General features: G+C 35.8%; 3 protein-coding genes across 3 annotated transcripts; 1 reads left to right on the forward strand and 2 right to left on the reverse strand.

The window, feature by feature from the left end:
- Window positions 1-11722: 11722 nt before the first annotated feature.
- Window positions 11723-26796, reverse strand: LOC149075645 (calsequestrin-1-like). The gene is made up of 12 exons (XM_089243126.1): window positions 26421-26796; window positions 19807-19915; window positions 18731-18837; window positions 18367-18472; window positions 16252-16325; window positions 16075-16161; window positions 15864-15956; window positions 13907-14080; window positions 13736-13810; window positions 13375-13507; window positions 11986-12291; window positions 11723-11863 (listed from the first exon to the last, which is right to left on the reverse strand). Exons 1-12 carry the CDS (start codon window positions 26661-26663, stop codon window positions 11832-11834), a joined length of 1539 nt encoding a protein of 512 aa, XP_089099252.1. The 5' UTR covers window positions 26664-26796; the 3' UTR covers window positions 11723-11831.
- A 2448-nt stretch (window positions 26797-29244) lies between these two features.
- Ctu1 (Cytosolic thiouridylase subunit 1) lies at window positions 29245-49458 on the reverse strand. The gene is made up of 14 exons (XM_089243127.1): window positions 49269-49458; window positions 48191-48314; window positions 47300-47418; window positions 46105-46161; window positions 44182-44239; window positions 43976-44053; window positions 42990-43031; window positions 42831-42880; window positions 40663-40793; window positions 37018-37076; window positions 34409-34468; window positions 34193-34280; window positions 30848-30881; window positions 29245-29425 (listed from the first exon to the last, which is right to left on the reverse strand). Exons 1-14 carry the CDS (start codon window positions 49326-49328, stop codon window positions 29372-29374), a joined length of 1014 nt encoding a protein of 337 aa, XP_089099253.1. The 5' UTR covers window positions 49329-49458; the 3' UTR covers window positions 29245-29371.
- A 622-nt stretch (window positions 49459-50080) lies between these two features.
- LOC149075647 (RWD domain-containing protein 2A) lies at window positions 50081-56773 on the forward strand. The gene is made up of 2 exons (XM_089243128.1): window positions 50081-50449; window positions 55562-56773. Exons 1-2 carry the CDS (start codon window positions 50234-50236, stop codon window positions 56231-56233), a joined length of 888 nt encoding a protein of 295 aa, XP_089099254.1. The 5' UTR covers window positions 50081-50233; the 3' UTR covers window positions 56234-56773.
- The last annotated feature ends 4175 nt before the right edge of the window (window positions 56774-60948 follow it).

The raw sequence follows: 60948 nt of genomic DNA on the forward strand, positions 1-60948 counted from the left end.
CTGAGAGACATAAATGCCGGTGCGAAATATAAAGCTGAAGATGTGGTACAGTGTCTTAGCGAGTGTAATATATTTTTGGACAAACACGCGTATTACGAGGATGCCATTTTGAGAAGTGTAGTTTCTTCGAGCGTTGAATACATTCAAGATCTCACTCAATCCGAACGACCATCTCAAACCGATGTTCTTAAAACTTTCGCCAACATTTTGCGACGTCGGGTGGTTCTTGTGAGATATGGTGCTTCTGATACGGCTTGGATTGATGGAAAATCATCAGATTTCAATGATGTAGAAATTAGCGTCTACGATGGTGAAAGAAAATGCGGATCAGATATTGTGTTGTTTTTTAGAAAAACAAACAGCAAAGGGCCACCTAGGCTTGCTTTCGGCCTGCCTGATAAGACTGGTGTGAAGCTTCGTTCTGATGCTTTGAAAATAAGTTTCGGTAAAGCTTTAGATGAGAAATTTGTCGAAAGTATCACTGGAGGTTCTGCCATTAATGAAAACTTCCTCATCGTTATGATAAAGGAAAATAGAGAAGTGTTAGAAAAAATTTTGATGAATTCTGTACATACATTGCACATGTTGCATCATGCTGGAGTTGAAGTGGCTCCAACGAAAAGGTGCGATCCCAAAATAACCAGAGAAGCAGAGGATAAATGTTTTGAGGTGTATCCAACGTCTTTCTACTTCGCAGCTAAGCATCAACGTCTACTTTATCTGTTATATGTATTTTCATTAAATTCTATCTCCCGGTTCCAGTGCCGACATGGCAACGTTTGGCGAGAAGCCATGTTCATCAACCAAGAAGTATTAACAGCATTATCAGAAACGGAAGAGCTTGTCAAAAGCTCTTCAACCAAGGACGGCCGATCCAAATCTCATTTGACAGAGATCATGAAGTTGCATGAATTCCTGACAGATTTCCGAGACAGTCTTGTGAACTCGAACTGTTTCGACATCAATGACCGCTACATGAATACCGACATCAAATTTGATACCCAACTGCGAACTCTCTATCACTTGATAAAATTATACAAAAGTTATTTCTATTTAGAAAATGGCCGACCTTGCTCGGAAATTTGTCACATAATTCAAGAGTATGAGACCTTTTCAAGTTGCCGGAATTTCTACTACAATTTAGATTTATCAGCATTTATATTGTTTTTTGATCGCTGCTTCTCCTTGCAAGGTGTCTCAGACTCACTCAATGAAGTGCTCAAAACCGCTGCCCAGGCTTTTTTAAAATACATTTGCGTACAAGAGACTTATTTGAATAGCTCTTCCTGTAGAAACAAAGACCAGAAAATTCGCGAAATGGATTATAGAAGACAACCAAACCGGAAAATTCGTGAAATCGACGTTATAGAAGACAACCAAAACTCCAGGGATTATACGAATTTTGCCATCCTTCTAGAAAGATACAGATGGTTTCGTATCTTGATTTGTTTAGAGCATTCACTGGAACATCTTCTAGTGCAAGAAGATGTCATCGCGCAATGGTTTCCAAAGGTATTGATGACAGGCAAAATCCCTGAAATCGATGACCATCTGACACTTCTACGCTTAAGAAAGTATTTGCTTATAACAGAGAGAGAGGTTGGCAAGGAAAAGAGAAAACTAGATTTCGTAGCTGTATTAAGAATAATACAGGTGCTCAGTGAAAGCATGGATGTTAAACTTCATAAGCCGCCATCTTTGATACAGTTCCTATTGATTTCTTGTTTACCCAAAGATTTGTCTTTCTACCTACATCACATAGGCGATCATCTTTCTCGAGCAGGGAATAGGATCATTGCAGAATGTTTACAGGTTGAAGAGAACAAAAAACTTTTGAAAGAAATAAAACAGGTGCTAGTAAACATATCAGACGTTGTCGAAGAGATGTATGAACTCCAAGTTCTTCTTTTCCGTAAATATGCCGCTCTGGGTAGCAGCCAGTATTTAGAAGAATTGAAGAAACACCCAACTAGCGAAAGCACCTTTAAATGCAGCAATTCCTGCCTTAGGTTCCTCGAAAAATTACCTCATATTAAACTGGCAGATGCAGATGAAGCGCAGAACATTGCAGTTGACAAAACGTCCTCGTGTAACATATGTGAACGTCAAAATGACCTGGAAGTGGAAAACTTTTTCTTTGGGATTGCAAAGAAATTCGAAGATTTCTATAATGAGACCGACTCAAACATCACAGAGATTGCTCGCAAATTTTTGCATAAATTTGAAATGATTTATGAAAATCATTTCAAATTGGTCCAAGGGCTCATCGATGAGCATGAAAAGGATGATAAAGAACATAAGATTATTGAATACCTGCTGATTTGCTTGAAAACATCGATTCAGTTTCTTGTCGACAACGCTGTCGAAAGCGAGGCAGAACAGCGTAAGTTCCTCGAACGATACAATGAGCTCAAACCAAAGACACTAAACTTCTCCAAACATTACGCAAGAGAGCTCGCGATGTACAAAGCCATGTACGAGTCCTTATGTGCGGCTGTCCCAACGCCATCGTATTTAAAAACGACAGGTCTATGTTTTGATGAAGAAAACAGCTTCCGGAAGATGATGGACCTTTTAGATGCAGCCCAATTGAAGATGAAAAATAAAAAAGAAGCAGTAAGTTCTCGTGTTCCAGAGGTATACAAAAAACATCACGAAGCGAAAGCGATGCTGCTGAGTTCCGCAAAAAGTAAGAAAAAACTTTCTAAAGTTGAAAGAGAAGAGCTTTACGCAGATTTGCTCTTGGACGAGGAAGAGATCAAGTCAGTAAAAGAGGCTTACAAAGACCGAGACTCGAATACTCTAAAAACAATTAATGATCCCTACGGAAAATTTCTTGAGTATCTTCGTGACGATTCCCTGAGTTCTGATGACTGTGATACGTTGTGCAAAGAAATAGGTATCGATAAAGAACCAAAACACACGCCAATCAAACTGATTGCTCCAAAAATAGAAAAAACTCTTCCAAACAAGAAGGCATTAAATTTTATTTTGAATCGGTTAAAATTGCTGAAGAAACTGCTGATCGACGAGAATTTAAAATTAAGCAAAATGTGGTCGAACATTTTTGTTCCAAAAACGCGCATTTGTCTCGTGCACAAGTTGTCGATAACATATCGTAAATCGCCAAGAATACAAGCATGCGTTGAGTTCCTCCTCACTGACTGTATGCACGTATCCAAGGGCCAAGTCAAAGTAGAACTCGAGAAATTGCACAAAAAGATAAGCAACTTTTACAATGGCGTGACATTGAGAAACCTGTTTGTATACCGCAACGATGACGAGCTCTTCGAGATTGTCGAAGGATGTGTCGATCCTTTCGATCTTCCCACGGAAATCGTCTCGAAAGTAGTCGATTTCATGAGTGATATTGAAACCATAGAAATGATTTTAGAAGCAAGTGAAAAGTTTCAACGTCAAGACCTAGAGAAAGCAATAGCCCAGAATGTTCTCTGCGAGAAAATTAGAGAGTGCCGGCGCTGGAAAGACTACGTCGCCGTTGCCAGCAGAAATATCTGAAATATTTCTTTGTTGATGAACAGGAAAATCTAGTAAAACAAAAATTTGCGTGACCTTAGAACTATATTTCACATAAAATTATTTTTTCCTATTTAATGTCAATCGAATGAAAAAATATTTTTAAATCATTAACTTTGAATGTCTTAACGATATTTCCAGAAATCTTTGTAAGTTTGGAGATAATATAAATTTGTTGAGTTTGTTTTGTATAATACCTATTGAAACTGTGTTGTTTTGTTTCTTGTTTAATAAATGATAACAACCTTTACATGGGCATTCTTTACAGATATACAGTTGAATCCGGTTACAACGAACTCCAAGATACCCGAGAAATCGCATCGTTATAACGAAATTCCAGATTTTTACATTGTTCCCATGTGAACTTATCTGAGGTGGAATTAGAAAGTTTTCGTTAAAACTAGAATCGATTGCATCTTTGTCCCCATCTTAAATTTACTAACAATATTTTTAAATTTATTTATAAAATATTAAAAAAATGGAAGTTTTTTAAGAATAGTTATATATATATTTGAGTAGGTCAGTTTGAGTTAGAACTTCATTTTACCCCCTTAACGATCAGGAACGCGGGAAGTAGGAGATCGAACTTTTCATTGGTAACCCTATGAAAGAAAATTAACTTCTTCTTTCTTTCACCTCAGCTTTATCTTCTCTCCTTCGAGAAAAGTTTTACGATTTGGCGATCGAAAATAATATAGAGCAACAGACATAGCGGGAAAGAGCGAAAAGTAGCTCTCATCTTTGTTTGTGTAAATTAGAAAAGTGTTACCGATTTCGGAGATTTATCTCTGCTAGTTCAACTGGATGCCATCCAAATTTGTTGCCAAAAGCCTATACGTAAAGTGGGATTAAATCACTACAAGATAGAGCTTTTTATGGTCGCTCGTTTTTTGTCAGAGGCGCTTCTCTTCAGGACCACCGGATGGAAAGGGAGTTAAAACAAAAGCTGGCGACAATTGAAATAGTCTCTCAAGTTTGATGATCCTTATAAAGTGTCAATAATTTTCATTATACTGCCCTGTATATATGGCATCATTTATAAGCATTTTTTGTGTGTGTGTGCATTTGTAATAATGCGTCCAAATCACCGACATCTTTTCTTCCGATATTTTTTTACCGAGCTTGGCCCCGGCTCTACCACCGATAACCAATTTCATTCATTGCTGGACTTTATATGGAATAAATAATTCAATAGAAATGGAAATTATACATGATGTTGACAGTATTATGTACAGAATATAAAATTGGGAAACCATTTCAAATATCACACAATTTCAAGTGCAAAACACCGCTGCCGTTATGCACTTGGATTTCTGAAATACTACCTTGGTAGGTAGTTAACTACGAGAAACTTCCTACAGCACTAGGCAGTTGAGTGCTTTTACAAAATATATTTATTTAATTGACCTATCTTCAATATTTTTAGGTAACGTTGGCATTTCCAACTTCAAGGCGTGAAGGTAAGGTCGATGTCCTATTTAAAAGTCCTTCACGTAGAACATCAGGCTTAAATAATTTAGAATTTCACGCAGGCAAAATAACCTATCGAGTTGTTTGCTTCGAATTTGGAACACTCTAAGATCACTTCTTAAACACAAGACATTCCTCGGGAGGGGGGAGGGACTTACGTTAGGTACGGAACATATATCCGGCACATTCCGACATGCACTAGTTTGTTAGAAGTTCCTCAGAGGAATATTCACAAGGTACTGTTAAGTAGTAGAAACTGACACTGACAGTGCTTCAACGTGTTTTGCGAATCGTCATTCTTCTCTTATGTTCAAGGGAAACTTCTGACTCACTGATTTGCTCATTTTATTGCGCAGTACCACAATGGAGCCCTCAAAGGAACATTTTCGAGCTAGGATGGTTTTATAATTGTAAAATCTAATTTATTATCTTTGAGCGTTTACTGTCTGCATTTTCACCTTCTTATCCATCATAAACAAGTGTTTTTCCCTTGCTATATTTCACCCTAAAGTAAAGTAATCCTGGATGACAAACCCAGCTCGTCACCTCCCTCTGACGTGATTCACTCAAATGTTCTTCGTGTGGAAAGTAATAACTAGGGCTCGGATTTCTTTGTCTTTGCATGTTGTTTTATTAATTTTTTAATACTTAACTATTTTTACGTGATAGAGCATGTTTTCACAATTTTTAAGGTATATTTTTCATATTTCAAAATTTTCGATAAAAAGTAAATTTTTCTCTCGCTATTCCAATCCCGCTTCAAACTGGTTTTTGCGGTTCCTGCATCTGACAGAGAGGTCCTAGGATTAGGATTTTTATGCACTAAAAATGGAACGTCGTTGCTGATTGGTAAAAAATCTTGAAATTCAGGTTTTTTTCAACCAATCAGCAATGACATTGAATTTTTAGAGCATAAACATACTAGCCCTTCATGGACACTGGTGTGTGGCTGTAAATAGATTAATCATCTAAATCGGTGTCGGTGATGGATAACGCGTGGGAAAAATTGGCTAAAATTGGTAAATGGGGGAATTTTTTTTAGCGTGGGAAATTTTGAGAGTTTTTATCAAATAAAAATAATTATTTGTTTATTTTAATTTTGTGCGATGGTTTTCTAAGCTAAATGCCGTACTTGGCTAGGTACTTTCACCTACAGATGGCAGCACATTAATTTTAAATTTGTTGGGAAAAACTCGAAAGGGGAATTTTGAGGGAAATTTTGACTGGATGTGTGGGGGGGATAAGTTAGTATAACGAAGACTTTTTGTTCATACCATAAGTAGCCTAATGGTTTAAAATAATTTAGACTGCATCAACACTTCTCATCATATTATATTGCTAAAATTAATGCTATTTGATATAAGAATGAAAAAAATTTTAGGACATACTTCGTTTTATAGGGCATAGTTAGTTTTTTAATAGCATAAATGTGTTTTTTATAGAGCATATTTTAGAAGTTTTTAGAGCATAAAAATCCTAGCCCTAGTAATAATTTTTTAGGGAATATGGAACGCTTTGTATATCGAACCTGCAGTGATGAATAACATTGAATACTCCCATTTTTTTGCTCAGGGTGGGCAAAGAGACGATGGGTGCCGCATTTTTTTACGGTTCAGACAAGGTTGGACTGTTTCTCTTTCAAGAAATTCAGTGATAATGCTTCAAACACGTCCTGGACATCATCTCGGATGACGATCTTTGATCCTTCAATAAGATCTCGAGTCATACATGCTTTCACGTCTGGCTTTCCGAGTCATTTGATGTGGCCCGCGACCTCACACCTAATTTCGTAAAAATGAACCAAGTGGCATAGTTAAAAATCGATCAAGTGGCCTGTGCTGCAGTTTCACGACACTCGAGTGACCCGCGATATCTTTCCACATTACTTAAGTGGTCCGCGGCACATTTCCAGTTCACTTTAATGACTCGCGGTGCAGCTCCTCCATCACTTAAATGACTCGCGGTGCAGCACATTTTCAGATCACCTAAGTGATATACGGCACAGTTCCAGATCACTTTAGCGGCCTTCACACATTTCCTGATCACTCAAGTGACGTGTAGCACATTTAATGATCACCGTGACACATTATCAGATCACTTAAGTCACCCACGACACATTCGCACATCACTAAAGTCGCCCGTGTCACATTCGCACGTCACTAAAGTCGCCCGTGTCACATTCGCACATCACTCAAGTCACCCGTGTCACATTCCCAGATGACATGAATAACCCTTAGCACATTTACAAATCACACAAGTGATCTGCGTCACCATTCTCAGTTCACTTGAGTTACCCGGGGAACATTTATAGATCACTTAATTAAGTGACCCACAACACGTTTCTAAAATCAATGAGGCAGCCCGCACTCTCGAATCGTTCTGCGCCCTCGCTGTACAGCCTGTGAGGATCGAACCTTCGAAAATGTCACAGCGGTCAGTTTCAAAGTAAATTATGCACAAAGCTTTTATATAACAGCAAACAAACATTCACGTACAGTTGTGGTAGACTCGGGAGGGGTTTGTGGTCGCCAGGAGAAAGTCCCCTTTAAGTAGCATCCCTTTAAATATATATATAATCACATTATTGATTTATTTCGAGTTCTAATTATTGACATGCACTCAAAATGTTCGTGACAAAAAAAATTCAGAAAAATATGCTTTATTACTTTCAAAAAGAGTTTTTGATGTTTCAACAGTCCTGTGCTCCCTTTTAAAAGTCTCGCCACAGAAAGCAACAGGCCTAATTATTCAATCATTAGATTTTTCACTCATAGTTACAAAAACTGATGACAGATGGCAGCACTACTTATAACAAAACATTACACAGAAACAAACTTCACTACACGGACACACGCACATTCCAATATGTACCAATTCATTAGACGTTCCGCAGAGGAATATAGAAGAGGTGTGCATGTGTGATTTAGTAGTCTTGAGCCCCTTAATCTACTCGTACTTTTCAGTTCAAAAATTTACGTGAAAATTAATTCGTGTATGTGTAAGATATAATTTTTGGTATCTTGTACTTGAAACTGAGAAATATATTTAAATATCACATATCAAGTAATAACATACACATCAAGAAAGAATAATCTTTATTACTTTCAAAAATTCAGACCAAGCAAGTTGGTTTGATTGGAAAATAAAAAGCAAATGTCTTGGACCGTACGTAATATTTGCACTGTTTCTACTTTTCAACCTCGAGAAACTACGCTAATGCACAAGGAAGATACATTATGAGATACGATGCCACGTCGCACTCAATTTCATTAGGTAATAAAATTTGATGGTTATTTATGCTTAATGAGAACAGTCGAAATGTTCCGAGACTCATAGCTTTTCGTAGGCTACCAAAGCCGTCGTAGCAAACAAAAGTGCAATAGTGAGACCGAAGATCGTTTTCATGGCGTTCATCACGAACACGTCTTGATCAGGGTCATTCAAGACTGCCATCGGCAGAAGGTTCAACACCCATATGGTAATTTTTCTCCCGCCGTAGTAGAGGAATTTGAAAAAATGCTTCACGCTATAAAGTAACAGCCAGGCGGACACGAGTGTGATCATAGTCAGTTGTGTGGTCAACGCAATGATTCCGGCGAGGTACCCGACGTAATAGTGCAAGCATCCGAGGAGATGTGCCAACATGTGAAGAATGTCAAGCAGCTTAACCAAGTCGCATTTTCCATAATCGAATGCGTTGAAAGGGGCAACGACGGTAAAGTTCAAAGATATCAGGTTAAGCATCTAAGAAAAATCAAAACAAAATGTCGATACACATTAAAAAAGTACAGACCTAGTTACTCTATTTACTTTAAAAAAAAGATTGGTCTAAAGTCTATTTTCATTATGGACTACTCAATCTACATTGAATGGCCACTTTACCATGACCATTTGACAGTTTTAAGCAAATAGGCTATGGTGTCACCCTGTTCTGTAATTTCGGGAATGTAAACATAACACTTGAACTCACAAACTCACACGTGGTTACGATTGTTATTGGGGGGGGGGGGGGGGGACTAACAAAAAATTAAAAAAAAGTATATTTTCTGATTATCTCTGTGGAGTCATTCAAGTATTACGTCAGCATCGAGGGAAGGGGGTTTCGGGTTTGCTGACTTTTGATGACAAGGGGGTGGGAGGTATTTGAAGGTTGCTTAAGTCATCAACTACCCCTTTTTGAAGATATGAAATATTCTAACCTGTTGACGAAATTTTGCTGACGGGGGGAGGGGGGGGGGTCAGTGTTTTGCTGACAAGGGGTGGAGGGAGTCAAAAATGGCTGAAAATCTGCTTACGTAATACTTGAATAGCCCCTGTATCATAAAAAACTGCGAATTATTTGTAACTTTTGCAGAATATTCTAATTGCTTTATGCAATGCACATGCGTATTTTCGTGAAAATGGCACGCATATTCACGAAGACACAGATGTTTTCGTGAAAAACGTCGTCTTATGAAAAAAAAATCAGGGAATGAAAAAATAAAATTGAAAGATTGATGTATACATTGTGTAAAGAAATTTAAGATGTAACAATTAAATGAATGTGTGATTCTCAATCGCAGAAAATACAAATTTCATTTCTTCATTACTTGGTTGACAGATATAAGTTTTGTGAAATTTTGTTGTAGAAAACTCCCTATTTTATAAGAAAAAAACCAAACATGCGATGAAAATTGGAATTTTTATAAAAAACGTCTGTCTCTCTGTGAATGTACGTGCTATTTTCACGAAAATACGCACATGTATTGCATACAGCAAGTAGGATATTCTGTAAAAGTTATAAATCATTCGCAGCTTTTTATGATACAAGGTTTTTCTAATTTTCTGTTGCCCCCCCTCCAAAAGTATTCGTAACTGAATTGCACGAGAAAGTTGAGTCCAAGTGTACAAGTCCAAAATCACAAAACAGTATGACGCCATAACTCCGGTTTATCGCCATGGACAATTTACTATAGAATGAATTGTGTCGGAAGTATGTAGGTGTATCTAAGTCTTATATAAATAGTGTCTGTGAATTTTTAGTGCTGCCATCTATTTCTAAAACTGTGCGTGAAGTGTAGGACTGTTGCTTTCCGTGGCAGCTCGCATTCGAGCTTCGAAGTTGGGAACCACAGAAAACTAACTTCAGCCGACCATCACTGTGCCCCCTATAGGAATCGGACCTGAATCCTATCAATGCGAGTCCATCACAGTTCCTAAAATACAGCACAACGGCACTATATCTGGCGAAACAGTCCTAATCGTAGCTATTTCGGCCTGATCGTAATAATCTAATAATAGCGATATCTTTTTGAAAGCCCTCTCGATACGGCCATTATTTTCTGGTTCATCATTATTTCCTAACAATAAATTCATCTTCACTAACAGACTACTTCTACGGTTTTAAGATACATGATATGTATTTTCATGATCCAGATGGTCTGCTGAATAGTGACATGCTTTTGTTTTCTGTGAATTTTTAAGGTGGCAAGCCCATCTTATAACTAACCCATTGCTGTCCAGAGGTTACTTCCGCATTCCATTGGTATTTGATAGTTCAAGTGCCCCCCCCTCCCCCCCGCAATCAGGATCTCATATGTATCCAGAGAAAAGTCGTTCTTTCAATCAAGTACCGTTACATCCTTATGTCGATTCGACCCCAGCATATGACGGCAAAGGGATCATGGCCCGATTCTTTTGTGGGTTTGGGTCGTGCAGTGAGTTTGAATATACAAGGTACGATCCAGTCTGCCCCTTCAGAAAATGAAAAGAAAGTTACTAAGCCATGCAGACACCCCCCCCCCCACCCCCCAGAACCCTTCCTATTAATCTATATTGGCCATTTCTGACTTTCGATATTTTACATTTAAAAACAAATGCATGATATAAAACAAATCTGATAGATAGAGGTGTGGGCGAAAATAAATTTCTCATTACCTTTCGCTCCTGATCTGTTTTCTTCACGAAAAACCTTTGCTGAGGAATAAGGGAATATATCAGACACGTAGAAACGGTCGAATGCAAAAATCTTCAAATTTCCAATACTCAGTTTCCGAAACTGTAAACAAGAACTCTATATCGCTCGTAAAAGAGTATCACAGACTGCGATACGGCCTGTGCAATAGTTTGTGACGTCATCAAAATAAGTTGTTTTTTTTAAATTAAATAAAACTTTTTTTTTTTGCGCCGGGATATATATTACTTTGGACGGTTTCAACTGAACTGAACAAACCGAGCACGACCAAGCCCTGTCCCATTAACGATGTACGCCCAGTGCCCCTGAGGGTGCGGTCGTGCCGGAAAAAACTCCAGCTGGTAGTCCGGGCAAGGTTAAAAGCTTTCTTGAAATCTTTTTTAGCAACAAATTTAGAAAAAGTATAGTACTATTTGGGAGAATAAAATATAACTGTTCTTTCTATATACAGTCAAACCTCGTTAGTGCGTCACCCGGTTAACACGTCACTCCGCTTAACGGGTTCCAATTGTCCTCAGACAGGAATTGGCACAGCTATGACTTACTCCGTTTAACGAGTCACTCCGCTTACTAAGTCATATTTTTGCTCTCCCAATAGTGACTCATTAACGAGGTTTGACTGTATATATATAAAGATGACGAGCTTGACCACGTGTCTCCTGTGGAGACAGCTCATATATTTGCTTTATATATAGACGATTCTTGATGATTTATTATGATTCATACATAGACGATTCGTACAGTATATTAAATTAAGCAGAATTTTAATTAAAAACATTTTATTTTCAAAATGCTATTTATAATACAACTTGCTAGAAAATATGTCAATGGAGAAACTGCACTTATTCACTTCTTCTAGGATTGTCCTCATTCATAACTCAGACTTGATCGGTGTCGATGCAGCTATTCATACAAGAAATAAACGTTAATAGAGTTACTCATCTGTTATTCATAAGATGGCAAAAATATCGTATCTAATCGATATCTTTATCTGCAACGAGATTATTTGTTAACAGATGACTTACCTGAAATGACAAGTTTCGCTGGCTGTGAAGTCAGCGTTGGGTTGTTCAAGTCACCGGTGATCTCGCAAACCCATTCGCCTTCATCTCTGCCCTTCTGGACACCGGTTATCTTCAAGCTACAATCACCAGCGGCACGGTCACCTCTCCAGTCGTAATAGGCGTACCGAGCCAAGTTGAAACCGATATTCTTGCTGTCTTTCAACCACAGACAATCGCCGATAGGGTTTTCGATGACACATTCCAGCACGACATCTGAACCTTCAACAACGGTCTGTGAGACGGGGCTCTTCACAAACGCCTGGGTGCCTGTAGACAACGGTAAAGGCAAATGTAAATCACAATATATCGCATTTAGATATTTTGCAATTTAATTTAGAATACAGTAATACTCCGACTTGTTGTTGCTGATAGCGTGTTTTCGGAATTTCACGATTTTCTGCGAAAAATTCATACTTCTAAATGTCAATCATGATCACAGGATTAATACTGAGATAGTAGAGGTTATTCAAAAAAAAGCAGACAGAATACCCGGTTTCATTCCCAAAGTCTCTACGCGTTCTCCTAAAGTCATTCTCCCGCTTTTCCGGGGCTTAGTTCGTCCTGGATTAGAGTATGCCGTAAGGTTTTCGAGACCATACCAATGGAAGGACGCAGACTTAGTTGGGGGGAGGGGGAGTGCGAGAAGAGAGCCACGTGTGCTCTTGATGGCACACGTGGCTTAGGCTATGAAGAAAGACTTGATTCCTTGAGGCATTTGTAATTGTATTGGAAGAACACAAATGTTGGGGAGATATGATCGAAGTGTTTAAAATTTCCAACAGGATGGATAGGATGGACCACGAGTGCACCATCAATCAACTGCTTCGACATGGGAACGTCAGTATCGTTTGGTAAAGGACAATTCCAGGTTGCGGTGTTACAAGGAATTTTTCTCCAATATTGTTGTGAATAAATGGAGTTACTTACCCTCGGGGGTCGTGAATTCTAATTCAATTGACACGTTTGAAAAGAGAAATACGATAAACATATTGGAATAAATCGAGAAGCTATCCATACTTAGATAAGTCAAACATATAATTTTGTTTTACGGGCCAGTCTATTATATTTTATCATAATTGTTGCGCTTATTGGGTTGCTGAATTTTTCATATATTTTGGTCCCATTGAACCAATATTTATAGTCATTTGTATGCGAAATCGCCTCCCTACCTATCGTGTAACTTTGGACAATATTAGAGTATTGGCACCCAAAATGTATGGAGGTTTTCTGGTGTGTATTGTAATGCTTCATTTCTTTTAGAAAGATCCCTCCCGTTGCAGACAGTTTTCTTCTGATTCAAAGATTGTTAAATAATAGTATTAAATATAAGGTTATTTGAATGCAACGAACCTAACTGCACAGGAACTACGGTATTACTGATGACACCATTGAGGAAATCTTGCAGGAGAGCCAAATTCTGTTCGTCAGCTGTTTTATCTGCTGTCAGATTCAGAGAAGATGCATCCATCCAAGCACTCTGTAACTATTGCAGAAGATTGAAAAAATATCATAATCATCAAATTCATGACGAGTCTCACATAAATTTTCCGTTCATATTCACACTGGAATAGGTACACAGTACAATGATTACCCACAAAAGTTCGGCTACAGTATAGGGTATGCATCTTTAGTTCTTATTATGAATCATTTTGAAACGAATTTCAAAATTCATTGGTTTTTTTACTATTTATTATGAAGCCTAAATGCTTACTGTCGTAAGATTCAGCGCTCCAAACGCCGGGAACTTATTGGGAATTCCGAGAGTTGCTTGAAGCTCGTCCATCATCTGCCAAATAGAAAATACGTGTAGCATAAGCAATTCGTACAATTTTTTTTTCACATTTTACGCACCAGAACAAGATAAGAAGCAACAAAAACTAACTAGATAGATGGAAGGAAACAACTGCGGTTCGATCCACACTATATTAAGCTTCTGGAAGTCAGTGGTGTTGGTGTTATTTCTGACGAGCTTCGTTATGAGGTGGCGGAAGTAACCTCCAACGGACGATAGCTCTTCTCCGATGGCCAGGACGAGCGTCCTTGAAGGATCAACCAACTGTAAATGAGTAGCAAATACGTAAAATTCAAACTTCCAAGTATTAATCCACTACATTTAAATTTTAATTCCGTTGTACAGTATTTAAAAAAGTTTCCTAAAATATGTCAATTGGGAACCTCAAGGGATATCGGGAATTAAAATAATTTATAATTGTTTTGTAAAGTTATATAAATTTATCTTGCTTTAACTGTCGTTTTCAACCTTTCTTCCTTTACGTATACTCTTAAAAGAACTCCCATGGTATACGGAAACATTACGCAGGACTACCAACTAGATACTGTACTTAACAAGCCAGGGCGAGAACGCATTTTGCCATCCCATGCAGCTAATGTTGAAGGTGAATTTGACTTTTGATCCAGGTTAAGGGGCTATGGCCTTCACATCCTGCACCAGGGATTCTAGGCTGAGATCTTTGGCGGGTGCAAAGGATCTGTTTTTCACGGCCTTTTTTTAGAGTGAATTTATAGTATGATGAGAATCATATATGTCAGGCCCCCGAGCAGGAACTCTGGGCCTGATTCATTACCCGTTACCGCGGTGTCCGCGACATCAAAAAAAGTTGGAAAACGCTGGTTTACAAAATTTTCGAAATAGCATGCATGCTCTCTCAAGCGTTTCTATAACTACATTACATGTCGTTTAATGTGATCACATCGGGTATCAGTGTTTCTGATAACAATAAGCGATTGATATCTTCATCGGAAAAAATCTGTGTGTTTGGACGATGACCATATGCTTCGTTTGGTCGAACGGGATGCATGGAAACGGGACAACTCCATTTTTTCTTTCCGATATAACAGGTGTCAAAATTTTAAATCGTTTTCAAACGTTCTGAAACAGGATTTTTTCCTCCTTTAAGCTAAAATCGCCCCCTTTTTTTATTCAAAACTTATTTGGAGTTGAAATGGGCCGCGACTATTGGTGGAAGGTCTGCCACCCTCCTATTCAATGTACACCACGAATTACGCTGCGTTTTATAATGAACGGTACGCTTTATAGATTCCCTAGTGCGAAGGGCGGCCGAAGAACAGTGAATGTGATCTGTCGAAAGAAACTGACCCTGAACTGAAGGAAGGGATTCTTACATGCCTTCACCATTGGAAATAAATTACAAAAGCAGTGCTATAAATACAGTAAACCCCTCTTAACGGACACCCCTCAGATGCGGCCAACCCCTCTTTTATGGCCAAATAATAATTTCCCATTCCACAATAAAAGTATGAATTTCAAACCCCTAATTAACGGTCAACCCTCTTTTACGGACAGATTTTTTTTGTCCCGCCGGTGACCACAAAAGAGAGGTTTTACTGTACATGGATCACAGCGGCTATTGCGGCACGATGAGAACATTATGAACTGAGTACAGAAATTTTTATCAATAAAGGGGCCCTTCTGACCTCCTGCATAGTCTTGCAGATTAATAACGATAACTTTTGGGTAAAAATAGTCTGGCTCAACCTTATATTCAAAATACGTGAAAAGAAAAGAAAAAAACTTTCGACGCAAAAAAAAACTGATAACATAAACCGAAGTTAACTATAAACAAATTTTTCCCCATGTTATGATATTAGTCCGTTCCGTACTCGGCGAAAGTGATGCAGTATCCGAATGACAACATTATCTGAGATTCTAATAAACGTCGTGTCGACTGTATTACGGCCTGCTGTTCATTACTATTTCTTGCTTAACCCCTCTCAAAAGTGCCTCGGGGGATTCCAGTTTCCCAATTTTGGAGTTTTTTCCATTAATAAACACTGCCCTAAATATTTATAAAACCTACCTGGGGGTCGTAGAGATTGTATTCGTTGATCTTGGTCAAGAGGGCGCCCTTGTTCTCGCTCAAGAAAGCTTCGATATCAGCTGCCGAAGCTGGCTGCCGCAAAGAAATAGATAAAAATGATTGCAAATATCCAATATATATATCTGCTTGAAAGATTATTGAAAGAAAAATGCCGATAGAAAAATAATAGATGAGAAAAGAAAAAACCTACGTTTGTCGGACAAACAACAGGAACTTTAGACGGTGGTTTCACGAGTTGAATTTGGCCAACGGTGGACAATTTCAAATGCTGTGCGACCTGCAAGGGAAATTTCAAAATTATTGCCAATTATATTCTAGTATTTTCCGTATCACAATTCCATTCCATTATAATTACTAATATACTCACAACTCGATCAAAAGCTACGTAAAATTGAATGGATGGACTCAGAGCCGATGCTGCTTCTTCATATGCTTGATAATCTGTAACACAATTATTATTGTGTATTTAGTTAATTGGTATTGTTAAACCAACGAAATTTATTTATAAATTTTAACTTATTATTTTAACCCGGTAGCACGCAGATTAAATCTGAGCTTGGAGATGTGTGTGGGGTCAATGTGATCCCAATGTTCATTTTTGCGATGGCGTTGAAGTAAGGAAAAATCAACTTTTGTCTTTTTATTCAAAAGGTGCATCTTAAATTTAACCAGTTTTTCCCCGTTCAAATTTCGCTCGTTCATTCGTTAATTTGATTTGCTTTGTCACATCTAATACTTTCTTTCTTTCAAACCGAGCACAACTCAACTATCACCATGTATGGGCGATTTACTACCTAGTGAATTGTGCCGGAAGTGTAACTGTATGTGTGTGTACTTAACAGTCTGAGTGCGTATGTAGTGTTGCGTTCGATTTTTCAGTGCCGCCATCTATATCTCAGAAGTGAAGTGAGTGATGTGTTATGATTGAATTACATTTGTGTTGTTTGTAGGTCTGTTGATCTCTGTGGCGAGACTTTTTTTAAAGGGGAGATCGGCTCGCATTCGCGCCTTGAAGTTGGGAACCACATAAAACCAACTTCAGCCGACCACCACTGTGGTGACGGTGGGGTTTGAACCCGGGACCTCGCGACGCGAGTCCGTCACTATGACTACTCGACCACCACAGCGGCCACATCTAAAACTGTGAGGCAGTGTCAAGGCAAGGAGGTTGGTGTCAGGGTCACTGAAAAATACTTCGTCGCTCAATTTGTCGTTGGCTTCGAGAATGTCTTCTTCGACACAATTTTTTTGGGAGCGAAAATGTTCTTCTGTCGCACATTTCGTTTTCATATTTATTAATGATTGATTCTGAGCTGAGACAACTTTTTGAGACAAATTTAAAAAAGCACGAGGAAACGTGTATTGGGTTGCTAGACACCAATTCGTTTTCCTTGTCGAAATCGGAAGTTATGACCAAAATGCAAGTGCTTTTCAACAGCACAAAGATACAGCAATCTCTCATTTATACATCCCCTCTCATTTGTCGTTTTTCGACGATTTTCTGCGTTCTCGGCCAGAGAAGAAAATAATGCTATACCCCTTCACAGGTGTTAGGGATTTGAAAAGGGGAATATTTGAATTGATGTGATGAGAGACGTGTTTTAGAAACGTGTTAGCGCGTGTTTTGGAAGGATGGGGTTTTAAAAATTTTCTGCAAGAGACTTAACCACTATTCTCAACATACTCCATTTCATGCCTACTCATTGCCTGCCTGTATTAGCTGTGTTAAATTTTCATACCTTATATAGATATATAAATGAAAGCATTTGTATGTATCAACTTCGTTCAAAATGAATGTAAGAAAATTTGATGATAAATTGAATTAGATTAACTATAAAATATAGTTAATCTAATCTAGTTAGTTGTGGCTGTGTTTAGTGACGAAATACCAGTAAAAAGAATTTCGAAGTTATTTCTAAAAGAATTGAACATTTTTCTAGAAATAGCGTCAAAAATGTTCAACTAGAAATAGTGTTACAATGAAACAGAGTTGATATTTGGAAAAAACAATCCCACCTACGAGGAAAACAAACCGATGTTATTAAAATATTTTGAGCAATATTCATTCGAAAAACTATGAAAAAGTGATTGAACTTCAATAAACCTTCACAAATATGCACTTATTCTGAAAATTCTTTGACTTTATTCATTTCTATGCATTGATGCTGGAAAAGGTTAAAATATGCAAATGCATACGTGCATATGCATTTGCATATAATCCGGGCTCTATAACTTTATTATTTCTTCAGCTACTGAACAAGTATACACGTGCGTGAATTGAGATGACGAGTCTTGGCTATAAGGAACTTGGGAACTTGTTGGATCGTACGCGCGCTGCCGGGTTGATAACATAATATCCTGTTTACGAAATATCCGAATAAGGTGAGAATCCGCGGACTTTGTTACATGGATAATAAAATATTCCAACTATCTTTAATTCATTATTAATGAGGGATTCTTAGAAGCAATCAAAATTAATTACCAACTGTTCCTTTCATAAAGAACCCGACAACTTTTGGTTCGGTTACAGCATCGAAAGCGATTTTGTCCAATTTACCAGTGATAATATTGATTTGGGTGCTGTTTACCTAAAATCATTAAAAAGAAATCAAATCAATAAAAATCATAGGTTTTCAGCATATGATTCATGTGAGGTCAATTTCACTTCCATTAATCTCTCATTTCATTATTGATTGAGAAAAATATTTAGATAAAATATATGGATAGCATGCGATTCTATCGTGTCTCAATCTATTCGAGTTGTAATTTACGTTTGCAATTTTAATTGAATTTATTTCCAATAAGAGCTCCAAAAACATGATTTAAATGAAAATGTATTTTTCTACCTTGAATAAGAAGCTGAGAAGAGCAGATGTCGATCTTTTGCCGTAGTAAGGCTTTCCTAAGCCTTTCTTGAATATGTAAATGTCACCTGCGTTGTACGGTGCTGCTGCTGAAATATTTATGAACAAAGATGTTGTAATCAACATAAATGAAATAGGAAAAAAAGAGCCAAGTATTGTCATACAATTATTTAACAGTTAATTAAAATAAAAGCATTGCTTAAATCCTTTTTTTGATTCCAGTCTCTTAAGAGGCGCCCGTGTGGCGTGGTGGTAAGATGCCCGTCTACCACCACCACCAAACCAGAACATGGCTCCCACTCTGTCCCAAAGAGGGATATAAGCGGTTAACGAAGCCACGCTGGAGGATGAAAAAAGGAGGGCAAAAAATCTAAAAGAAAAAAATTAAATAAAAATAAAACACAGTGAGATAACAAACAAAAACAAAATTGCAATATTTCTTGCAGACAAACATGCAAAGACACCCGCCATACCGGTGAGGAACCCAAGTAAAAAAAAACCACATTTCAATGGGTATATAGCCCACAGTTTGACCCATATGGATCAAAACAGAATTAAACATTCCCGTCTACCACAGTGAATGTTGTCGTCAGGTCCCAAGTTCGAACCGGGTGAAGAATATAGGTGAGCTATTTTCGATAACGAGCTTCAGGCGACCACACCGATAGATGGATGCCTTCATTTCCAACGCAACCACACGTTAATGGTAGTATATTGCGGTATAGCGATATGGCCGTAGTTGGTGTATGCTGAAGTAGTGTACGACAACAATAATTTCACAGAAACAAACTTTACGTTAGGTCCACAACACATACACGTACATTCAAACATGCACCAATTCGCTTGAATGTGTGTTTCAGTAGTAGTTGAGTCCCTTGGGGAGGGGGGGGGGTGATCGCCCCCATCTGGATCCACGCCTTAGTGTGAGTTGAAATAATGTCCATCGAATTCAGAATGAACAACTGATTTTATTTTCTATTTATCCTTAATAAAGCTGCTTTTAGAATCGAGAAGATGAAAGAATATTAGGCAATGCTAGGCCTACTAGAAGAGCTTACCAGTTGCACTGGAAGCTGTCGTAGCTCCTCCGGTACCAGCAATAGGTGTGACATCTGTAGTGGCAGTGCATACAAGAATATTTTTCTTTCTAAGGACAAGAGCAGTGAGCTGAAAGACATTAATATAGCAGTTACGGTGAAACAATAAAGAAAAACCTTTCTATCGATTTACATACAATACAGATATACGTAACAAACCAGAAAATGGGATGCATATCAGTCTTTATGGAGATCAAGGTAGCTCAACCTCTTTCGAGATCAGCGAAGGCCACATTGCAATGATAATTAAAGAAACTTATGATTGGATAACTTATAACGAGAAATGCAAATACTGCAGTTGTGATTTTCATTGTGGTACTCTGTTAAATTTTGACTCAGAAAATTGGTAAAATGCGCTTCACCTCCATTTATCCTGTTTTTTCCCCAACTCTTCTCTTCGTTTCTTGAATTCAAATATCTCAGCGAATATTGTTCTTAGAAACAAACTTTTTTTTTTGTTGGCCTCAGAAGAAACAGGGCAGCACCTTTCTAATTGGGTTCTTGAAGATAGGGTATCCGTAAAAAAAGTTATTTTTTTTTAATTCCAATATCTATACAATCCCTTGCAATATGAATGAGGTATCTGAGGTTCATACGTTATTCGGATACTTTTTCTAATCAGAAGTACGCCTCCAGAATCAACGGTTCGCCAGTAATTTGCGGTGTGTACTGTCAGCTATGCACCCTGTATATATATGTGGCCTATGCTCATGTGTTAAGACGGCCCTGCAAACTGAAACCTTCTCGGGAAGGTACCTCCAGACCAACCGTGACACCCACTCTGTCCCCCCAAGGGGATATAAGCTGGTTCTGTGATGGACTCGAATTCCGGGTCTTTTAGAAAACCCCCCATAAATTTATTTGCAATTGATTTTCAGTGAATGCATATTGCAAAAATGTGTTAACCTCTGGAACCTAAATCCTATCATATTTCTCGTGGAGCAAGTGGCATGCATATACAAATCAAACGGGGCCACAAAACTGTTCCCTCATCAGACCGCTAAATGACTAGGTCCGGCTCTCAAAGGCATCAATACCTATTACATCGACAGTGAATTAGGTAATATGAAAATTCGACTCACTGGAGGATAGATAACCTAGAACAGTGGTTTCTCATGTTGTTACTAGATTACATATTTCATTTTGAGGTCTCTGGCCCAGCTATATATATATATGTGTATCTCTTTTTAAAGATTTCGATCCTTTATAATACCTAAAACATGTGAGGATGAGGACAGGAAGTAACAAAAAATGCTTAAAATATTCCGTCTATTTTATAACAAATTTAATTACAAAAGTTGTGAAAATCAGTCTCTCAAATGGTGATCTAAACATGTGCCGCCCATAATATATTTGCAGAAACACATCCAGCTTCCAAAGATCTCGTGTTGACTATCCATCCCTAAAAGCACTTCCAGTTAGTTTGGGGCACCCGAACACCCATTTACCTGGAATCTCATGGTGCTGTTAAGATGGCCTTAAATGAACTGCATTATGAGTATAGATAAACGAACAGAAATAATTACAGACTACAAATATACACTGAAAAGTATTTTTGGGTTCAATAAAAAACACCAAGAAATTATTTGAAAAATATGTGACAGGTGGAAAAATGACGTCTACTGGCTCATATTTAAACCAATAGTATTTCAACTTGGAAAAGCAGCCATTATCAGTTAACGATATTCCTTCATTTAGGCTACCGGAATTTACCTCATTATCTTATCAGTGATGTGGTGACAATAAAATATTCTATAATCAATTGTAAAAATGTGCAGACAAACAAAATTAACTAAACCTGATAGTTTTGAGATATGAAACTACGTGATTTTATAGAAAAAATGGCAGCTGCTTAACATGAGGACAACAGTGATGATTCCAACTGGTTCAAGACCTTTCTTCCTTACCACAATGTGATACTTTCATACCCTCGTCACCGAGTTGCAGAACACTCAGCTAGCTCATTTAATAGCTATCCCATATTTGAACCTTTTCCTCTATACATTATGGTTTCATGCAATTTAGTTTGGTCTGATATTAGATTTATCTTCACAAGCAACAACAGATTACCCCAATCTATAGCCCGTGGGTACAGTACATATGTTGGGGATCTTATAAAAAGCAGCCATCATTGGAAAGTGAACGCATTTCATATTTGTTATGGGCATCTTTTTCTCAGTCACCTCGTTAGGCATTTTGCCTGTGGTGGCCTTGTATTTGTATGGTAGCAAAAGCTTAAGTTTAACACAACTTTGGGTTCAAATTTACGGCTGTGACAGTAATACTATGAAGTCAGAAGTTTCAAATAACTTTTCCCACGTTGAAGAGGGAAAATATCATTAAATCATCTGAATTGGGATAAAGAAGAGTAAAACAGCTTAGTTTTTGGGCTGAAGCCAATTTAAAGTGAAAATTTCCCGAGGGAAGTGAATTAAGCTTGCTCAAGCGAATTTCAAAACACGTAACCCTTCTCCTGGAATAATTCCAAAATACCTAAGCTGCATAAACCTGAAATATGCATGTGTGTGAGAGAGTGAATTTAAGGTATTAGCGAAACATTCAAATTGAATTAGCATACTACAAACACGTACTTTATTTTGGATGATTTAGTGATATCAGTACACGTATTATCTACGTCCACGTGATATCTTTTATGCCTGTATTACACCGTAAAAGTTTGATAAAAGTTCTGTTATAAAAACTTGAAGGAAAAAAAACTAATAAGCCCAACGGTTATTTCCGATACGATTATTGGTCGCATTTTTCCAACTTCATGAAAGAACTTTTCTAAAACTTTTACAGTGTAATCCCGACCTAACCTATTTAAATGAACCAAGTTTTATAACATTTTGCACAGTAGTTTCCCTCCCGATCTCCCCCTTAAAAAGTCTCGCCACAGCGAGCAACAGGCCTTCAACGATAAGTTATTCAATCATTACACAATTCACTCATAGTTAGAAAAACTAGTGGAAGATGGCAGCACTACACATAACAAGCATTACACAGAAACAAACTTCACGTCAGGTTTCACTACACGTACACGCACATTCCCGCATGTACCAATTCGCGTTAGAGGTTCCGCAAAGGAATATGGACGAGGTGCATGTGTGGTTTAGTAGTAGTAATTTTCTTTTTATGGCCATTTCAAAGTGGAACTTCAGTTATAAAGACCTTGTACATAACTTAATTGCAAACTTTAATAATAAATGAGGAACTTATTTTCAAAAGGTAACATTTCCATTTTTTTTTTTTCGAAATTAATTTTTCAACCGTTTCTGGATATTTGGGACGGATAAGCTCTATCGGATTTTTATGCAACAGGATTTAATTAAAACGGAAATATTTTTGTAAAAATTACAATGTAAAAAGGGAGTCGCTTATACCAAAAGTGAGCAGCATACTCATCTCGTCCATTCGCTTCTGTATATTTTGGTAGAACCTCTTGATAACGTTCACCCATGAGACATAAAGTTCCTCCGCCAACGAGGATGTCCGTTAATGAATAGTAAAATGCATCGAGTCCCATCGACGTAATTTAAAAAAGTGTTCGTTAGTAGAGGTGTCCGCTAACGGTAGTGCCCGTTATAAGAAGGTTCCACTGTAAAATGGCAGTGTTTCTTATGTTAATGACGAAAGGTAGTGTAAGGGCTAGTCAAAACCTTCTAGAATCAACAGGTGACGTAGAAATTCCTAATTTTTTAGATTTGACCAGCTCTAATTTCAATCGAAAGATAACATTTCCCATGAATTTTCTTTCGAAACGGAACATTTCCAAAATTCAAATGTTGATAACTATCTTAAATGTTGATCAGAAACATAGAGAGATCATTTTTAAATATTATTCTGCCATTTCTGCTAGGCTATTTTATACTTTCGTAAAGCTATTTCATACTTTCTCACTTCTACTGTAAATTTAGCAAAATTTTTCCCTTTTTCAAAATAGGCTCCTATAGATTATAGATTTCTGCTTAATGGAAAAAAAGTTAAAATGGGGAATAAAAATTACAAAAATTTAAAGAAAACTTGTATGAAAATGACAATTTTATTTGCCATCAAGATTTTGCCGGAGTGAATTGCAACAGGGTCAACAGCTGATACAGTTTCTTGGACAGGGGGGAAAAATCTTGATAAAAAATTAAATTTCCATCTCCAAATTGATCTCCAACCTCTAGAGTCAAAAGGTAGAAAGCAACGCACACCTGCACACATTTCAAGATGTAAAATGAAGGTTCGGTCACGCCAATAAAACCTTATCGATGCTTTCGTGTTATCTGAGAACGATACTTGATATGTTAATCCCATCGAGAGATTATGGTACCATATTCGAAGAAGCTATTCAAATGTGGAAGTCGGCTATTATCATTTCATATAACTGTGATAATTTGATTCAGTCAATCAAGGTGAAATCCATCACTTGCATGCAAATATTCATATAATACTCCTTCTCAAGTCAGATTTCTAATTTTTCGTAAAAAAGAAGAAAAATTAATTTGACATTTTAAATGTCACATTCAATGTATTCTACGCAAATTTTTTTATCACCGATATGTTCACGAAGAACTTTTTAAAATATGCAAATATTGCACCCATACAGTAAATTTGGGTTCTACGACTGTGTGTGTGTGTGTGGAGTATTTCATGAACAGAGCTCGCGAGTTTCTGGGGTGCTTTAATATTTTGAAACAAACCTGTTTATAATCCCCAGCTCGTATGGGTAAATGTGAAAATCCGTTTCCATGTTGAAGAAAATCAATCGTAATCAATTATTTAAATTTACCTGGCATTTTAGTCGAGCTCTTCGGTCTAGGATAATGGATCGGTTTCGCTATTGTTTAAAAATATAACGCAAAGTACTTGTAGTGCACTTATCATACACGGAAAGTACTAATATAAAGAGCCCGGATTATATGTACTATAAATGAGCCAAAATATTCGAATATGCACTAAAATATTACCACTAAGTCACTGAAAATTCAAAAACGTGTATTAAAACAGAATTATGCGTTAAATACCCATAAAAAAACACTTTTTAAAATGCATATTCTATATTTTCTTAGCGCTTATTTATTTATAAAAGCAAGTCCCATTCAAATTAGTTTCACGTTTCAATTCGGGAATTTCTAGTGAGTAGGTGCTCATAATTAAGAAATTTTTTTAATGTCCTGAAGCAATTCAGGACAAATTTTTTTTTTTTTTGCTCAGAATGACGTACGTGGACACCAGTAAAAAAACAGAAATAGCCAAAGGTGGCTAAAATAGTCGGTTTATAAAAATAGCGGCTAAAAGAATTTTTCACTCGAGATTTAACATTTGACAAAAATAATAAAATCACGTGGCAAACAAAGTATCAAACTTTTAGCCTCGTTGTAGCGAAACGTCGCTGAGAATTGAGTGAGTCGACCATACCACAGCTCACCACATTGATCAAACATTTAACATACAGAATTTTCAATGCTTACATGTTTTACTTCGTAATTATAATATTTTAATGACTTTAGTGGTATGTTAGTGCTAAAATTCGCTAAAAGCAAAATTTCCTGGAAAATAAGGGCAAATTGGTCGCCCTAGTAAAAGTATGAACTACTACTACTTAACAGTCTGAGGGCATTTCTAGTGTTGTGTCTGATTTTTCAGTATGGGGACAGAGCGGGGGTCATGGCAAAGCCTCCTAGAAGTACCTAAGAGGCTTTGGTCATGGTCGGTTTCGGGTCCCCGCGATGCGAGTCCGTCACTATAACTACTCAACCACCACAGCGGCAGCAGAATGTGTGTTCTGAGTGAGTGAATGTGTAGCCCTCATCCCTCTATGCTGTGGAGTAGTATGTATATATATATATATATATATATATACATACACACACATACAAAAAAATTTTTTCTTTAAACAGTAATTGGTGTTTGCCTTACATTAACTTAAAAAGACCTGTTAAAAATTTATAAATTGAACTCTCTCAAACAAGAATGAAGTTGTGGCTTTATAGCTTTGTATCTTTTATGTAAACAGGTTACAAAGGCTTTACTATCTATCATTGTTCATGTGCGGAAAAAAACCACATGTTATGCGCTTATAATGAAAAATATTCATTAAGAAAATTGTAAAAATGTGATTGAGTTTTCGTAAAAGTTGTAAAGACTCAATGGTTGTATGACCAACCGCTGAAGCTATAAATATGAAATATGGCCAGTATTACGTTGTAAAATATAGAGACTCACTGAAACGGAATTTCTGGAAATTCAACACCATTTCCCCCCCCACCACCACCAAGCGGTTTATTTGAACATAATATGGGGAGAAATTATCTGTGAGAAATTTTCAGATTACCACATCCACGCGAGCCCAAGCCGCGGATAACTAGCTACTTTATCATATTTACCAACTTCATTCGGGAATTATAAAGAATCACAGGTAAAAGTGATAAATGTAAGAAAATTTATCAAACTCACCGAAATAATTGGTGATTATGCATATATTCACCGATTTATCACATTTACCGTAACATAGAAAAATAATAGTAAAAAAACTAAAATAGTTATATTAATTTGAAAAATTTGGAAAAGCCACATGACAATCTTACTTCAGCGAAGTTGTCGGATTCAGATGGACAAGAGGATTGTACGAAACCGACTGGTTCTTGCGCGCGGAAGATAACAACAGCAATTTCGGCAGCGTTCACGACATTAGTAAAATTTTCAGCGGTTAATTTGCAAACGCGTTTCACTCCGTCATGTTTCGGCGTTTCCAAAAAAGGCAACACGACGGCATTCGAAATGACAGCACAGAACGACAAGACCGTGCACAAAATCACCAAGACCTTCATGTTGAATGAACTTAAAATTTTATAGCCGTTTCAAAATAAAGTCTCTCCTTTTAGACAAAAATATTTTTTCTCGTCTCGAGTAATTTCGCACGGGAGCGCCGAGTGGAGCGACTTCAAGTGGCGGAAAAAAATAAAGAAAAGACCTTTGACGTTTGCTCGAGACTTTTTTTTTAAGTGATAACGAAAACAAGTCATTGTCAAATCGTGGAAATGACGTTATTGTTACGGAACCGATGATTGTGCGGAACGGAAGAGACGCAAGAGGAAGGGATGGACAAAGCTAAGTGCTCTGATACCGCGGCACGTGTTAGTTTTGCCAAACATACTTATCGATATACATTTCCTTCAATTACCTAAAATTATCATTGATATGATTTTCATTTTTATCTTATCGCACTTGAAGAAATTCCAACTAATATATCGTCGTCAATGTGCAGGGTGGAAAATTTGGAAATAGTTTAAAAATTGAAGGAATTGGTGTATTTGAATGCAGTTTATGAAAAAGTTATTCTCACAAAAGGGGGATTTTTTTGGGGCAGAAATTTTTTTTTTACACTGATAACAGAAAAAAATGTCAAGAGAAAATTTTTGTCGATAGAGAGTCAGGGAAACCATTCCTGGTACAAGTGATTGGCCTTGAACCGTTCTTCAATCTCTTCTGTGGCCGAAACGTTTGTAAAGCTTCAGCAGGTGATCCGTGGCCGAGGTAGAACAAATTCACCAATAGTGCTTTATCTCCACCAATGTTTACGTCCCAATAAAAAATCTTATGTAAGCGCCAGCGACAGGAAAATTCATAAATAGACTGTTAAGGTTCTGTCAAAGAATTCTATGATTTGCTTTTGTGTGTACTCTCTTGACAAAAATTTGAACTAATTTTTTTTCTTTAAAAAAAAAGCCCTTTTCGTGAGAATAACTTCTCGCAGTTCACACTCAAATGTATAACATTTTTTAAATTTTTATGAATTCATGGGACACCAATCATATCGACTTCATCCCATTCATAAATTTTTACCGCACATATTCATTGTACCAAAATAATTCATCCTAAAAATTTCAAGCAATTTCTTTTCCAGATTTATTTCATAAAAACTGTAAATTTAAATATAATTTATAGTTTGTTTATTATTAAATGTAATTTCAAAGCTATAAATTCTCATTGAATTTCAATTTCCCATATTATAGTATTCTTATACCATCATAAAATGATAGCATAGAATATATCAACTAAGGATCACTAGCTCTCCATTATGAAGAGCTAAATTGATAAGAGAAATTAAATCCTTATGGATAATAAATAATACAAGGAAGAGAAAAAAATCCAACAAGCTGATCTTACACATTTTCAAATTAGGTAAATTAGATTTGATTTTTCAAATCATTTTAATGGAAACATTTTTATCACCAAGATGTAAATGTTAATCTGAAAGCATTCAAAAACATATGTACTAGTTTAACCAATAGAACTCTGATCTAAACTGTAATCTAATAAAAGAAATTCACAGCTTGCTTTGAGAAAATCTCTTACATTGAACTAAACGATTAAACTTTTAATATAATATAAAATATTAATAATTTGACTAAATCTTTCCAAAACCATTTATTAAAATATTTAGTCCAAGCTTGCAAAAGACCCATATATTGTAGTCTACTGCAGGACTAGACAAATCCCAAATTGATATTGGCGCCTAAAAATTTCTTTGAGTAGTTACTAAACTGTAGGTTAAGAGCAGCACAAAATGTTTGAAATTTACAGCATCATGTGTGCCAACATGAAAGAGGGTCACTATGCCCTGAAAAAGTCAAAAGAAGTATTATTTTGGACCTTTTCCTCCAGGTAAAAAAATGTTTGGTTCCTAAAACCTAATTCTGGCACTCAGATTTTTTGGCAATTTGTCCAATCTTGGTCTATTGTAATTTTTACTAATAAAACTATAGTAGAAATTCTTATAGGAACTAACAAAACTGAAATGTGGAGAGATGTCATTCATCATCATTAGTAATCTACAACAGAGGTTAGCAACTGAACAAGACTTTTTGCTCAAAAAATATAGACTCCAATGTGTTGAGCAAAACCCTCTATTTCCCCTTCCAATATCTCATACAAATAAAACTGTAAATTTATACAAATTTGTCGCGTTTTCAAGACAAATAAAATTTAATTGGTCGAATGGTCGACGCATTTTGGCTCTTCGATGGAGAGTCGCCATCAGGACCTTGTGGTCAGAATTCACACGAATGAGTCGTAGAGGGGTGATATTTACGTCTGGTCATCCGAAGAGTTCGCCTTTGTATTTGCTGTGTCCGAGTGGTCTTTGGATGCAGAAAATACAAAGGCGAACTCTTTGGACGACCAGATGCAAACATCACCCCTCTACGACTCATTCGTGTGAATTCTGACCACGAGGTCCTGATGACGGCTCTCCATTGAAGAGCCAAAACGCGTCGACCATTCGACCAATTAAATTTTATTTGTCTTGAAAACGTGGCAATTTTTGTATAAATTAAAACCAGGCAAAGTTTCTAATTTTTGTGTTAAAACTGTAAATACACAAAAAATATTTTTTCAAGATTTATGATGCATAGTTTTGTAAAATATTTTAATCTGAAATTTTGAGAAACCATATAAAATTCACTGAAAAACAAATGATGCAATTGGTAAAATAATATAAAATTTATTAATGAAATTAATTTAAAAAAAACTTTCATCATCTAGACTGACATGTCGATCCACAGCTCGAAGAACAAATTGATCCTTCAACCTGTAAAATATATAAAAATTTATTATGTATGAACTGATTATGTATGACATCACAACATTAATATTTTTATAACAGAAAAACAAATAATTTTAAAAAATTCTAATAGCTATAGTATTTTAATTGGCAAGATATATTAAAACCATGCATAGAAATGCCCTAGCACAGACTATAGAGTTTTTGATGACGTTATCTTATGTGAACTCTATAAAAATCTGCTATTGTGCTATTTTCTTTTGTTAAGAAATTTGTAGCAGTTTTATCATACATCTTGAAATTTTTTAGCAAGGCCTTTCTCTTAGAGCGAAACTATTAAGCATCTTATTATAACTAAAATTTAGCAAAAGACAAAGAAACAAATTGTACAAAAAAATGTGAATTTGAATCAAAACTATATTGAATTTGAGAAACATGTTGGAAAACTGTTATAGTTGTATCAGTAATACAGATACAAAACTATAAATTTTTAGTTTCCATCAATGTTTTAGAAATATCTAAAATATCAAACAGTAATTATGTCTTATATACTAGATATAAAATAATTTGTGAGAAATGAGTTTACATGACATAAAAATGTAAGAGGCAGTTTCACAACAAATTTATCACTATTTTTCTATTAATTCACTGATGCATATCTGTATTCTTAACCACACTAAATATTCCCTCCAAAAAGAGACAAAATCACTTTTTTAAACATTGAAAATCCATAAAAACACATCATGTCTTGATAAAATACATGGTGTTTTTTTTTATTATACCTTCATTTATACAGTACTATTTATATGCAGTGAAACCTTGCTACAACAATACTTGATACAATGATAGTTCCTTTTAACGATTTTTTTTCTTGGTATACTGGTGTCCGCACATTATTGTTACATCAAGGATTCACTGTAATTTATAAAGAGTGAGATAGATATACAGGGTGTCCTATAAGTACCAACTCAGCGTTCATCTCATTAACCGTTCATCATATAGTAATGGTTCCAATTTGAAAAATGCTCAAAATATGTTCAGGAATCACACTGTACATGGAATTTTTTTTGTTGGCCTCAATGGAGACAGGATAACAACTTTCTAATTGGAAGTTACAGGACAGGGGGAATCATAAAAATTTAATTTTTTTATTTTGTCAAAACTGGTGCAGGGTGATTTCTGAACCCATTTTGAGAATTATTTTAATTGGAACCATTTCTATATGATGAACGTTTAAGAGGTAAAGGCCAAGTTGGGACTAGAAGGATGCCCTGTATGTGTAGAGCAGCGGTTCTCAACCTGTGCTCTGTGGCAACTTTAATAAAAAAGGTGGCCAAAATAAAGGTGCCAAAGGGGCTTTTCCATACAGATTTTTTTCAAAAAGGTTTCTGAAAGTCAAAACTGTTGGGAACCACCTGTATAGAGTAATTCTAAAAAATAGAGACTAACCCTTTTCAGTTTGCTGCTTTTCATAACTCCAAGGCTATAAATAAGAAAAAATAACAATAAATAAATTTAAAAAATTGCAAGTGTTTTCTTTGCAGCAGCTGTGTTAAAACTAGAACATTTGTCAGTGTCAAAATGACACTGGGATATTTTTATCATGATTACTTTGCACCATTTTTTTTTTCTGAATTTAACAATTTTTGTGACTTTTTATCATTTTCCTTACGAAGTATATAAAAAATTTTCAAATATCGAGAAGTTTTCCAACCCGATATACCTGGAATGCCTGATAGTGTCATTTCAACACCAACAAGTTTGGAATGCATTCTAATTGGAAGCATTTGTTTCTCTCTTCGTATGACGTTTGGCCACCTGTGTTTTGTGGAAACGTGCCTATTACACCCCCCAAATAGTTTTGTCCTAGATGAACTCTGTTGTTTTGCGTTTTCTTTGCATTTATCATAAATTATGATAATTTCTAATTCTGCTAGAGCAACAATGTCTCACAAAAAAGTTTCAGATTGAAAGAAATTGCACATTTGCCGAAAGATCTATCTGAAAATGAATCTGATGGTGATGAATTATTTACAATCGCCCCCCCCCCCCCGTATTCGTGGTTTGTTTTTCCTTTATTGAAAATTTTTTTTTGCAACACTCAGAAATCATCATTCATGAGTTTTGTTTATAAAATTTGTGTTGTATATGTTTAGGATGGCTCGCTAACGACATTGAAAAATGAAAGTACTAAAAATATAGTAATTTAAAAAATTAAATTACTGTCATCACTAACTAGAGCCGTGTCAGCTCCTAAGAGAGAAATAGTCACATCGGGTTGGATTAACTTTTGGCCACAATGTGCGCTGCAGGACACAACTATTCCTATAGATCGAACTGAAGAGATTATAAAAGACATTGTCACATTAGCGAAACAGGTGGGTGGAGAAGGGTTTGATGATATGAATATATAAGTCGAACAGCTAATTAATTAGTAGCAATTCAGAGGAAGTTCAGAGCAATTCAAAGCAATTCCTCCTTGACTGAGTAGGAATTAATGCAGCTGACTGGTCCTGAAACTGAAGCGGTACCAGATGAAGAAGATCAAGATAAAGAAGTGGAAGGCAAGTGTTCACCATGAGTAACACAGCGGAAGGGCTTTGCAAGTTCAAATCAGCAATAGATTATTTTTCATGATATAGATCCTTCTATGTTACGTGTTACATCCTTCACATGTAGAAAAATTGGTAGAGGAAGTCTTGTCAACATATTTCAACATACTTGTTGATATGGAAAAGAAGAAATGGCAAGCAGAAATCACAATGTTCTTTCAGAAAACATCGCCAACAATCGCTACACCCTCTTTTACATTCCCTTATACCTCTGAGCTATCCTGCTCTTCTCATGATGTTCAATAAACGAGATAACAAAAAAAAGCCTATGGTTTCGGTTATTCGTGGATTTCCCGTATTCGCGGTCACCCCCGGAACGTAACCCCCGCGAATACGGGGGGTCGACTGTATTTCCGATATAGATTCTGATAGTGAAGAATTTTTCCAAACAAATGAATATGACGAAAGTGATATAGATATTGATAATGCCCCAAGTAAAGTCAGATGCATATGTATCTCATGATGGAACTGAGTGGAAAGAAGTTGATGTGAATTTGAATTCATGTGGTAGATTTCCCGTACGAAATATTTTTTAAGAGAAGAACCAAGGGAAAAACAAAAAATTTACTTATATTGGGTATTTTGTACACAAGTGTTTTTGTAAGCAATAATGAAAAAACCCCTGAAAACATCCAGTTTTACAACGAAGCTAAATGTGTAGACATTTTTGATCAAATGACACAAAAATACTCAGTCAAAGCTGGTTCCAGACGATGGCCTGTACATACCTTTTTTTTTAATATTTTAGACATTGCCGCAGTAAGTTCTTGGATTATGTACAAATCTGTATCCTGACAACAAATTTCAAGAAAACATTACTTGCAGAATCTGGCAAATGAATTATGCTCAAGTTGCATTGAACAGGAAAAAACCCCCAATGAAGTTAAAATTTCTCAGCCTAAACTAACATCAGAGGCTTTCCCAAAACACAGAAAATGTGAAGTGAAAAAATGCAAAGGAAATGTAACCAATAAAGCCTGTAATTCTTGTAAAAAGATAGTTTGTGGAAAATGTGCCAGTCTATTATTGCATGGATTGCTAATAGATATGAATATAATTAACAAATTTCTTTGTCAATGTCATGTAATCTTTTTAACACTGTAATACTAGTAAAGACTATTTGATTAATAGTTTTCATCCTTTTCCTCCCATCCATTCAAATAATCTATTTATATTATAATTTTAAAAGTTTTAAAGTACTTTTCAAAGAAAAAAATCACCTTTTTTTCCCTCACAATTCTCTATATATGTAGATTATCTATCAATGATCGTTTTATTTTATTTCATTTTATAAATGACATTTTTTTTTAAAAAGTGCATTTAAATAATAGAATTAGCATGATCTCAACTTATAATTTATGTCATTTTTATCTGGTGTCAAAATGATACCCCAGTAGCTGTTCTAGGGTAACAGAAAGGTTCACTGTTCTAGTGTTAAGGAATAAGATTATGACTTGCAGGCATTTAGTCCTGATGATGAACATTTTCAAAATTAACCATATCTCTTGAAATAACCACTGCAATCATAGTTGATGCACCGTAATGTGAAGAAAAAAAGTAACAACATTGAAACATGTATAATTTGTGAGCTCAACACAAAGACCACATATCCACAACTCTCCTAAAGACAAAATTTAGTTTTCTATAATTGCTGTTCATTACCGAAACAATTGTCTGTAAAATCTACTGTAACTACTGTCTGATAATAGCTGCCTGAAACTACCTAAATTTTCAAAACAAATTCAGAATAACTAAAATAAAATTCAGTTTATAACATGTCTAAAATAATTTAAATAAGAAATTGATTTAAGATTATGCTCCTAAAACAAAAACCAATGCACTTTTCAAAGATGCTAGACTTCAGACATAGCGCCCAAGTGGCAAGATGCTCATCTACCACTGTGAAGGTTGCTGTCATGGTCCCAGGTCAAACCCAGGAAAGAATATGAGGTATTTTCTTCAACAAGCTTTAGGTGACCACCAATAAATGATGCCTTTATTTCCAATCCAACTCGTAAATGGAAGTAAATTGCAATATAGGGATATGGCCAGAGTTGGTGTTTGGTAAAGTAGAATTCAGACATGAACCGTAGCATGTATATTCCATAAAAATAAAAAACAATTCAAGAAATAAACTATATATATACAAAATTTAAAACTGCATACAAGAGTATACACATACTTAGCTATGCCTTTATTAAGTCCATCAAGCATGACACAGGCTTGGCAAATATCTTGACTAGAAAAATAACCACACTTCTTGCATTTACCTGGAAAATCATTAAAGATAACATTAGGTCATCATTATTCAGTCAAAAAACATTCTAATATTCCATAACACAGATATTTCAATGAACAAATAAATTTAGCGAAATATTGAAGAGCAATATTATCTCACCTCTTGTTGGTAATTTTGCAGTATCATTTGTTGTCAAGCATTCTCCTGAATGAATTATATCTAAAAGAAAGATAATCTTTCAGTAAAATAATAATTGCAATAAATTGAATATACAGGGTGTTTCAAAAAGAATCACCCGATTAGAAATGATTATATTATGGAAAATATTGAACATAGACACTTAAGATTAATTTTATATTACATGGCCAATCATAGTTTTTTCACAAACCAAATTAAAGGTGCTCAATATGTCCACCTTGGGATGCATGGCATATGTCTATACGGTAGTCAAATTCTCCCAAACTTTTGCGAGCATGTTTGGATCCCCTGCTAGTGGATTTCTGTGGACTACGTGCGAAACTCTGTCAGATGCACTTCACATTCTTGTCTGACATGTGGGGACGGCCAGGGGATTTCCCTTTACACAGACAACCCGTCTGTTATTGTTCATACCATCGCCTAATGCTCTGAGCGGTAGGAAGTTAAACACCAGGGTATTGTCGATGAAAAGCATGATGAACAGTTGTTACGGACTCACACTTCGCAAAGCTTAGAACACAAAACGATTTCTGTTCTGCAGTCACCATCTTGACAAACATTGAAGTGGCGGCCAAAGGAAGAGCGTTAGCGCCTCTCTTTCTACCTATACAATATTCAATCAAAATGGATTAAAAGCTGAATAGTTATGATTTTTTTAAATCGGATGACTCTTTTTTAAACACCCTGTATTCATTATAGTTATAGTATACTTGGTTTCAGGTATCCCTCGCTCTACGCAGTTTTGCTATAATGCGATTTTGAAAATTTAATTTTAAAACTGTGACCTGCTAAATTTGGTCTGTAGTTTGATTTTAGTCCTGAAAATAGGCTTGCAAATTAAAGATACAACATATTTAAAATGGCAAAATCCGTTGGATTTATTAATGTAGATGAGATAAATGTGGAAGGAACCATCAGAATTTTAATCAAAGAAAACAATCCAAATGTATCAAGAATCATCATATTTGCAAGGGATATTCAGAGTTATCTAGCTTTGCTCCTAAAGTCTTTATAAAGAGATGAACAATACTCCTCATCAGCTGAATCTCGACTGCTTTCATTAAAAAAGTTATCAGCCTATCACACACCAGACTCCTCAGGAAAGAAAACGGTCACATTCACTAGAAAAATTGACAAGATTTATTTATGACATTCAAAATATTTAGCTGCTTAAAGTTGGTTTTAAAAAAATTTTTTTTTATACTTCTGAAAAAAAAAACCCATTCCCTATCTTACCCATGTTAAATTCAATTAACTTTACTTTTTTGATTTCATCTTATACAATCATTTTGTGGAACCAATTACTCGCTTAAAGCGAAGGATGCCTGTACTTTGACAAACAATGCTATTAATCCTTTTAGATTTGATAGTGAGATAATTATAAGAAAATAATGCTTATTTCTTTCTCTTCCCCTAAGTATAAGAACTAAATTACTTCTACATAGACCAAATGTCTTTGAAAAATACTAGCGATATGAATTTAAACATATCTTATTGGTGCAAAAGTACTTTCTGCATAACTTAATACTTAATACTGTAAAACCCCTCTTTTACGGACACTGGTGGGACAAAAAATAATTTCCATAAAAGAGGAGTGACTTTTAACCAGGGGTTAAAAATGAATTATTTTATGACGTAAGGTTAACTGTTATTTGACCATAAAAGAGGAGTGACCATTAAGAGCAGTTTTACTCCAATCCTTATTGGTCCACGGGCCAGAGTTTGCGAACCCACGGTTTGAAAGGCTGGAGGATTATTGATATTCTGAATAATGCTGTGTTTCAGGAAAGGATAAAAAGAATGTACCTAATATTTTATATGCTTATCACAAAAAAGACAACAGGACAAATATACAGTCCATAATAAATTTAGCTTGAAATAGCACCCTTGATTTGTTTTAAAATTATAAGTATTTAAAGCAAAATTATATGCTTTAAGTAATATTAAGGTATGATATAATGATATAATTACCATTTGTTAAATTTGATTATAGATATCATGACATTAAAAAATTACTACAATTTTTAAATATTAATTAAAAAAATTAATTGTTTAATAAAAGATCAATTTCAATTGTTTAGAACTATTCTCAATGCTATTTTTAATTTAAAACTAAAGGTTTTAATTTAAGTTATAATGGCAATGAATTTTAAAAGAAGCCAATATTCAGCCACTGAATATATGGTAGATCAATATCCAAGTAATTCAATATGCCAATTTTTTATGTTAGATCAGTATCAATGATTTAAAATTATACTAAATATAATTTTCAATCTAAAACCAAGAACACCATTCATTAATGACAAAAAAAAAAAAACAAGAACTGATATTCAGCCACAGAATATTCAGCATTCTGCCACAAAATTAACCAAATATTCTGCATCAGTCAAATCACTGTTTGTCCCATGTCTACTAATTGTGTACAATTAGTAGAGTACAATGGCCATACAAGACCATCAATAGCTTCACAGAGTGTGTTACAAATCATTAATTCAACTTTGCACAAAATAATAAATCTATCCTTGAATAAGTAATTATAAGCTGTAGTTTTGAAAATTTCTCATACTCACCAAGTATTGATCGAGGTCTGATAGCTTCCAGATCTTTCAAATAAGCCCTAGCATGACCTCTGAGAGAGAAAGTCAAGAATGTTAACTTATTTACGAACAGCATAAAACTGATACAAGAGATAAATATAATTTATTGTGCTAGAAACATGGAATCAATAAGAAAATAAATTTTCATGAATTTTATTAAAGCAAACTGAAATATGAATTTGTGTATCTTTGATCTCAACATGAAATTTCAAGAAACACACAATCAAAGACTGAAGTGAAGGGACAAATATAAAAGTAGGGTTCACCTTATTTGCATAAAACTTAATTTAAACTTCAATTCAAATTTGATAATATAGATACTTAATACACTTATACACTGCTGGCCACCGTAAATGCAACACCCTGAAGGAAGCATGCAAATAATATGAAATTTACAACATGCATTAGCGGAGGTGAGATATGCAAATGATTAGAATTTCAGCGCAGACGCACATCACGCGCGCCTGTGGTGCCACTTCAAAGCGCTATTTAAGGCTTGGAGATTTCGACGATTCGAAGTACGGCAATTGTGTTTTTCTTGTGGTTTTTTCAAAAAAACGATCAATTATGCCTCGTAGAAAACAGCGATCATCTTTTGATCAAGTATCCGAGTTCGACAGAGGAAGGATAGTAGCTTACCGAGATTGTGGATTATCTTTCAGGGAAATCGGTAGTCGTGTTGGACGAAACCAAACAACTGTAATGCGGATATGTGATCGTTGGATGCAGGAGGGTACGACGGACCGACGTGTTCGATCGCATCCACCTCAGTGCACCACTTCACATGATAACAGGCGTATTGTGCGTATGGCAGTGACGGATCGCTCAGCCACATCACGAACCATAGCACAGCACATTCAGTCTGTACCGCATCATCCAGTGTCTGCGCGTACCATTCGACGCCGTTTACAGCAGAGTGGTCTGTCGCAAGACGCCCATTGCTTCGTCTACCCTTGACGTAGAACCACAGACGTCTCCGCCGCCAATGGTGCGATGAAAGAAGGATGTGGACGGCACAATGGAATGAAATTGTCTTTACTGACGAGTCACGCTTCTGTCTGCAACACCACGATGGTCGGATTCGAGTCTGGAGACACCGTGGAGAGAGGATGCTGAACAGCTGCGTTATGCACCGCCACACTGGTCCTGCACCGGGTATTATGGTATGGGGCGGTATTGGATATCACTCTTGCACTCCTCTAGTACGCATTGCCGGTACTTTAAAAAGCCAGCGATACATCTCCGAGGTGTTGGAGCCAGTTGTCCTTCCTTACCTTCAGGGCTTGCCCACAGCCATATTTCAACAGGATAATGCGCGACCACACGTGGCACGCATTGTCCAAAGGTTCTTCGTCAATCGCCAGATTGAATTGCTTCCCTGGCCAGCTCGCTCTCCGGATCTTTCGCCGATAGAAAACATGTGGTCCATGGTTGCTCAACGATTGACCCAGATTACATCCCCAGCTGCCACACCAGATCAACTTTGGCAACGCGTGAAAGCTGCTTGGTCTGCTGTACCCCAAGAACACATCCAAAGTCTCTTTGAATCAATGCCGAGGCATGTGGCTGCAGTGATCTCCAACAATGGCGGCTACTCTGGCTACTGATTTTGGCAGGAACCACACTTCACAGAAGTCTATAAATTTAATCATTTGATGCTTGGTCAACATGTTATCTACAAAATAAATATTGTTGCGATATCTCTTGTCTTTCTTGGTGTTGCAATTTGGGTGGCCAGCAGTGTATATACTAGTATATACTTAATAGATACTTCTCCAAGGATGATGCCACTCTTTGCTATCCATACAAAGGTTTTCAACAGCTGGATGATGCGAAGATGAATTCAGGAAAGAAAGAAAATTCAACTGCCCTTGTGGGGAAGCTAAATCACCCAGCAAGTGAGAGGACTTGGGTTCTTGATTCTGCACAAGTACAGTTGAATTTTTTCTTTCCTGAATTCATCTTCGCATCAGCCAGCTGTTGGAAGCCTTTGTACTTTATAATTTCATCCACACGCTGTGGCACCGGGGGGGGGGGGGAAGGGGGGGTCTACCCAGGATATTTTAAAGTCCTGTTTTGTGAAAATGTGCCTTATTTTTGTAAAAATTGTCATCAATTTTGTGAAAAGTAAGTAATTCTGTATAAAGCGAAACACTCTAGTTAATTTTCCACAACAGAAATAAAATTTCCAACTAATTTCAATTGTGTGTTCATTTGTATTTTATGATTGGTCTGAAAAAGTGACCCAAATTTTGGCTGGACATACCCCTGGGTACAGAAGAGAAAATCAAAAATTTTTATAGGAAAATGATCAACATAATACAATGATGAAGAGATTTCATGCAGTTTGGTCCTTGTAAAAGAGCAAATAAAGTCAATGTTTTGTTAACATAAACAACAAAATTTTCAGGAATCAGTCATTAAGGAATACGAAGAGGACAAAGAATGTATTTATGTAAATGTCTAGCTAGACTTATGCTGATTTGCTGCAATCGGTCAATAACTTTTTAGAGATGCCCAAACAGTTTGAAATCTCTCTATCATAATAATAGCAACCCTGAAAGATTAATAAACAGTAGAAGTCTGTTATAACAACAGCTCGACAGAAAATTTTTTGTTATAATGGACGTCTCGTTATAAGCAGATGTTTTTTTGTAACATTAGCTCTCTTTGACAATCACCTGCAAAGCACTCATTATATCGAGATTGTCATAAGCTATACTTGCTATAACAGACTTTTACTGCATTTCACTTAAATGTCCATAATAGTCCTAATGATGAAACATTTTTCTTTGTATATATCAATCATAACTACATATTAGGATTAGTGATTCATATGCTCGTCGATTTTCATTATCCTAAATGTGATTATATCAAAAAAAATTTTTGACAATATTTTCATCTCATGTCATTCAAAGACAAAAAAGAAATTCTGATATCTAATGTATACAACAGTATATATGTTACGGCAAATGTGATAAAGTGGTCATCACATAAGTGTAAAGAAGCTAGAAACATAATATATATACAGTCAAACCTCGTTAATGAGTAACTCTTGGGAGAGCAAAAATATGACTTAGTAAGCGGAGTGACTCGTTAAATGGAGTAAGTCATAGCTGTGCCAATTCCTGCCTGAGGACAATTGGGACTTCCAAAAGGTGACGCGGTAAGCGGAGTGACGTGTTAGCCGGGTGACGCACTAACGAGGTTTGACTGTATACATATGTATATGTGTCTTTTAATGTCTGTTTTCCTTACATTTATCACTATGTGCAAACAAATTAGACATAACTGGCAAAATTTATCATACTAAACTGAAGTTTGAGCATAATGTCATATAAATTTGAGTAATCCATCAATGATTTATCATATTTACGTGCGAATATGAACTCGGGGTTATACATAATCACAGGTAAGTGTCATAAATTGGTAAAATTTATCAAACTTACCAAAATAGTCAGTGATTATGCATAATAACTAGCAATTATGCATAACCACAGGATTTTTTGCATTTACTGCAACATGTAGCCAACAAAAGCTCCTTCCATTAAAATAAAAAATGTTTTATATGGAATGAACAATAACTGACTGCCTCTAAAAATTTTTTTTTTCACTTACCTGTATGCATTTGGAGAATATATACATTCTGTTGAAAAATAATCAAGCTTTTTGAAATAGGCATACATCACAATCTCTTTTTCATATGTGTATTTAAATGGCTTGGACCTGGATATTGTATTTTCTGAACCCTACAGAAAAGACATTGAAAAACAAAATATTTTAACTATGTGATTAGGAATTAAATTTTGAACTGCAAAGAAAGATTTGTCAGGCTACTCTTCAGCTTATCACAAATCAATTTCAACATTAAAACATGTTTTTTGAACATGGTGGTGATAGTGTCAATATTGTGATCAGTTATCATATGCATATTGCAAAGAGTCTATGTGCATTTTGATAATATATTTACTCAACATTTCAAAAATTCAAATACATTATATTTCATTCACCGAACATTCAAAGCATGTTATAATTTGATGCTACAAAATATTTCACACAAATTAATGTTCTGATAAAGCTGTGTGTACATGGTTCATACTCTTTGAAAGTAAAAAAACATTCAAGCATTTTTCCAGGTAAAATGCTAAAATTCAAGGACATTCATATTGCAATTGATAAAAATCATGATTTAAAAAAAAAATTAATTAATTTGATTTTCTTAAAACTCATGTTTAATATTTACTCAATTTAATTGAGTTTGAAATACTAATTTATTACTGATATTTAATTTTTAAAACTGTAATAGAGTTCTCATTTTGACTAGTAGACAATATTATGTTCTAAAGGTCTTGCTTAAAAAAAACCCAATTGTAGTTTGGTATACAAATGGCATCTATGCAGAAATAATTTTGTTTGAAACAGTATTGAAATTTATAGGCCTAGTCATTGAAGAAATCAGAAAGCACATAGGCTTATAGGTAGGGTGACCACATGACTCTGACATTCCCGTATTTCATGTAACTTTGGTCATTTCAACTTTTCTTACAAAAAAATTTCCTTGCATTTCCAGTATTTTCAATTGTTCCGTCAGGCCCGTCATTTTTGAAAGCCGGGGGGGGGGGGGGGGGGGGGGTCCCGGCTTTCAAAAATACACTAAAAATGGTATATATATATATACATGCATTGAGTACATGTGCTTTGCCCCCCGGAAAAAGTTGAAATGACGGCCCTGTGTTCCTTTGATTTTCAACAAAGCCTACTCAATTTTTATTCCTAACTGCTGAAATCAAGTATTAAAATTATTTTCCCAACCTATAAATGAAGTTATAATTATAAATATTCACCTCACATACCGAATTTTCGTGTTAATGTTCTTTTTCATTGGACTCATTCAAATCTACCGCTTCAATACAATGGTGCTTCATTTTCTACTTCACTTATTTTTTGACAATTTTAGCAATAATTGGCAACTTTTCTTACCTTTGGCAACATTTTTGGTGGCAATTGGTGGGTTTCCTGAATTTGGGATACCAAGTTTTCTAATTTTTATCGAGGAAATACGGGCAGCTTACTTATAAGCAACTGAGATTCATTAATTTAATAGTTTGAAATACTTTGAAGCAATAACTTGAGCACAGTGTTTTGCTGCACAATTTTAGGCACAGAAATACCCCAGATATGAATGACCACATGTACTGTGTGTGTGTGTTTTCAACATTATCCCATAACTCATTGCTATTGTCTAATGCACTATTGTCTATTGGACAAAAATTGATGGAAGAAATTCATGCCAAAACATTTTTTATGAGCACTAGAAAATGCTTATTATTTTTTTCAAGGACTGCAGTGATTTATCAAGGACTACATGAACCCTGATATATACAGATATATATCACTCGAAATACTATATATATATTATTTATTACATATTTATATATAATTGCTCAATTGCATATTCCTCAAAAGAAGACATACATCAAAGGTATTAATCTTCACAATATGTACTCAAAAATAAATCGGATTTATACTGCAGAAATATTTGTAACCTAATGGTTTCACTAAAAGTTTATTAATTAGGATAATCAGACACAAAATTAAAAATATATACTTTTAGTAAATTTTAGCTGATTTAGAAATAATTTTCAGTTAAAAAAGTTAAAGCATGCATACCATATATTCTAACTTCATTAGAAATAACACAGTAATAAATTCCATGGCTATGTGATACACAGATTAATTAAATAAATCTAAAAAGATTGAAATTAATATGCAAATCTATACCACACCGTGACTATATCTGTACATCTTTTCAATCTTGCAATATCTCCTCGTAAAACTGAAAATAAAAAATTGTACACCTGACATGGTTGGCAATTGGCAACACTTAATATCAGTGATTCAATTGTGATCTAAATTATCAAACAAATTAAGATCTCAAAACTTACTATTCATCAAAATGGTTTCTGCCACATCATCGGCATTATGACCTGAAAAAATGTAAGAAAATGCATGAACTAAATTTAAATAAATACACATACATGAATGAATTTGATCCATTTGAGCATATTAACTGTTACTCGCTATATCTGTGACAAAATAAGAGAGAAAATTCATATGAAAAAATTTAAAAAGTAATAATATGCAACCTGGGAGCGCATGGCAAAATATGGTAACAAACAAATTTCACATGAAATAATATTGAAATACAGCAATACTCTCACTTATGCTACCCAGAGTTGAACCAATTTGAAATTACAAGATTTTCCTGTGAAAAATGTGCATTCAAGTATATTCACAGGATTATTGCAGACATGGTAGCAATTGTTGAGTAATAATCAAGAATTGTATTGTCAATCAGAATACCACATGCAACAAAACACTGATTTCTGAGAAACTACGTTCCAAGCATATGAGTTGACTTCAGACATGGAATACCAAGATTTGTATGGCATCTACCAATTTTGCAGACAAGTCACAATTTTATGCTTCATATCCAACATTATTGCAAGTTAAAAAAATATGTTTTTCTTTTTTAAAATTTTATGCTTGTTAAAAACATTTTTTAAGTTCATTAAAGACTAATTTTGACCATGGGTGAAAGTTGTTTTCTTGCCTCCACATACAAGCAGCTTCCTTTCACTGGACCAGGGAGGTTCCCACCTAAAATTGTCCGCCCCCACCCCCGGTTACGGCCATATCCCAGGAAATAGATATTTTAGCATGCTGGTCTCCCTCAATCATTCCAGTAATGCTGGCTAATGCAGGGAAATATGGTATGATCCCAAATACTAATGGAAAATTGTAACACACATTAAACTTACTAAATTCTATCCAAGTCATTTGTATAAATGATATCTCTCTAATTTCTGTAGATTAAAAAAAAAAAATTTTGAGAAAAATAACTATATCACCAATATTATTGTTTTCGTACCAGTGACAATTTTGTCCACTCCAAGCAACATGGCACCTCTGTCTAGAGCTTGTCGTCTAAAAACTCCACAAAATGTACCTATGCGCAGGCAAAAGATTTTCATTGAGATTCATAACAAGAACATTTAAATATTTTCAATAACCCATATATTCAAAATTATTCAGTCAATTTAATTATCTTTTAAAAAAAACTGCAAATCCACTAACAATTGTTTTTTCTGCCAGTTTTCTTCACAACTTTATCCATGGTCCATCCATAAAGCTCCTACAGAGATGAAAAATAATATTTTTTATATGTGTAAAAATATACCAAGCTATGAACTTTAATCTGAATTTAAACTGCACTTACATACAGTGATACCTCAGCTAATATACATCAGGAATGCCATTTGGTAGCAGAAACATGATTTTCTATAGGTTTCTATGAAAAATCACTTAATTTGTGTAAAGCCTTGATGTATAATTCAATTCTAGTAAATTTGAGGTTTCACATAATCCAAGGAGCTATAATTTTTCTTAATTCTTTCTCAAACCTCTTTCTGTTTTTCGAAAAGAACACCCTTTGTTTTGTTTGATTCTTCCAACAAATGCGGATGATTTTAATTTCAAGGATATTGACCCCATGTCAGAACTTTTATAGATCCCTCTACAGTAAATTTAGTGTAAAAAACATAATAACATTCCTCTCGCCGCCGCCCCCCCCCCATGGAAATAAGAGCCCATCGGTCTTGGCAGCCCTAATAGGAATGAACTAAGCCATTGAATTAAGAACAAAATAGGTAAGAGTAAGTATCAATGTGTGGATTTAACCCCTTAACTGCAGAAGAAATCTTTCACAATCCGCTCTCCAGTACTGTCCTTTTTCGATCACAAAGAGTAAAGACGTATAAATATGCCTGTGGCAGTTAAGGGGGTGATTCCCCCCCCCCCAAAAGCAGACTTTCAGATACTGTTTTTTTTGGATAATCCAAGGTGGCCTTGATTCTGTTTATCTTGGATTATCGAGACTACTGCACTCAAACGAATATCATGTAATGCCAAGTGAATTAGAAAATTGAGACTGAAACTATATTTCATCACAAGGATTGTGTACTTTTTGAAATTTCCACTCCCATTTTGTCTGTGAGTTAAAAGAAGTAATATATAAAACTCTCCTTTTTTCTCAGTTCTCACAAGGGGCTTCCACTAATAGACACTCAAGTTTCCAAGGATTTCACGTACATGAAAATGATAGATAGACCTACGGTATACTCGTACATAAGAACACCCCCCCCCCAATAAAAAATTCAAGCAAACTTTTTTCTCTAGAAAAACTGACCAGTATATACACCAACCTCTCCTCCAAGTTCAGAACAAATTTTCCAACAAAATTTTTAAAAAAATTGCTCAAAAAATGCTCAGCCACATACATAGGCATATACCTACTGTATATGAAAAATATGGTCTCATAACATGATATTAACATGATCAAAAAACTAGATGCTGTAAAGATATTTATTTTTTGCGATGTTGATTTTTTAAGGAATGAAAAAAACTCATCTCTGCCTCTACCGGGAGTCGAGCCGGGTCCCTCATTTGCTGGACGAGTGCTCTCACCACTAAGCTACAGAAGAGATATTTTCTTGACTGGAGTATATATATGCCGAACGGGACTATGCCATGGACGGTATGACACGATCAGCTAATAGCTCATGGACGACAAGTCACCAGATAGCTATATATACATGACATGATGTCAGACTGTCCATTGCATGGTCTCATTCGGCATATATACACTCCAATGAAGGAAAATCTCTATCTCCTCTGCTGCTTAGTGGTGAGAGCACTCATTTGACAAACAAGGGACCAGGGTTTGACTCTCGGTAGAGGCAGAGATGAGTTTTTTTCCTTCCTTAAAATATCAACATCTAAAAAAATAAATATCTTCACAACATCCAATTTTCTGTATATCTTGCATTAACAAGTGGAGAGCGACATCATGTCATGTATGATATTAGTTAAACAATGAATCACTATCAAATTGCAAGGCATCAATGTAATATAAAAAAGGTTTGAAAAAATCCATGATATTTTATTTTTTTCAATTTTAGCATATTCGACTTGAAGAAAAAGTGGCATATATATACATACTTCATACGTCAATACTTTAAGAGGAATACCATAATCTTCTTTGTTGCGTTTGACAGACTGAAAAATAAATGCACAAACGAAAAATTATTAGCTTATTATTTTGAAATGATAGTTATAACACATTACATTTTATCTGGTAGTTCAAAGAATGGCAATCATTAATGAACTCATCAATGTTGTTTTCATAACTGCAAATAGATTTTCAAAGGTGTCCGGTTGAGTTTTACGGCTTAGAAGTTAAAATGCTTAGCATTCATAAACAACACATAATTGCAATATTTCCATAGTAACTGAAGATGAAGAACATAGAAAAGTACTGTAGAAAGTGGATTTGGACATTTTTGATTATTCAAAAAAAATAATTAAAAATGCTTTAAATGTTGGTTTTACATGAACAAAAAAGGCAGCCAAAAACAGTGCTGCCATACTAATTGTATTTTTATTCCTGAATGGGATATAGATGTCATCTGATGTGTTTTAGAAAATTAAGAATGTGAAAAGGGCGTGAAGATGAGAGAGTGATTGGGAAGAGTTGAGGATTGGATTGATGGTGAACGACATTGGGACACTGATCGCTTTCATCCGACTTTCCTATGATTTTATGTACAATTTTGGGACAACGCCATCATCCACCATTACAAAGAAAACAGCTAAACTTGCTCCTCTTTCTTAATGACCCCCCCTCCCCCTCCACTATAAAAGTTAAAATGGTCTACGTTCATTCAGGAGTCTAACATTTTATTATTCCAGTTCCCCATTATTGGGTTCAGGGCTGCCTGGTTCTCTTTCACGTTGAAATTACCGTACAATACGTACATACTGCATAGTATTCCTTGAAAGAAATGAAAATAAAAAAGTTAGGGTCTGGAGGGAAAATAAATAGAGGAAGAGGGTTTCAAGAAGGAAATTAAAAAATTTTCAGTGTTTCGGATTATCTGGAAACTCGAACTTTCGAGACTCTACTGCAATTATTAACTGACTCCTGGAGATTAAATATACACTATCCCTATATGACATTGTATACCTAATTTTCCGGAAGTTATTTATTTTGAAGCGACAGTTGATGTTATGAAAATTTTTTCAATGTACTAAACTGTGCATTGTTAATGTGCATAGAGATGTATGTGCATATACATATTTCAAAAGCGCTTATTTACATCAAGGTTGAAATGAACATTTCAGATTACATAATCACCTCAAGAGAATCATCCCTGTAACCTGTGATCCCTTCATCTATAGATAAAAGTACTAATTTCAGGCCATAGCTGTACTTCTCATTCAGGAGTTTTAGCACGTATGCCAAGACTGTAGAGTCTGTGATGGAAAAAAATTTGATGAGAGAACGAACGATAATGCATTTTAATTAACAAAAACATAAAGAAAATTCAAATTTAATTTTGTTTAATTAGTTTTTTTAATTATAATAAATCATCACACATTAAAGATTAGGGTTACCAGACATCATCCTTTTTATGAGGACATGTTCTTATTTTTTTATGTCATTCTGAGTGTCCTCATACATTTTTTGGAATTTTCCCTCTTTTGCCCTTATTTTCAGGTTTCTGGAATTATTGAGAGAATTATTCATTTATTTGATTAAGAAACTGCACTGTGAAACATATCTCTTTATTAGTGTTTGTTAATGTGTTTTTGGTATTCCTCACATACCTGCAGAATTTCTAACAAATTGGTACATGGCAGAATGTGTGTTCTGTGTGTGTGTATGTATGGCCCTAATACCTATGATATTTATGTTAGAATTGTGCTTATGCAGAGAAAGATGCCCTCTCCTTTGTTAATACAATATACACTGAAAACTGGCTGTGTGAACAGATATTGATCTTTTGGAAAGGAAAGTCCAAGAGATGAATATTTTCCTTTCCTAAACATCAATCTCTTCGCACAGCTAGTTTTTCCCGTAAATGTCATGTACAGGAATTAATCACTTATGCTTATTTCATGATCTGCTGATGCGACCATCTGTCTTTCATATTTTGAAGTAAAAATGATAGATGATTGAATTTTTATGTTATGAAAGCTATGATGAACTACACAATGAACTGATAATAAGCACAAGCTAACTAACCTTTACCACCAGATGCAGCAATAGCAACATAATCACCAGGTTTGAATAATTTGCCTCTGAGTATGGTTTCATGAACTTCGGTCTCAAAAACATGGTAAAAGCATTGTTTGCACAGAGCATCTCCCTTCGAGGAAAAACAAAATAAAGTATTAAGGTACATAAAAATTATTGATAAAAACGGTATTTAATCATTATTTAACGCAACAGAATATTATAATAATACAATAAATAACACGATATGGTACAATAATAACATTGATAATACAATAACGCCATAAATTTAGCAAAGAATAAAAATTTATCGTTATATTGAGCATGGTTGTAGCGTGGTTTCACTGTCATAATAACTATACAGTACAGTATTATATTAAATGTAACAAACCACCATTTGATTGCCCCTGTTTCCACCTACCACATAAATTTGTTATAATTATTTGATTGAAATTGGTGATCGGTTTTTGATTAATGTGCCTTGTGAAAAAAACAATATGGTATGGTATTGGTAAATATTTTATTAGCAATAATATAAGTTGAGTTATTTTGTTTGCCCCGAAATTTTAACAGTGGTTGTTACAGCGTTGTAAAAAAACATTAGTAAAACTCGCGAAGAGTGTAGCCCTACTTAGTTTTCCTGTGATTATAATCAAAAAGGATACAAACAAAGCCTACAGTTTAATTCTGCTTCATATATTTTTGAAAACTAAAGTGGTTTTATACATTGTGAGTTTTACTAACATTATTTCACAACACACAAACTGCTAAAATCTCGCGGGCAGATAAACTAATATTATACCATGTTGTTGTTTTTTTCATGTGGTGCATTAATCAAAAACCGGTCTCCAATTTCAATCGAAAAATTATGAGAGTTTTATTTGATAGGTGGAGGGAGGGGGTTCCAGTTCATTGATGTGGTGCATATTAAACCATTGAATCAATATTTCACATCCTAAACCCTTTTTATGGTAATAATAAAGGTATTACGCGTATTAGAAAGAATGCGCACGTGCGTGAAAGAATTTTAAAATCACGGGAATCATACACATATGACGTGTACAGCATTTAAATTATTTTTACTCACGGTTTTGGGACGTTTTATAGTAGCGCGGCTCGTTAGGCACCTTGAACACGTGACAGGCATATCAATAACTGTTCTCGAACTTGGTCTTGGCTACTGTAAGCATTTGATTCAACTAAAAATACCTTGAAAAACACAAAATCACGTGTTAACAAACAAGTAAACAGAGACGGCCTGAACTTTAAATGCGGACACTTAAACGACGGTAACCAATAAATGTTACAGATTTTTTTTTTTTAATTATGCGGTCTACTACCGCAGGCTGCAGACGCACGTGAATTAATCTAAAGAGGAGGGAGGGAATTCATAAATATGATGCTGTCATGCAAATAAATATTTGAATAGGAAGAATTTGAAATTAATAAACATGATACAGCACAAATTATCTTTCATTATCATTATTAAATAATTTTAATTGTGTCATTTCTGGAATTTGTTGTCTCATGAAGTATAAAATGACCATACGTCCCGCACTAAATTTGTCGCAAAAATTATTTTTTCATTATGTTCCAGTGACGTATTATTTTAGTGAAATAATCATGTTGTCAATTATGTTAAAAAATTCAACTTTAGAAATTTTCAATTGTGAATTAACGCAAGTTGTCGGTGTCCCGTTTTTTGAAATATGGCCACATTAAGTAGATATTTGAATTTTTTTTATGTCTATAATTTTTAAAAAAATTTCATGTTATTATTTTTTCTTTGAAATAATCACTCCTTTGAATTTTCTAGTATTTATCAAAATTATTTTCTGAGAGAATCATAAAATGGTGAGTGAGGTGGAATTGCTCTGCTCCTCGATGTTTTCAACTGAGCGCTCACGTAAACAAAGTTCCATGTCTACGAGCGTAAACAGCATCGCGATGGTAAACAGTCAACGTGGACCAGTAATGTGACGAAAATGATGGATGAGTTATTGCTCCCGTATGAAAAATTAAGCCGTCTTTGAGGGATGACAACGAGTCAAGATGATGGACGAAAGCGAGAAGACAAAAATCCAAGAGTGCTTGGAGCTGCAGCTCGTCGAAGTGGAGATGTTGGGCAGCATGTATCCCGGCCAAGATGAATTCGCGATTACTATTCCGAGTATTACCGCGGATATCAACGCGTTCATCGAGCACAAAACAAACAAACTGCCGAGCAATTTAGATTATTTATTACGCTTGATAATACCTGAAATTGAGGTGAGGGTTTTCTTTTGCTGTAGTTGTAATTATCTTATGTATTATTATATTAATTAGTAGTTGTAGTGTATAAATTACCATCTACGATGGCAATGTACCCCCTTGGGTTTGTTTTTTTTTTTTCAGAACCATTAAACCCACTAGATTTTTTCAGATATTTTTTTTTTTTGGTTTCATGGTACTGAAGCACGAGGAAAGCAAGTTATCCGAGGATGATGTCGCTCCCCACTATCCATACGAAAGTTTTTAACAGCTGACTGATGCGAAGATATATTTTGGAAAGAGAGAAAATTCAACTGCCCCTGTGCGGAGAATCGAATCCACATACTTTCACTTTCCGGGTTAACGTCTTAGTTCACTGGAGTTCCGGATGAGCTCCAAGGAAAGATTAAGATATTCATCGCTTCTGTGGTCTAGTGGTCTAGGGCATTCACCCGGAAAGTGATGTGGGTTCGATTCCCCATGGGGGCAGTTGAATTTTCTCTCTTCCCAAAATATATCTTCAAATTAGCCAGCTGTTAAAAACCTTCATCTGGTGATCTGGTGGCATTGTGAGCTTTGGCCTGAGTTAGGTCCAATCGTCCGTGTAGGGTCCCGTTCAGTGCACGTGAACTCCAAGGAAAGGTTGAAATAGCCTACTCATTGCCTCTGTACTCTAGTGGTCTAGGGCTTTCACTCGGAAAGTGAAAGGACGTGGGTTCGATTCGCCCCCCCCCCCCCAGGTGTAGTTGAATTTTCTCTCTTTTGAAAAAAAAAAAATCTTTGCATCAGCCAGCTGTTAAAAACCTTCAAAAGCAAGGTATACTACTATGTTGAAAAAGTACTGTATCCTATGTTAGAATGTATACAGGTAGAACCTGTTTATTTGGTGTTTTCTTCCAAGTAACTACCCTGTACAATTATGCATTTTTGTCATTGTTCATACAAAAATATGAACGCTGATTGCAAGAATTTTTTTTTTTTTGTTACATCCTCCAGTGCCCTTGTTGCAGACCTTTAAAAGGTGATAATCGTTGCCCCTTAAGCAAATTCTTTATCCAAGGAAAAAGGTCAAGGAAATAAGCTGGTTGTGAAAGTACCAGGAGGGACCTGTCAGCCCTTAAACGTCATCAGATCAGATCTTTGAAAGGCCAAGTCGTGGTCTGTTCCGTCACCACAATGCATCGACTCAAAGGTGGTGTCAGATTACCTGTCCGAACATCACATTCTGATATTACCGCAACCAGTTTATTCCACCCTGATCTTGCCATTCGCAGGTTTCAAAGAAGTACAGTGAGCAGCGATGAAGGCACTAGAGGATGTAATAAAAAAAAAGCTTCGCATCTATATCTTCATATAAACAATGGCAAAAAATTCATAATTGTTCAGGGTAGTTACTTCGAAGGAGACACCAAATAAACCAGTTCTATTTGCATATTCATCTTTCTGTTACAAAATAAGTCTTGGAACTTTTTAAATGTTGTATTTGCTGTGTGGCCTACATAAATATAACAGACCTAGTCAAAGTACGACAATTATTATGTGATTATTATATCAGTGGCGTTCATTACAGGAAATTGTGGAAGGTGAGGTGCCAAAATGGTTTGGCATCTTATGATAAATGGCTGAATAACACGGTTTTTTTCTAACTCCTATAATCTGAATAGCATTGAATAGATATATTTATCAATGTGTATAAATACAGTCTGCAATGCAATAACGTCATTAGAAAACAGTAAATGCAGTTTCCAGGTGTACTTTTTGGTAGGTTTTTTCACCTGGATTTTTTTGAAAAAGCCTGCTGGGTTGTCATTTCTTTCAAAGATGTTGGTGGGCCACAACAAAAAGCCACGAGGGCCACATTAGGTCATGCATTGAAGAACCCTGCAGTTCAGCAGTATATTACCTGCAAACCATCATTGAACTGGAACTTCTGCTGTCACCTATAAAATAAAATAAACAACTGTTATAATTCTTTCATTGAAATTGGTGACCAGTTTTCAATTAATGTACCACATTAAAGAAACAAAATGATATGATACTAATAAATATTTTTTGAGCAATAATATAAATTAAATTATCAAGTTTGCAGTGAAACTTTAACAGTTGTTGTTTGTTTGCGGTAAAATAATACAAGTATAACCCGTAAAATAGCTTTTTTTTTGGATTATGGTCAAGAATGACTGGCTACTCTTCATATGTTTTTACTTTTATTATTTTACTGCGAACAAACAACAGCTGTTAAAGTTTCACTGCAATCTTGATAATTTAATTTATATTATTGCTCAAAAAATATTTATTAGTATTATATCATTGTTTTTTTAATGTGGTGCATTAATTGAAAATTGGTCACCAATTTCAATCAAAGAATTATAACAGTTGTGTTTTTTTTTTAATCTGATGTGTGAGCCAAGGAGTTCCAGTTCAATCATGTTTTCTTCATGTACCATGAACATGGGTTACTTCTGCATATTATTATTTTTTTTTTTCAAATTTCACATTCACTTTCCAATAAACCAAATGTTATTACTACATTTAAGTTCTGGTAACCTTTTTTATATTTATGGGCTATCTCGTATTATGTGTATATCACGGCTAGACAAGTGTCAGGTTGCCATGGTGACTAAAAAATTGGTATTGGCATATAAAATTTTCTTTGTGTAGTTACAAATTTTAGGCCAAGTTCAACAAAAAATGTTTGGAATTTATATCAGCATATTTGTCAACATTGAAGAGGGTCACTATGCCATGAAAGAAGCATTATTTTGGACCTTTTTCTATGAGTAAAATTTCTTTTGGCACCTAAAAAATTTTTCTGGTGCCTAGATTTTTTTTTGATTTGTCCAACCCTGTTGTATATGAATAGAAAACATTTTTTTTTTCTAAAGCTAAAGCTAATGTTGAAAAATGAAAACATTTTGGGTCGATGTTAACCTTGTATATGGGTAACTTTGGCCCACTGCACTTTTTCCTGTCTATTAGAAAAACTATGGCATTTCTTGAACTCTCTTGGGCTCGTTATAAAACTTTAATTTTTGAAGGAAAACTTTTTTTCCGACTTGCATTGATCACAAAAATAGTAATATTTTCATTTTTTTTTTTTTAAATTTATACTTAATGGTATGCCTTACAAATTCTCAGAAAGTCTTTGGAAGCTTAATTATTAAGAATCTATAATCACACATTTTGTCAATGTGACCAGGGAATGCACAAAACACCTCAGGGACTTCCTGGTTTGCGAGAGAATGCATTTTTGAGTTTGTTTTTAATGGTTACTAGGGGAGGCACCGTTTTTTCACACATAGTGAATAAGTTTCACCTTAATGAGTATAAATGAGAGGGTGTATAAGTGAGGGATGGCTGTATTTTTTAAAGTGAACCTTCGTGTTGCTGCAAGTCCTCAATTCATTTTCTAGTTATATTCGGACAGGGTTGTCTCAAAAGCATCGTGGGCCCCCGGATAAATGGTGGATGTTCAGAGCCCCCCCCCCCATCTGGGTTAAATTAGCAGCCTACCAGTTTAAGTGCCGGAGTGGCATGGTGGAAAGATGCTCGTCTACCATCGTGAAGGTTGTTGTCAGGGTCCCGGGTTCGAACCCAAGGGAGGATATAGATAAGATATTTTCCCTAACGAACTCGAGGCGACCACCGATAGACAGCGCCTTCACTTCCAACCCATCTCACTAATGGCAGTAAATTGCGATATGGCCAGAGTTGGTGTTTGGTGAAGTAGCCTACCAGTTTACGCTTTCATAATTGAGAACCAGATCTCATAATCATGCTGCTCTCGTATGCACCTGAGGCGTCCAGATGGGCCTATACATAAAGACGGAACTGCATGCGGATTAAGCATCCAATATTCATATCCGATTACTTCTTTGATGTTACTATTATACCAGGGTGATTTTAAAAGCATCATGGGCAGTGCCGTCTTAAGGCACGGGCCCACCTGGGCACGGCTCAGGGAGTCAAGAGAAAAAGGAGGCCTCATACAAATGAGATCTGGTTGAAATTTTCGAGAATTTGCCTAATAGGGCCCAAAATGCTCTTACGAAGGCCCTGATCGGGGGGGGGGGAGGGGGAAACAATACTCAGAAGTTTTGAACAAGTCTGATACAATAGATATGAATTATAATATTATCATAATATCTATGTGTAAATCAACCGCATCCTCTTGTATGGGGCAAGGTCATTATTGCTGGGGGGCACGATGGTGATGATGTCAATTCATCTATACATACATCAAATCAGTCGACTCTACGTTTGACTCTGCCCCCCCCCCCCGTATCTCCGCCCATGAACTAGGGTCACCGATTTGGGAATTCTCATTGACGAGTGGCTTAGGTTTTCTGAACTTTGTTCAGCAGTGGTAAAAAAAAAGCCGCTGCGGTGGTTGAGTGGTCATAATGACGGACTCGCGTCGCGAGGATCCGGGTTCGAACTCCACCGTCACCGCAGTGGTGGTCGGCTGAAGTTGGTTTCCAACTTCGAGTCGCAAATGCGAGCCCATCTCCCCATTAAAAAGTCTCGCCACAGAGAGCAACAGGCCTACAACGATTAATTATTCAATCATTACACTTCACTCATAGTTAGAAAAAACTAGTGGAAGATGGCAGCACTACACATAACAAGCATTACACAGAAACAAACTTCACATCAGGTTTCACTACACGTACACGCACATTCTCGCATGTACCAATTCGTTAGAGGTTCCGCAAAGGAATATGGACGAGGTACATGTCTGGGTTTAGTAGTAGTAGTAGTGGTCAAAAAATCGAATAGAATGCTTGGTCTCATTTTCAAAAAGGTCTCTTCGCGTTCTCTTAAAGTCATTCTTCCGCTTTTTCGAGGCTTAGTTCGTGCTGGACTGGAGTATGCTGTAAGGTTTTGGAGACCATACCTACAAAGGGACATAGACTTGGTGGAAGGGGGTGCAGAGAAGAGCTACGCGTGTCCTTATTGGCACACGGGGCTTGAGCAATGAAGAAAGACTTGCTTGCTTTCGTTAAACCTTTGTAATTGTTTTTTTTATATCATGTAGATTCTTTTCGGCGTCTTTTCTTCAGATAAAATTGAAATTTATCAAATTTTTAATCAACACAATATTGATATAATTTTTTTCCCTTTTCAAAGGATCCACTGGAACTCAACGTGAATCTACCTCATAAGTATCCGGATGTGGAACCAAAGGTTTACGTCCGTTCATCCGCATTAAATCGGGAAGAGCAAAAGAAATTGAACGCCGCAGTTTGTGAGTTTGTGGCAGATCAGCAGAGAGGTGAGCTATGCATCAGTCCTTTGATCACGTGGCTGACCGAAAATTCTCTCGCATATTTCCGGAAAAAGCCCCAAGAGGAAATTCCGGACACTGAAGAGAGGTTCCCTGCGGATATATTTTCGAGACTTTGGATATACAGTCATCACATATACAACATTGACAAACGGCGGACTATCGTTAAGACCGGAGAAGACTCGGGCCTATCCGGTTTCTGCCTTCCAGGAAAACCTGGAATCATTTGCGTTGAAGGACGGTCCAAAGACTGCGATGATTTCTATCAGAGAATCAAACAGCTGAGCTGGAAGAAGATATCGATTGTCAAAGAAGAGATGCGCCAACAAACGGACCAGGGTGACGACCGAAGGTTCGAGTCGTTCAAGGAAATAAGTTTCGCGGCTCGTAGAGGACCTGCCCGGGAGTACCACATGGACATGAGCGGCTTTTACAAATATCTCGAGGACCATGGGTGTGGCTATGCGTTTCAGGATATATTTGGTCTGGAAGGTCATACTGCAGAGCGGAAATGATATCCGATGTGAATTTGGAATTATCCGTGGCAACCTGGTTTTTATCTCCTGTATATTGGAAGGATTCCTGAAATTTCATCGCCGACATTTCGCCCGGCATGTTTCGTCTCCGATACATTTTGCCCCCGAAGTTTTGCACCTGCCCTGGGTGTGAGTAACCAAGTGATTAGGTGAGTGACTATATAAGTAGGTTCGTGTGAGTGATTGTGTGGTTGAGTTGAGTGAACGACCATATGAATGATCCAGTGAGTGAATGCGTGAGCGAGTGACCAAAGAGTGTGAGTGATCACATGGTCACGCACTTGATCACTAATTGAACACTAATAGAATCATTCTCTTAGTAACTCCTAGGGTCACTCACCACTCACTTGGTCATTCATATTGTCACTCACCCACTCACTTCGTCACTCACACGGTCAGGGCAGGCGAAATGTCGGAGGTGAAATTTCCGTTAATCGTATTGGAAATGGGAGGAAAAATATAAGGGACCACAAAATAATTAAGAATTGTGTCTATTAAAATAAAACTGTCTTTTTGTTGTTCATCCGTGTTTGTTTCCGCTTTAACGTAAGAAACGCCTTTTGCTTGTTCAAAATGGATCCCCCCCCCCATTTTTTTCGCCGCCTTGGTATAACGTCGAATAAAGAATGACTTCATAAGCGGGTTGCCTTCGGTGCGAACAAGCTCAATTCGCTAATTACTCTGCCAGTGACATTTTAAAGCTAGCGTTATACTCAGGATGACGTTGTACCCAGAAGCGTATTTATAGGGGGGGGGGGGTTAGCTTAACATGCTACAAGCCCAGGGCGGCAAATTTGTTGAATGGTCAAGAAAATCAGTAGAATGGAAGAAGAGCAGGAGAATGTTTATAGGTCACAGGCGGAAACCACAAATCAGAATCAGCCTCTGACTAGAGAGCGGGGGTACTAGTTAAACCTGAAATTCAGGTTTTAACCAATCTGTGTTATTCCAAATTCAGGTTAAAATCCTGAATTCCGGGTTTTTTTTAAACCAACCCGCGTCGAGTTGCAAGCTACATGTGGAATCGCACCAGTGTGGAATGCACATTATAGTACGACCAGATCAATCGGTGACCAAAAGAGTGACGTAAAGCATAGGGAGTGATGAGGTATTAGATCAGTGAATGACCAAGAAAGTGTACTTTAACTCAAGGATGGTAGTGACGAAGAGAATGACTTGGAGACGGAGGAGTATTTATATAAGGACGGGCAATTTTTCTCATTATCAATGATCAGTAAATTTGTCCCTACAAATACTATTGATTTACGAATTTTCCTGATAATAATTGCTTGTTTTGAGCTGTTGAAAAAAGTTTCATAAACCTTCGTGCGCCATAGTTTTTAGTAATGAATTTTTATTGAAGTGTTTATTTAAAGCCTCGGAAAATACCGTCTTAGATATTTCAGGTATTATTTTACGAGTTATTTCCTGTAATCGATTGCTTTTATAATAGCAATTCCTGTTGTGTTGAGTCATTATTAATGATCTGCTCAATTGGTTCAAGTCTGTAGCCCTTCAATCGATGAAAAGGGTGGCCACATAATTAAACTGACAGTACTCAAAGTCATCCGCATGTCGATCCAACAACATGGAATTTCGTACGAAGGATTAATAGCAACCTGGAAAGAATCTAGAAGAATAATTGCTACAGAAAATAATAGCAACTATACGAGTAATCGTTGTAAATTTGCCGATTCGGGGACGGATTATATACCGCGGCGTCTTATCCGCAGCTTTTTTTTTTTTACCGAGAAGTTGGAGCAAGAATACTTACGTTCAAAATTGATTTATATAAAGAAAAAAAAATCTTTAAAGATTTATGGATGGCGTATAGATGCGAGTGGAAAAATCTGCATTTATTCAAACACCTTCCTTCTCTGAAGATTTCATAACTGGCATTTTTACATATAGATTAAACCAGCAGTTCTCAACCTTTTTTGACTCGTGGAGCCCCGTAGGCCTATTTTTTATTTATTCACCAAAGATTTATTTATATTATTTAAAATATTTATAATTTTGTTTTTTCAAATTTACTGGTTTTTTTTTATTTTTCTCGAGCTCCGGTGGAGCCCCTGGGGAGTGCCCAAGGAGCCCCGGTTGAGAACCGCTGGATTAAACGTTGCGGACTATACGATGATATTTTTCTCAAAATTTGCGTCTGCGCATTATACACCACAGTAGATTTTTCGCGGAAAATTTTAGTGACTGATACTATCATAAGAATTTTATTACAGTGTATCGTATACAAACTTCAAATGAGTACGAAGTATAGACTATTTTGAATAAATACAGTCGAACTTGGCTTCGAAGTCCAAAGTCTGGAAAAAGTTCAAATTATCCAAAATTCTAATTATCCAATTAATCTAACCTGGATATGTAAAATGACTACAAATTGCAACTTAATGAACATTCACATAGGATAATTATCAATTATTAAAATTTTATGTTACGAGACTGCTCCCCAAATTTTAGTAATTCATACCTATAACACACACACACAATTGATCTTAGCTGCTACATTATTCCACTGATCTGGAATCAGCATCACTGCAGAATTTCTTGAATGTTCAAAGCCTGATTTATGGAGACGGTTAATGGTGATCATCTGTTAAGAAACTGTTTCTCAAATTTTACTGATCATACTTGTTATTGAAGGAAATATACTTTCACTGGCGTACTGCAATCTGAACTTTCCGGTACTTTCCATATTTTTAATGATTGCAAAACGATTCAGATTTTGAATCCTTCATCCATAGGTTCAACAACATAATTAGTATACATTCTCAATACAGCTGAACAATGTTAAAATGGGCATTAAGTTATCTCAAAAATAAAAAACAGAATTTTCAAACTTTTAGTCTAATTTTTTTTTACAACTTGATCGACAAAAGTAAAGTCTGTCTTTTTGTAGATTTTTTTCCAAACCACAAATTTTTGCTTACGAAAATCATGATTTCCCCCCACCAACTTCGAATTATCCAAAATTCGAATTAACCCAAGTTCTACTGCAAGGGTTTCTTTCTGGTGGATTCCGTGGAAGCCTTTTTTGGGTTCCCCTATGTTATTGATTCTCTGATGCTCGTAGTGGTTAGTAAAACGAAGATATTTTTTTTCTCGTTCATACTATAAGTAATGGTTCAAAATAATTTAGACTGCTACACTTCTCACTAATCATATGGTTTTGCTGAAACTAATGTTACCTTGAGACAGGAATAAAATAATTTTTAGGGAATTAAAATCCTAACCCTAAGTAATAATAATCGGAATGGATATAAAAATTCACTTATATTCACGGGCACAATTTCCTAATGTTTATTTACAATGCACAAAAAGTAACTGTTAAAAGTTTGAAGCAAATTTGGCAATTGAATTAATATTATTGTTTATAAAATATTTATCGATATCATGCTGCATTGATTTTTTTTATACGTGGCACATTAATTAGAAACTTCACATCAATTTCGATCGAAAACAGTTTTATTTGCTAGGTGGCAGAAGAAGTTCCAGCTCATTGGATGTGTCTCACACGTAATATAATACTGTACTATATACTCATTTTCAATATATTATAGAGAAATCATATTTTTTGCTGATAAAAATTTTAGTATTGAGCTTAATCAGAGTGAAATTTGATGCAAATAAATATCGGTTAAAATAATTTTCATTTATTTTTTACTCGTGGCCTGAATCATTGAAATCACTATATTGATGTCCGTTTTAAGTTTTAGTTCCATTAATTGAGTTAGTGTTTTACACTGTAAAGTTGTTCATCGTACAATACATTTGTCTACTACATCGAAAGTAGCTTCGCGGCAAATTCATTAAAGCATTCAGTGGGTAAATTGTGCAAAATACCGATGTCTCTTTTTCTCTCATCAGACTCGAAAAAATAAAAAACTGGCGACGAATTTAAAAATATATTGAATTTCATTTTGAGAAAATATAAAATATATCGTTGTAGCAGTTGCAACATCTCTTCAAAAAATATCATTATACAGGTTTTTAATATAAAAATTTAGTATGACAAGAAAAATCTCCACTTATACTATTGGATCTTTTGGTATCGTGGTGAAAGGCTCAATATTAAACTCCAACTTGATCAGACACTAAGGATTCTGTTACATTATAAGTCCTTGACCTTTAAATTGAGATAACGACGATAAGAAAATTTGTTTTTTCAATGTTTAGCTGCAGGAGATGGTACGGTGCCATTCTCCGCCCCCTCTTATTTTCGCAAACATTTCCAGGGGTCTGTCCGGACCTTTTTTTGTAAGGTCCGGTTTTTGTGAAAATTTTCCTTATTTTTGTGAAAAGGATCATTAATTTTGTGAAAAATAAGTAATTTAGCAAGTGAAGTAATCTAGTTGACCTATCACAAAAGGAATGGAATTCCAAAATTTATGGTAATTTTTATTTTGTGAAGGGTCCTGAAAACGAATCCAAATTTTGGCTGGATAGACCCCATTTGTAGATTCCATAGTGATGGAATCACCCTCCCATCATTGTAAAGCTATGTTCGCCACTTGCACAGTCGCAGTATTTCTTTGTTCATTCTTCTCAGGACCCTGTGTTACCCAGTGTCTGACTATAAATAGTTTTGTCCTAAAATGGAGTTTTACATCCCGGGCCCTTTATTGACATACCGTTCACTCTATTTCAGTTTCCACAGATAAGGTTATGAAAAATCTGCAATG

The sequence above is a fragment of the Pholcus phalangioides genome, unplaced genomic scaffold, assembly GCF_987345545.1.
Source record: "Pholcus phalangioides strain wild (caught in Gottingen) unplaced genomic scaffold, Ppha-v1.0 ptg000015l_1, whole genome shotgun sequence".
Classification (NCBI taxonomy): Eukaryota; Metazoa; Arthropoda; class Arachnida; order Araneae; family Pholcidae; genus Pholcus; species Pholcus phalangioides.

Coding starts and splice junctions, on each gene's coding strand:
- Ctu1 (XM_089243127.1), bottom strand. CDS start 49,328: ATGCCTGTCACGTGTTCAAGGTGCCTAACGAGCCGCGCTACTATAAAA. Junction 42,881..42,989: donor AGAAACCATTTTGATGAATA/GTAAGTTTTGAG, acceptor TTTTATTTTCAG/TTTTACGAGGAGATATTGCA. Junction 37,077..40,662: donor TATTCTCCAAATGCATACAG/GTAAGTGAAAAA, acceptor TTTCTCTCTCAG/AGGTCATGCTAGGGCTTATT.
- LOC149075645 (XM_089243126.1), bottom strand. CDS start 26,663: ATGAAGGTCTTGGTGATTTTGTGCACGGTCTTGTCGTTCTGTGCTGTC. Junction 18,838..19,806: donor GACAGCTTCCAGTGCAACTG/GTAAGCTCTTCT, acceptor TAAATATTTCAG/CAGCAGCACCGTACAACGCA. Junction 16,326..18,366: donor CTTTATGAAAGGAACAGTTG/GTAATTAATTTT, acceptor ATTGTGTTACAG/ATTATCAAGCATATGAAGAA.
- LOC149075647 (XM_089243128.1), top strand. CDS start 50,234: ATGATGGACGAAAGCGAGAAGACAAAAATCCAAGAGTGCTTGGAGCTG. Junction 50,450..55,561: donor TGATAATACCTGAAATTGAG/GTGAGGGTTTTC, acceptor CCCTTTTCAAAG/GATCCACTGGAACTCAACGT.